The sequence below is a fragment of the Chlorocebus sabaeus genome, chromosome 7 (genome assembly GCF_047675955.1).
Source record: "Chlorocebus sabaeus isolate Y175 chromosome 7, mChlSab1.0.hap1, whole genome shotgun sequence".
NCBI lineage: Eukaryota > Metazoa > Chordata > Mammalia > Primates > Cercopithecidae > Chlorocebus > Chlorocebus sabaeus.
Window position 1 is genome coordinate 113831460 of NC_132910.1, and position 72089 is coordinate 113903548.

Consider the following 72089-nt stretch of genomic DNA (forward strand, 5'->3'; position numbering starts at 1 on the left):
AAATGGTATCATAATGTGTGACTTTTAGCAATGTGTTCTAATTTCTATTATTCAAAGGATTCTTTTCAGCATTTTTTACCTCAACTTTTTGTGATGTTTAACACTGCTCACAATACCCTCCTTGAGATAGTACCATTCCTTTATTTTAATTACATTGCATTTTCTTTCCTTTTCCTTTTTTTTTTTAGACAGAGTCTCGCTCTGTTGCCCAGGCTGGAGTGCAAGGGCACGATCTCGGCTCACCACAACCTCTGCCTCCCAGGTTCAAGCGATTCTCCTGCCTCAGCCTCCCGAGTAGCTGGGACTACAGGCACCCAAACCACACCCAGCTAATTTTTGTATTTTAAGTAGAGATGGGGTTTCGCCATATTGGCCAGGCTGGTCTCGAACTCCTGACCTCATGATCTGCCCGCCTCAGCCTCCCAAAGTGCTGGGACTACAGGCGTGAGCCACCACTCCCATCCATACATTGCATTTTCATGATTCTTTTCTTAAACAATGACTATTCATTCTCATTCTCCACTCTGAACCATTTTTCCAGCTCACACTTCAATTGTTGCTGCTCTTAGGGTTCCTTGCATCCTTGGAATTCTTCTCTTCTCTGGTTTACCTTAGTGATCTTATTCACATTAGCAACTTTTAACTACTGCAACACCAAAATCTGTATCTTCAGCTTCTTCTTCTCCAGAATAGTATTCCCAGCTCCCTGTTAGATGCTTCAACTATCTTATTCCAAATAGGTCAATTTTTTTTTCTGTAATAACACTGTATAACTCACATAACTTATAAGGACAAATATTTATTTCTTGTTCGTGCGATCTGAGCGTCAACTGTGGCAGTTCTTCTCCAGATTATTTTTAATAACTGTGGGGATGGTGGAAGAAGTAATTCCTGGGTTATGATGATGTCCTTATGTTAGGGAGTAAGAGCACTCGCAGGGAGTGGTTTCTATTAATACCTCTGCTTGAAACTGGAACACCAAAGTTCCTGCCCTCATTTCACTGGTCCAAGAAAAATCACATGATCCAGCCCCAAATCAATGGAGCAAAGAAGTATACTCTACCCACATTAACACAGGGCAAAAAATGGGAAAGAATAAAAAAGTATAAGCAAATTAAGCAATCTTCCAAACAGTTACACCTAACAGCAGTAGGTTCATATTGATACTTGTCTTCCCAAAATACCTTATATCACCCAGTGATTCCTGTTACTACTTTATCATATTCCCACTTGCCCAAGATGAAAAGTTAGAAGGAATCCTCTGTTCTTCTGTTTACTGCACGTTAAATCAGTCAACATTCCCTCCATACTTCTAACTCCTAAACATCTAATGTAAACGACCATTTCTTTCTGTCCTCACAACCACTGTAGTATTTCAGGATCTTGTCATCCCTCACAAAACTCTAATAATAATATGTTGTGTTTAAAGGAATCTGCTATATGAGATTGATCTCAAAATCTCAGTGGCTTGACACAGCAGAAATTTAATTTTTACTCACAAAATGTCCAAATAGGTTTTCTAATGTCACAGGTGGTTCTCCTTCAAATAATGACTGAGCAACCCAGGCAACATCCATCTAGTGGTTCTATCATATTACATATTGCTTCCTACAAGTAAAGAATGAGCAGAATTACATGCCGACGGGTTTTGTGCTGCAGGCCTGGACATAACACATTTCACTTCTATCTACTTCCCTTTGGTTGGAATTCATTTATATGGCTTTGTCCACCTTATATAATCTAGTGTGTGTTTGAGAGAAAGAGAAAATGGGTTTGGTGAACATCTAACAGTCTCTGTTTCAATCTTTTAACTGATCTTTTTGCTAGCAGGAAAGGTCACCGTTATCAGAATAATCTATCTAAGGTGCAAATTCAATCTATTGCCTTGCATAAAAACTTTTCATTACTTTGCAATGATTGAAAATAAAACCAAAGTTGTTCACAAGGTGGACAAACTATTTCATGTGAGGACAGCCTATTCTTCAGTCACACTGGGTTACTTTCACTTCCATGAAAATAACACAATCTCTCACCTGTTCTGTTGCCATAGCCAGCCCTGCACTATTGTTCCTTCATCGACTACTTACTCATCTTTAAAGCTTACTTCAAGCAGCAGCTTCTCTATGAATTTCTTCATTTCTGTTTTAGTAGTCATTTAGAAGTGCCCGGTCTTCCTTTTATTCCATTTATTCTGCACATTCATTTGCCATGTCAACTACAATACTCAACGTACTTACAACCTCTCCTTTCCTATTACTATTTGATTAACTAGAAATAAGTACAGGGTTGGCATTAATACCTAAGGTTATTATTTATCAATCCAGCAACAAGGAATACAACCAAACAGATACTACAATATTGTAGTGACAAAATTCAGCTAATCTTCTAGATGGAACCAAGTGACAGAAACCTTCAAAAGACACATGTAATCCACAATTTTACCAGGCTATTCAGAAATGTATAGGCTACTTGACTTTTAGATTCTTATTCCTTATTCAGAAAAGTTTGGAAGGGGTGATACAATAATTCTAGTCATTTCACATAAATTGAAGTCTTTTCATTTCATCAGTGAAAATCATTGACATGTGTTGATCCTAATCCCCAGTGTGACAGTATCAATTCTAAGATCTTTTGGCAGTGTAAGTTTGAGATCAGTGTTAAGAGTTAAAGAAAGAGAAAAGAAACACAAAACACAGGTTAACAGTCAAACGTTTTTAGAGACAAAACCCAAGAGGGGCTTCCGGTTGATTTCAGTCAGGAGGGCTTTCTTTTACAGACTAAGAGTATATATTGGTTTTAGGGTGAGGGAGCTCATTCCAAGCTTGGAATGTTTCTGTGTGAGAGAGAAGTTTTATGGCAGGGTTGGAATGTCTCTGGGCAGAGGGGAGGTTATCTTGGGGCTGACATCTTTCTGGCCAGAGGTGGGTTGTCTGAGGGCTAGCATGTCTCTGGTCTGGGAAGAGTTTGGTATGTTTATGGTTGGAGCTGTTATATGTGGTTTATGGTCATGCTGACCTTAGCCATAAGGCTGATGCCCTTTGAATTTAGGCGGTGCTTGATTAAGGTGAATTTTAAAATAACAGTGCTTGTCCAAGATGGTGATACTCCTACTGTCAATCAGTGCCCTTATAAGAGCCTGAAAATACCAGAGTCCCCTGCTTCTGCCAAGTGAGAATACGGCAAGAAAACAGCCATCTATGAATCAGGAGCAGGTCCTCATCAGACATCAAATCTGTTGGTGCTTTGATCTTAGACTTCCCAACCTCTAGAACTGTGAGAAATAAATTTCAGTTGTTTGTAAGCCACCCAGTTCATGGTATTTTTTTATAGCATCCCCAAATGGACTAAGACAATTTTCTTAAGCATTTATTGTGCTAATTAACGACCACTAGGGTTAATTACAAGTAGTTACATTAAAGCCTTTGGCGTGAGAGCTTCTGATTAGTGTTCAAAGGCTATCAAACCACCCCTAGATTGTCTCTGATTAGGACACTTTAGATAATCCAAATGTTAATTAACTTCCCCTAAGGTAAGGCCGAAGAAGTGTTTTCTTCAAGAATGTGAACCAAAATTTTGGTTATAAGAAAATATATCAGTAAACATTTATACTGCTAACATAACCAAGCAGTAGCAAAGATTACCTAAAAAAAGTTCAGAGAAGGATTCCAGGTTTTGCTTTCCCCAGTTATAATGTGAACACTTTCAACCTAGTTAGCTATCTCACTGAAAGCATCAGCGAAACCTCACAAGCTGACCTAAAAAACATGAGATCATTTTAAAACTATTTTTAGTTCTTAATGATTCTATTTATGTTTTGGAAAACAGCAATCAGTTTGCAAAGTCACTTTTGCAACTGGGTTTAAATGAGGAAATACACAATTGATTGGTGCCTTAATCTTCTTTCAATGAGGATTCCATTCTGATTTATTATTTATTTCCCATAAACATAAAATGTACCAACAGTAGAGACAGAACACCACTTTTCTGATAAAACTTCTTTTTCTTATATGAAAGAATGCCTTCTGGCCAGGAGCAGTGGCTCAGATCTCTAATCCAAGCACTTTGGGAGGCTGAGGCGGGCAGATTGTTTGAACACAGGAGTTCGAAACCAGCCTGAGAAACATGGTGAAATACCATCTGTGTAAAAAATACAAAAATTAGTCAGGCAAGGTGATGCATGCCTGTAGTCCTAGCAACTCAGAAGGCTGAGGTGGGAGGATCGCTTGAATCCAGGATGTTGAGGCTGCAATAAGCCGTGTTCACACCACTGCACCTGCACTCCAGCCTGGGCAACCGAGTGAGACCCTGTCTCAAAAAAAGAGAAGAAGAGAGGGGAGCGGAGGGGAGGAGAGGGGAAGAAAAGAGAAAAGAAAAGAAGAGAAGAGAAAAGAAAAAAAGAAAAGAAAACAAATTCTTCTGCTTCCAGTTGCTAGGATGTGAAAACATAGTAATAAGAGAAACCTGGACAAAATAAGAACCATTCTTTTCTATGGAGCTAATGAAAAGTAACACACACACACACACACACACACACAAACACTTAAAGAATAATATTCTAGAAAGAAGTAAGATTTTCCAAAGATGAGTACAGAGCCACAGCAGTTCCCATGCCTCTAGGCAGCTGCCTCTGAGTACAAACAGAATAGCAGAGCTATCGTAGGCGAAGAATCCAGGGACTGAAGGAAGCAGCCTTGCCTCAGATGACAGTGTGAGCTGGAGAAACAGACCAAATCTGCAAGACTCCAAAATGCAAAATCAAATTGTTCGAACTGACAATTTCAAACTCTAACCCTCTCTTTCTATTTTGTCTCATATATATGGCAATAAAAAGGGGGCAGGTCACATAATTATGCACATTCTTATTATGATTGGATTCGACAGCCTGTCAAAGTTGAGAAAGAATTAATCACATAATACTTGACAGTGCAGTCCAACTTTCAAAATGCAGCTGAGATCAAAAGGGGAACGGTATAGAACAGTGGGGCTTGGGCTAAGCATAAAGCACTGAGAAATTCCATCTAGTCAAATGGAGGAGCACCCTTCAGGACTAATGCCCAAACTATGGATTTAGCCCTTTTCCCTTCCTATCCTGTCATGGGGCCTATTGTAAAGAGTCATGAAATGAAATAACACTGAGATATTAAAGACTTGTGATCAACTAATACATTAAGTCTCTGAGTTGCATCTACCATAATATCACACCGTGCAAAAATAAACTCTAGTTATTAAATTGAAGACACTACTGCAGGACTGAAAGGGAGATTGATGTGAATGAAGGAATGGAGATAAGTTCTTTGAATACCCCAGAAATCCCATTATATAGGCTCACACAGAAGGCTGAATAAGGAACAAAAGTTGGGGAACACAGGTAGATGGTTTTCAACTTGTTATAAGAAAGAGCTTTCTAGTAACATCAAAACCAAATTAATGATAAGAACTATCATTTAATGCATGCTACTATGTGCCAATGACATTCTGTTTATAATTTCATTAGATCTTCATAATGACCCTTTGTAAATTGCCTCACATCACCCCTGAAATCCAAAGCTAGACAGTCTGATGATGGAACCACTGTTTTGGTAACCATGTCATACTGTCTATACCGCTAATAAATGGGATTAGTCAGCAGTAGGACCAGATGCTTCATGAAACTCTAGTATTAAATTTCACTCAAATTAATAAATCATTTCTCTATACCTGTCATGTACAAAAGATATAATACATTTCAACTGATTAAATTTGTTGTCCTTAAAAACAAATGGATTTAAAAGTATCTGTTAATACTTTATTCTATAACAATCTTTATTTTGTATAGTATTAAGTTGACTTTTTAAACATTTGGTGTGATTGTTCCTATTTTAAAAAATAATTTATTAGAGAAAAGCATTCATCCTTTAAATTAGCAAATACAATATGATACTATGCAATGTATTTTTAACCATGGAAATAGATTATAAATATACTTTGAGAGAGAAAATTCAGACTGAGAATTGTGTAACCTCATACTGTATTCTTATAAAATAAAAACTGTTAAATGTTATATCTAGAAGAATACCATTAGCATGAATTTGTTGCTTTCTCAATAAATTGGAATGACCTGAATGTCAAATATATTATGTAGCATTCACTGTACTCTATCCTGTAATTAAGAATGAAAATCAGTATGCACTGTAATGGACCATCTGTAAACATGAGATCAAGGAGAACCAAAGAAAGTAAAACTAAGGTCCTCAGAAAGAGCCTCGGATTCTTGAGGCTGCTGTGAAGTGTGCAGACTCACTATTCCACTGGGGATCCTTAACCTCTGGGTTTGTGGACAGCACCAAGGAAATGCTGAAAAATCTAAAAAGGGTTGTGGATCAAATGAAAAAGGACTTGTGGAAAATGGAGAGATAAGTGACGAGGCTGCTTCTCCATCTAAAATCTTAGCATATGATTTTCCATTTTTTTAATTTTTAAAAATGTATTTGCCACTTAGATAATCTAAAATATGTTCTTTTAAGGTGGTCTAGATTTTTTGCTGAGCGATCATGAGTAACTGAGTAATTGTTAAAAGTAGACACACACTAAGTGGACAAGAAATTTTAAGTATTTTATCCATCCTCCATAACACAAATGTACAGTATAATATGCTATGTTATTTAACTAAGATAACTCTTATTGGCTTCTTTCTTCCCATAAAGTTATATAGTAAAAAAAGTCTTTTGTTTTGTTTTTTGTTTTGTTTTGTTTTTGTGGCTCATTAGAAGCACACTCCAACCAAAGAATTCAGTTCTGAGAGCCATTCTTCTGTCACGCTCTCACTGACAGTTGGCAGTGCTAGGTCATGTCAAGATTCAGGAATAACCTCACAATGCCTATTTCTGGGGCAGCCACAGAATTTAACCTGACAGGTTACAGGCAGGATTCCCCTAATTCATAGCCTTAAAATGGAAAGATGACCAGGATTTAAAGATCATGTCTGTGGGTGTAAAAGCTAAAGAAAATATTCTTCATCAACTCTATCCCTTTTTTTTAAATATTAAAAGATATAATGTATATACCCTAAGTTCAAAAAATTATAGCATTTAATCCTGATATTTATTGATGGGTAAATAGTATATATTATATACTACTTATATATATATATAAAATACTATATAGTATTATACACATTACAAATGTTATATTAAATGTACATTTTAGAAGACTCTAATAAAAATGAATAATAAACACCCTTTAATTTTAATTGTAAATGCTATAATGCATTTCCTTTCACTAACATTCATTATGTTATTACTATGTTTAATGACAGTAATGTAATGAAATATGCTTCCTTATATTTTAAATACGTATTTAATATTTTTGTGATGCAGAGATATACAAGTCAGTTTCTAAGGTTAGCTTCCATAAACATTGGGTTGGAATGACTGTAAATGTATTTCAAAAGATTCACATCCAGAAGGAGGCGGAGCACGGCCAAATAAAACCCTCCAGTGATCCTCCCCTACAGGAACACCAAATTGAACAACTGTCTATGCAAGAAAGCACCCTTATACGAACCAAAATACAGGCGAGCAATGACAGCACCTGGTTTTAATGGCATATTAAGGAAAGAGGCACCACAGAGGGTGAGAAAGACAGTCTTACATTGCCTATACCACCCTTCTCCCATCCCCCGGCAGCACAGCACAGAGAGAACATCTGTGTACTTGGGGGACCGGGACGGTGAGTAATTGTGGGACTCTGCATGGGAACTCAGTGTCACCTTGTCACAGTGGAGAACAACAAGGCAGAATTCTGCTGATGCCCACAGAGGAAGCATTTAGACCATTTCTGAGCCAGAGAGGAATCCTCCACCCTAGCAGTACGAACCAGATTTCCAGCTAGCTCCACCACCAATTGACTAAAGTGACCTGGGGCCTTTAGAATAAATTTGAAAGGCAGTTGAGTCACAAGAAAAGCGGGGGCAAGTCCTGGTGCTGCACTGGGATCACAGCCAGTGGACCTGGGGCAAACGTGACCCAGTGAGATGTCAGCTCTAATAGCCATGGGAGTGCTTGTGTCACCCTTCCCCCAACTGTAAGCAGTCCAGCATAGAGAAAGCAACTCCTTCTGTTTGGGGGAAAGTGAGGGAAGAGAATGAGAAACTTTGCCTAGTAATCTAGGAACCTAGGGAGTTCTCTTGGATCTTACACAAGCCCACCAAAGCAGTACCTCTACCAGGCTACAGAAATTACAACGTTACTGGGCTTGGAGTGCCCCCTAGTGCGATTACGGCTACAGTGACCAATGACTTAAATCACTATACTCTATTTATTTATTTATTTATTTATTTATTTATTTAAAAAAATTTTTTTTTGGAGACGGAGTTTCGCTCTTGTTGCCCAGACTGGAGTGCAATGGCGCGATCTCGGCTCACCACAACCTCCGCCATTGGGGTTCAAGCGATTCTCCTGCCTCAGCCTCCCGAGTAGCTGGGACTACAGACATGCGCCACCACACCTGGCTAATTTCGTATTTTTAGTAGATACGGGGTGTCTCCATGTTGGTCAGGCTAGTCTCAAACTCCTGACCTCAGGTGATCTGCCCTCCTCAGCCTCTCAAAATGCTGGGATTACAGGCGTGAGCCAAGGCACAAGGCCCGCAATACTCAATTATTTGAACACCTAGAAATCCTTCTCAAGAAGGACAGGCACAAACAAGTCCAGACTGTGAATATTAGAATACCTGAGTCTGTAATATCCAGAAATTAATGAATATCTACAGGCATCAAGAACATCTAGAAAAATATGACTTCACCAAATGAACTAAATAATCAGCAACCAATCCTGGAGTGACAGAGATGTGTGACCTGTCAAGCAGAGAATTCAATATAGATGTTTTGAGAAAGTTTAGTGAACTTCAATAACACACAGAGAGGGAAATCAGAATACTACCGAAGAAATTCGACAAAGAGATTGAGATATTTTAATAAAAATCAAGCAGAAATTCTAAGGCTGAAAAATTCAGTTGACAAACTGAAAAATGCAACAGAGTCTCTCGACAGCAGAGTTGATAAAGCAGAAGAAAGAATAAATGAGTTTGAAGACAGGCTATTTGAAAATATATAGGCAGAGAAAAAAGTAAAAAGTATAAAAAAGAATAAAATAGACCTATAAAATTTAGAAAATGACTTCAAAGGGGCGAATATAAGAGTTACTGGCAGAGCAGAAATAAATGGAACTGTAACAAAAAATACAAAAGATCAATGAAAGAAAAGTAGGTTTATGGCTTGGGAGGGTCAAACCCCTGGATCTGTTTATTCACAAGATTAAAATACATGGCTGTGAGCCCTTTGAAAACTGCTTATTGCTTATTTAATAAACTCTGAAGTGTTGATTTGTGTGTCACGTTTGACTTTGAAGGCTGAAATTAAATAGATACTCCTAAGAGTGTAATGGGGAAATAGTTTCAATTATTGGAATCATTAATTCCATTTCTGTAGAGAGAATAAGTTTCACATGTGGAGCTTGTGAAACACAAACATACACACCTGAACCCTGTTCTCAAGAGATTTTGATTTAGTGAGTCTAGGAAGGAGGGTAGCAATACACATTTTCTCCACTTTAATACTCCAATAAAAAGCAATGCCCAACCCAGAAGTGCCCACTCTTCAATGGAACTTTATTTACTCTCAGGATAATTCCAGAGGCCAAAGGCAGCAAATGAAAAAAAAATCTCCTCTAGGATATTTTTTGTGGAAATGTCTCTAGACTTGTCTTCTGTCTTTGCAAGAACTCTCTTCATTGGTTCCTAAGCTCCAAACCTTCACATTTGCCTTTTTTTGTTTGTTTGTTTGTGTTTTGTTTTGTTTCTTTGTTTATATTGCCTCATGTGGATTTGGAATGCTTTTTGGAATGTTGATTTTGGTTTTGACCTAGTAATTTATAAAATGCTCTTTCTAAAATACCTCCAAGCACACGTACTACAAAAGAGTCCCCATAAAACTAGACTTTCTTCCCCTATTCTAACTCCATTCCAAGAAGGGAATTCAGACAAATACCTCTCTCAAAGGCATCTGAACGTAATATGTAGACACAAGGGAAGATTTTTTAAACTGATGTATCCTTTGGATGTTCTGCCAGAAAGTTCTTCGGTGGCTACATACCTCCCAGGCAATAACTAGTTTTCCAATACCCTGTCACTCTGAGTTAAACTCTCATAGACTTTTTAGTGAGCAAAAAATTCAGGTTTCTTTGGAGCCCACTGAAGATTGAGAAAAACAAAACTGTCAATGAGGTGGTGTATTTTTAAATTTTCTTCAGTCATTCACTTATTAAGTTTCAGTTCACAAATACGTATTTAGTACTAAGTGCCAAGCATAAATAATTAACATGATGTAGAGGGGAAAAGTGAGATAAATAATAATTATGCAACATGCCAAGAACTGTAGTAGAGAAATAGGCAAACTGTGATGTGAGGTGACTTTTTTCTTAAATTACATATGCTTCTTTCAGGTATTATTGAGATAAAGAGAGATGGTGGTGATTATTTGTACTATTTACCTCTGTTTCTGAAGGATTTTGTGGCTGCATAATTTGCTACTGGTCAACTTTATTTGTATTCTATTATTTTAGTAACATAGTAATATGCTTAATTGATATCTACTTTCTGTTCGGCCATACCTGATACAAAGTAGCATAAAGCTTTTTAGTTTTTATCCTCAGAGCTGTTATTTTAGGGTTTTTTGATTCCATAAATAATTCATTGTATTATTCTTCTCTTCAGTTTTGCCCTTAGAACTGCCATAGAGTATGATCTATGTATTTCCTTTTTAATTCCTCTGCAGAGCACAGAGTCATTTATGTTGCTAAGAAAAGACATTTCATCTGGAATACAGTCCCAGATCCACTTACTTGAAATTTTAACCATAAATAGCAGCATATCGTTGACTTTCTGGACCTGAGAACTGGCACAAATAATTTGAATTTTTCTTCAAATTAAAAAAAAAAAAGAGGGCGAGAACAATTTCCTTTTCCAATTTTACCTTTTGGTATATACAAATAGAATCCTAGGAGCTTGTATTGAACAGGCCTTAAAAGGACGTTTATTTCATTTAACTGTGAGAGTATCAGGAAAGTAGATTCTACAAATCACAAGACCAAAGTGATTGATTGGTTGCTAAAAGTGTTGCCAGTTTCACTAGAAAATGTTTAAGTTCCTATTTCCCATAATCTAGTTATAAGAATGTGCCTCAATAGAATTGACATTGAAGGATATACCAATAAAAAGAAAAACTTCTGACAATTTGATTTATATGTGAGCTTGCACTTAGTGAACTAGGAAAGAGAAATAAGTAACTTGTGTTGTTTTCTGAAAATCAGTCACTAGATTTCACTCTTGTCTAAAAGGAAAGAAAAGAGTAAACTAACCAACACAAATTCTGTTTTCAGTGTAAAGCAGATGATAGAAACAGTTTCTTCTAAATGTTGGTGGGAAACAGTTGATTATAGAGAGAAAGAATGAAATTGATATGGGTACAAATGAATATTGCATTACACAGAGCCATATTGATGTAACTCTATCCATTCCTAAAATCACTCCTTTTCACTTGTAGATTGCCATGTCAATGCAAAGAATAAGTGCTTAGTGAAAAATCTATTAAAGTACAAAATCAAGACAAAATTATAGTATTACAAGTATAGATTTTTGATTGCTCAGAATTATAAATATCACCAAAAGCTGTGGTTAAATTAAATCAGGCATTACCAAGCATTTAGGTCAATCACTTCATTTTGTAGGGAAAAGATAAGTGAAAGCTTTGAGTTATTGACTGCAGGGAAGATGTATTATAATAACAAATATTTTCACATATTCTGTAAACTGTTGGTTGGTTGCTTGCTGTGATGGTTAATATTGAGTGTCAACTTGATTGGATTAAAGGATGCAAAGTATTGTTCCTGGGTGTGTCTGTGAGGGTGTTGCCAAAGGAGATTAACATTTGAGTTAGTGTGTTGGGAAAGGCAGACCCACCCTCAATGTGTGTGAATACCATCCAATCAGCTGCCAGAGCAGCTAGGATAAAAGCAGGCAGAGGAATGTGGAAGGATTAGACTGGCTGAATCTTCTGGCTTCCATCTTTCTCCCATGCTGGATGCTTCCTGCCCTCGAACATCAGAGTCCAAGTTCTTCAGCTTTTGCACTGTTGGACCTACACCAGTGGTTTGCCAGGGCCTCTCAGGCATTCAGCCACAGACTGAAGGCTGCACCATCGGTTTCTCTACTTTTGAGGTTTTGGGACTCGGACTGGCGTCCTTGCTCCTCAGTTTGCAGGCGGCCTATTGTGAGACTTCACCTTGGGATCATGTGAGTCAATAATCCTTAGTAAGCTTCCTTTCATACATACATCTATCCTACTAGTACTGTCGCTTTAGAGAACCCTGACTAATACAGTTACATTCTTTTAAAATATTATAAAAATTCTAATAATATGATTTTAAAATTCTTAAGATATTTTATGATGCAAATAATTAAATTCTCTTGAATAAGAAAAATTTTAAACGTGTAAAATGTAAATATTAAAAAATGTAAAAGCATTTTTAAATGTCACTGCTCAAAAATGTTATTTATATTGTAGTGAGATATTTATTGCTTTCAAATCACTGTCTACCAGTGTTCTAAAAACTGCTAAGAGTAAGATCATTAAAAATAATATAGACTCAAAGTTTCATCTTACTGCCAAGTTTCCAAAAACTTTAATTTTGGTATATGACTCCTCTGCTTAAAAATTTTTGTTATTCCCTATTTCCAACAGAGCAAAATCCATGTTCTTCATCTAACAAAACAAACTGTTCATAATCTTAAGTCACATTACCAGCAGTTTTCAATGTTTATTTAAATGGTTGCAAACTCCACTTTATTTCTACTTCTCACCAAATCCACTTCACCATGTTGGTTTTGCAGAAATACAGCATAACAAATCCTGTTTCCCTACCATTCCTATAGTTTCACTGCTCAACTCATCAGGACCCTGATCTTCTGCAGCCAAGTGCATGCTGGGTCTTTCTGTAAATGCTCTGCTTCCTGGAAGACCCTCCTGACCACATTACTGGATTATTGTAACAACGTTATCAATAATATTGTTATTTTAGACATCCTATATTCCTATCTTGCTAGATATTACACCCAGTTGGGGCAAGATCTATATTTATTCTACTCAGTGTCTCAGAGGAATAAATTAATCTTTCCAATTGTTGTTTGTGCAATTCAAATCAGCGTTTATTTTCTGAGTTGTAAATTGTAAGTCTTCATCTCCCCATAGCAAGGACTATAAAACAAAATATGTTAAATCAGGGAGAAGACCAAGAACAAGAGATGTTCTGATACTCATATAAGCTAGACTCGAATCTAAAACTAAGATGTTGGGGAGAAAAATCCCTTGTTTCTAATACTTAATCCAGGGGAAATAGTCAAATTGTAAAATAACAGATTGGAGGCACAAGAAACAGAGTAAGAAGACACAAACATAGAGCTCATCTATGGATTTTTCAGATCTCTAACGAATTGTGCTTACCTGGAGAAGTAACTAAACACCTTATGATCTACAGACACTGAACCATCTTAAGAGTTTACATAGAAAACTTGAATTCAGTTTTTAAAATCAACACAATGTAAGCAAATCTTTTGAAACATTGAATAGTACAAAGGAGGAGCCACCTTTTCTGCACCCCTCACTTCCATCCCATGCCCATGTACAATCACTTCTCACCATTTCTGTTTATTTTTTTTTATTGTTATCCTCCAAATTCTAAGCTTCTTTCGTATTTCTTCATGCATAAACTTTCAACTGCATATAGTAGCATCCTAATAAAACAAATTTTTTTTTCATTTATAAGATGCCTCACCTTCCCTCCACCTTTTCCAAATAGGATAATAGCTGGAAAATTGTAAAATCTATTTAATTTGTATTTCTTGTTCTATTAGCCATAGACATTTTGTCTTGACTACTTATCTGCTTTATAAGCTGAGATTATTAGCTTTAGCTTATTTCTGTGTGTGCTTAAAACAAGACATTAAAACTGGCACATGGAAACATGCCTTAAGATGAAGTAAAAATTGAAAACAAAGTCAAAGGCGTCTTGTGTTCTTTCATAATAGTAGGTTATTTATTTCTGATTTTGCAAATTGGCTGTTAAAGGAATGCAATCAAGAAAATGTATTTACCTAATATGATAATGTCCGCAAAAAATTGTATTTTTTATGTCTATGAGAGTATGAGATAGAAATAGTAAAACAACTCATTCCTTCCTAATTTTTAGTAGTACTTTCAATGTGAAAAATTGTGTTATCTTTATCTTTGCATAGTTCATCAGTAACAGTGATTTCATATACAAAATACACTAAATATTTATATTACTCTGTCTTCTTTCAAATATAGCTACTCTGGAATTCAGGAGAAGAAATACATATAAAAACACAAAGAAAAACATGTTAAGCCTATGCAGTTGAGGGGATAGATTTGTTTTGTGGAGGAAAATATGATGCTGGATCAATAATTGAGGAGAAATTACATTACAAATATTACAAAAGAAAGAAAACAGAAAATTATCTACATTTTCATCTCATCAGTTACTGCCTACAACTTGTGGCTAAATTTGAGTGAAAAGTTACTATCTAATCAATTCCAAGGCTTCTAAAAGTAGAAGACCTACTGTTATGTAAATTGTCACCTGATTTCACAGTTAAATGTGTAAAAGTGAACAGTCTTTCACCAATTTTCTAGGCGACTGTGCTAAAACTATCTTTAGAGAAATGAAATGTGACAGCAGTATAATTTCATTAGCTATGTGGCCTATTTTAAAACCTGAATGGGGGTAGGGGAGGGAAATAAAAGGGCTATTGTAAAATTTTATGTAGATTATAATAAAGGCAAACAGAGTAGTAGAGAAGTAGTATGTAACTGTCATAGCTGGCTTCCCAGGAGGTGAACTCTGAGGTACAGAGTAGTGCTCAAGAAGTGTATTACAACTTCTGACATATTCTCAGCATCAACTTTTGGGATGAGAAGGGAAGGAGAGGAAGCTGTATTTGCAGAGGAAAAAGTTTTACTGAGGTGCATTTCTAACAAGGAACACTCTACAGCTGGAATCACCCTTCAGAGACTTCCTGAATTGAGACAAAGAATCAAACTTTTTTCTCCTCAGGCTTCTCAGGGATGACTGAGACAGCAAACTTGTATAACCCTCTCCCCAGCCCCCACTTCCACATCAACCATGGGTTGGATTCAGGCTCCCCTGGGGAAGGGAGATTTTGAGGTTAAGTTAACAGGAGGCCAATCATTGATCTCTATCAGCAGGCATCGTTCCCAGCAGCTGGGAGAGTAAGTCCTTCAGTTCTCAAAGGGGAGCTGGACAGTGCATCACAGCATCTAATGCCATCTACTCTTTGGCCACTCGGATCCACTTCATATAAGTTCAGGAAACAGCTCCTCCAGGATTCTGATAGTCCTCTTTTCTTGGGAAGAAACATAGAATGGGGAAGTTTGTGGGATGAACTCTAGCGAGCAGAGTCTCACGACTATTATTCATCACGTCCTTTCCCTGCTATCCATTCTAGATCCTGCTTGCCTTCAGCTGGTGCCACTGCTGGACTAGGTGGCTCACCTGATGGGCATGAGCCAAATCCTCATCCTTGCAGTCTCTCAGTCTCTGGCTGCCAGTTCTTTCTCAGGCAATGACTATTATACCTATTTACCCTGAAAACTGGGCAAGAGAGTACCAAGAGAAAACCAAGTGGATAGCTAGGTGCCAAAGAGATGCCTCCATTCCCCCACTGTGTAATGACACCACAACTTCCTCCTAATAATCTGGATGTATTATTCCTGCCAGGATGATGAATGCTCTTTAAAGTTGGCAACTTTTCGTGTAACTCTTTTCAAAGCTTTTCCCTCTCTGGGAACCAGGATCTTTAAATCGGCAGAAGCCATGATGATGGTGCTAGAAAGTACAGATGATAGTTAGCAGGAGAATGCTTACTTCTACCCCTTAGATCCCAGACCCATGTATTCTAACAATTGAAGACACAGCACCACACACTAGTCCCTGATTTAACTTGCATACTACATCCTGGAGGATGGCAGCTCATCTTGCAGAGCATCATATCTGGCTTGTGCTTCAGTTGAGCTGCCCATGAGCTATGTCATTGCTCTACGATCCCTGCAGGTCCTGGGTGGTACAGCATGTGACAGAACCTGTAGACCTTTTGGTTCATATGTTCATTGCTAAACCTCCTTTGCTGTTAAGTGGACTCTCTGACGTGATGTTGCATGGGATGCCATATCAATGGATCAGGCACATGTCAGCGCTTGAATATGGGTTCTGGCTAAAGCCCCAAGAGTAGAAAAGGCAAACCTGGAGCTGAAAAATGTAACATATTTCCATCAAAATTAATTGTTTCTCCTCAGGGTAGAAAAAGAGCAATGATGCCCACTTGCCACCAGGTGGCTGCTTCATCTTCTGAAGACCAAGTGCCTCCCCATCAATTACCATTGTAGGTAGTTGGGACTTTTGGCAGCAGCAATGGCTAGATCAGATGTGCAGCAGTTGTCCCTTAAGTGCAAGTTTGCTTTCCAGGGTCTTAATGGCCAATGGTACAAAGAGAGGGAGACCACATTCACATAACTTTTCTTACAGTATATTGTTATAATTGTTCTATTTTCTTAGTGCTGTTTTTAATATCTTACTGTCCCTAATGTATAGGCAAATCTTTATCACAGGTGTGTGTGTATATGAAAAAATAGAGTAGGTACAGCGTTCAGTACTATTCACAGTTTTAGGTATCCACTGGGGGCCTTGGAATGTAGCCCTCTCACAGCTAAAGTGGGACTGCTATAGTTAGTGGGGACCTGTGTTGTTGGACTTTATATATATGGTCTCCATCTCTGCCAACAAGGTCACTGTTTCTGTGCCCACTGGGCCAGTGCTGGTGTAGCCAATCACCCAGGCTGGTAGGGTCAACTGGCTGAGTCATTCATTCTCTTGGTTGTTCAGTGCTTATTCCATCATGGGTGCTCTCAGGTTGGTGATAACATGAGATACGAAGATCTTGCCATGGCTGTATCATTTCACTGTCCTCACTATGTACTACTACCAGATCCATTTTCCTCAAACACTGCTATATTTCAGTCATCCTCCTCGTTTAAAAGCATCAAAAGTGTTCCCCTTTTTCCTAAAGAAAAAATGAAACCCAAATTTTAAAACCTTCTCCAACCTGGTTCGAATGAACATCTCTACTCCACACACAAAATATCTATGCAAATCAGAATGGTCTATATATCATCCCCTACAAACACACAATTGGAATTGCTTCTTTTATGCTTTGCCCATACCATCCTACCCTTTTGAAAAGCTCTTCCTTCTCCTATTCATCTTTCAAAATGATCTAGATAAAAATCTACACAGTAATCTAAGACCTGGCAGTGACCTCTCTCCCCTCTAGATTTTATCTTGAGAATACTACGGTGAATAGAGAACCCTATTAAAAGTTCTTTGCATATAATCTCTCCGCCATTCTCATATCATTGTTTTGCTTTGTAATTTACCTTCCCACACAATTAAGTCATTTTCTAGTCTGTCTAAAGTGTAAATAATTTGAGGGAAGGTAGTATGTTGGTGCTGTATGCACTATAGTGCCCAGTAAATCTGGAATCAATGAGTGTGAAAAAGTACCTGCTGCAAGGTGAACACTTGTGCCACTTTCTGATTGAGAAAGAAGCCCTCCTAGATGCAGGATTTGTACCATCCCAGAAATGGCAGCACTTAACATAATGCCAAATTATGTTCCATTCTAGGCCTATTTGTACCAACAGGGGATCTCAGTACACTTACTGTGTAAAAAGGGAAGCTAATTCTTACAGCATGGGATTCATGCAGGTCTTCTGTGTGAAAAAGAAAGTAAAAGCTAATATAATACACATATAATAGCAATGAAAGCCTGGGTAGCACATTACCAGCTAGAATCTCCAGGTAAAACACCCCAAGTGGTAAGTAATTATTCAGTGACCACCAAGCATTGAAGGCAGCATGCTAATGAAATTTTATAGTCACAGCCATATTCAAGTTAAGCACCAAATGCCTGAAGATCAAGTACTTCATATGAAAGCATCTTCCCATTCTTGGTTGCCAAAATAATTGTGAATTTTACTTTTTTTTAAAATCATCTTTTCTTTCTAATTTTTTTAAGAGTTGAAGCTATTGAGTTTGTTACAGTTCACCACTCAATCACATCCTTTTAATGCTGCCAGGATTTCAGCTCACATGATCCCACAAAATAACATTATAGGACCAGAATCTAGAGCAGTGACTCAACTAGGAGCGATTTTGCTGCACACACCACCACTCCACTGCTGCCAGAAGACATTTGGGAATGTCCGAAGACATTTTAGTTGTCACATCCGGATGGGGGAGATCTTTCTAGCGTCTAGTGGGTAGAGACTGATATGCTGCTAAGTATTTTACATTGTACAGGACAGCCTCCCACAACAAAATATTGTCCTGCCTAAATATCAATATTGCTGAGGTATAGAAAACCTAATCTAAAATGAGGTGGATTTGTGTGTGTGTGTGTGTGTGTGTGTGTGTGTGTGTGTGTGTGTGAGATGGAGTTTCACTCTTGCTGCCCAGGCTGGAGTGCAGTGTTGCAATCTCAGCTCACTGCAACCTCCGCCTCGTGGGTTCAAGCGATTCTCCTGCCTCAGCCTCCCAAGTAGCTGGGATTGCAAGCACCCACTACCACACCCAGCTAATTTTTGTATATTTAGTAGAGATGGGGTTTCACCATATTGGCCAGTCTGGTCACGAGATGTGCTTTTTTTTTTAGGTTGTTTTAGTCAAATAACCTAACAAAAGGAAGCACATCTTTCTGCTAGCAGTAAGAGATTAAACTGTGGCTTCAGTTTAAAATTAATATATTGTATATACAGACAAGAATAGATTTAAGAGGCAGTGATAACAAAGTATCACCTAAAATTTTGTCTAGAAATTTTGTATTGTAGCCAAAGTAGATCATACCATAAAGCAATATGGAATTAAAACCACAGTGAATTCTACTTCAGTTTCTTTTACTTCATGGACTTTAAGAGTTGCAAAATGACTTTTATTACCACAGTTGAAATGACATGGCATATTTTGAAGTTGTGTGCTTCCCCAGGGCTGGATATTGTGCAAGACATTGTTACCATTGCCATGTGGATCCTTTAAATGTATTCCAACCAAATGGTTTCCAGAACTGGCTGTACTGTAACTCTTTCTGTATTTACAGCCTTTTCAACTCTGCTTGCGTCTTTCATTCATCAAGTGCTCTTAGCCTGACTTTATGCTTTCAGAGTGTTTGAAGTACACAGATGTAGACCCAGCATCTGGCTGCTCTATTCTGTAATAGAAAGTGTTCTTTGCTCAAGTGACAGCCCACAGAGTAACTACCATGAGTTAGCTTCCCAACAGCAATTCACTGGGGTCTTTCAATAAAAATAGTTACATATTGTTCTCAAAATAAGAAGTGATATTTCTTCTGATCACTGAACACAAAGGGACAGGTGGAGTCGATAGTTTCCATTAGTAGAAAATTTTGTTTCATTAGTAACAAATTTTTTCAAGGTTCGTAACACTAAGATATTTAAAGAGAAAACAGAAGGAGAAACACACCAAAGAAATTGTGTAGTGTGGCGCATCATACACACAATGCCCATTAGTAGTAGTAGTAGTAGCAGCAATGAGACAGGAGCTCGCTCTGTCTCCCATTACTATTAATAATAATTAATAACATTTCATGATATGGGGAAATCATACTGCTTTGTATATGAGAAATTTTTATCAGATTTAAAAATAAATGAGTAGTTGTGTTTCTCCAGTGAAAACAATAATAAAGTAATATTCAAACTAAAAACACATTCATTTTTATCCAAGTTTGTCATGCATTCTTTTTTCTTTTTTCTTTATTTATTTTTTTATTCGGAGTCTCACTCTGTCACCTAGGCCGAGTGCAGTGATGCCATCTTGGCTCACTGCAACCTCCGCCTCCTGGGTTCAAGCGATTCTCCTACCTCATCCTCCCGAGTAGCTGGGATTACAGGTGTGCACCACCACACCCAGATAATTTTTGTATTTTTAGTAGAGATGGGGTTTCATTATGTGGGCCAGGCTGATCTGGAACTCCTGACCTCAGATAATCCACCCACCTTGGTCTCCCAAAGTGCTGGGATTACAGGCGTGAGCCATCGCCTCCAGGCTGTCATGCATTCTTATGCTAAATAAGAAGAAATGGTAGAATGTGCTGTATTTATTCATCTAGCATTTGTGGATGTACAGTACATGAAACTGATAGGGAAGGCATCACCATGAAGTATGAAGCAATTTTATTTTAACATAACAAATGGCAAAATAACCAGATAAAGAGCAGAAAGAGATAATTTTTCAAAAATCGAGATAATACCAGCTTTTAGTCATGCAGTTTGATGAATCCCTAGATGCTGATGGTAACTAAAATGTAAAATGGAATATCTTAGCAGACCAGCACCTGAATTCTGTCAAAGGCATACTCGTGAATATTTGTAAGACGTTTTTATTAGTGCTTGCCTCAGTTTTAATGGTTGAAATTGCTAAAGGAACTTCAGCAAAATCAGAGATCATGAAATTCCTTATGGAAAGGACTCCTAGCATCCTAACTGTACTGTAGGTTTCAGGTATTCACACAAAATATCTTAGAATTTCACCTATAATGGAAAGGGATTATTTTTAAGTCAGTAGACAAATTTATTTTGTCTCAATCCATTACTAACTAAATAAGTTGCCTTGAGGAACTCAGGTAATGTATCTTGTTTCTGATTTATTCACATGTAAAATTCAACTATATTTAACAAATATTTATTGAACTTGTCCCAGGAAGTGGATGTCAGCAGCATGAGAAGAAAGAAGACACAGTCTTTCTTGCTCTTCAATTATGACAAACCCTATTTGTCTTTTGAGTATTGTGAATTGAGATTGTTGATTTAAAAAATTATCCTAAAAGTATCAACATGAAGAGGTAAGAGTTGAAACAAAGAGAGGTGCTGTCCTGTTATCAGAGTGAGAGCCACCCGTGTCATTTATTATCAACTCAAACTTAGACATTCCTATTGGCCTATCATTGGCCAGGTTCCAGGTATCATGAATGTTCTGTACTGTTGTTTTTAATGCAAGCCTCACTCACGTATATAATAGAGCAACTAGGAAAAGAAAACTAAATGGACATTGTCCCACTGACTGCAGTATGAACTAACCTTCACATTGGGACCAAGGATAAGAGTAAATAAGGAATGCTGGGGAACAAGTGGTTGCTGACTCCTATTCCTCATACTGATCTACTTATCCTTTATATAAAGTTGGTAAATCCCTGTTTGACTATTTACCCAGGTAATTATATCCAGAATTGATTGCTATCTAGAAAGTTTAAGCAGTCTCTTAGACTCTTAATTATACATTCCTCAATATTCTGTAAATTTATCTAGACACATCACCAGAAATTAAACATTAAATGATATTACCTTTGCTTTCCAAAACAGTTCCATCCATGAGTTAAAATATGATACATTCTACATACATACATAATACATATTAATATAAGAAAGGTTATTTAGAAGCTTTCTTCTCTATAACTTTTGCAATCATTCAACTAAACTTCTTTCTCCAACCCTTAAACCTTGGATTCTTGCTAACCTTGGATATTTAACTGGGTTTCAGAAGATGTATAAACTCTCCCAAATTTAATGCAAAAAAAAAAAAAAAAAAGAAAGTATTTTCTTTCTTAGCCAGATTGGAGATAGATCTGGTGCCTTCATCATCTTCTCAAAGGAGTCAGGAGTCTGTCATCTTTTAAAAACATTGTGAACCACTCACTCATTGCTCTGCTTGTAAGTCCTAGATTTAGAAGGATATTATATTCTAAGCACATTGTTCCCCTAAAGAATCTTCCTTATGATTCAGAGTCATACATATCACCCTACCCTTCTTTCCACACTGAAAATGATAGTAGTTTTCATGATATGTTTATACGTCTGTGGAGTGTAGGAGGAGTAAGAAAAGGTTGGGATGGACGACCAAGTTACTGTATAATTTTAAATGGTGACAGATTTCTTGGATACTTGACTTGGATATATGAGTAAAAGTTGAGAGAGACACAGCTGGAATTATGATTTTATCCCCTTTCTGTTGGAGAGAACAGAGCATAATTATATCTCAACTGACGATCATGAATCAAGCTTCAGATGACATTCAGGCAGGTTGCCATGATTATGTTTGCTGCTCTTTTAGTTTTAGAAAGACAAATTAAGGCAGCAGCTATTCTCCCTTGGATCTGCATGAACTTGCACCAGAGGTCCCTGAAATGTTTCACCTCAATATTTCATCTTACTTCCACAATCTTTAACTTGGAAACTATTTTATTTTATTTTTATTTTTTATTTTACTTCAAGTTCCAGGATACATACACAGAACATACAGGTTGTTACATGGGTATACGTGTGCCATGGTGGTTTGCTGACCTAGCAATCCATCATCTAGGTTTTAAGCCCTTTGTGCATGAGCTATTTGTCCTGATGCTCTCCCTCCCCTCACCCACCTCCCTTCCGACAGTCTCTGATGTGTGTTGTTCCCCTCCCTGTGTTTATGTGTTCTCATTATTCGACTCCCACTTATGAATGAGAACATGTGGTGTTTGATTTTCTGTTCCTGTGTTTGTTGAAGATGATGGCTTCCAGCTTCACCCATGTCCCTGAAAAAAGACATTATCTCATTCCTTTTTAGGGCAGCATAGCATTGCGTGGTGTATATATATCACATTTCCTTTATCCAGTCTATCACTGATGGGCATTTGGGTCATTTCCATTACTTTATTATTGTAAATAGTGCTGTGATAAACACATGTGCATGTGTCTTTATAGTACAAAGATTCATATTCCTTTGGGTATATACCCAATAATGGGATTGCTAGATCAAATGGTATTTCTGGTTCTAGATCCTTGAAGAATCACCACCTTGTCTTCCACAATGGTTGAATTAATTTACATTCCCACCAACAGTGTAAAAGCTTTCCTATTTCTCCACATCCTCACCAGCATCTATTGTTTCTTGATTTTTAATAATTGTCATTCTGATTGGCATGAGATGGTATCTCATTGTGGTTTTGATTTGCATTTCTCTAATGATCAGTGATGTTGAGCTTTTTTTCATATGTGTCTTGGCCACATAAATGTTTTCTTTTAGAATTGTCTGTTCATATCCTTCGCCCACTTTTTGATGGGGTTGTTTTTTCTTGTAAATGTGTTTAAGTTCCTTGTAGATTCTGAATATTAGACCTTTGTCATATAGGTATATTGCAAAAAATTTCTCCCATTCTGTAGGTTGCCTGTTCACTCCGATGATAGTTTCTTTTGCTGTGCAGAAGCTGTTTAATTTAATTAGATCTCACTTATCAATTTTAGCTTTTGTTACAATTGCTTTCAGCATTTTGGTAATGAAATCTTTGCCCATGCCTATACCCTGAATGGTATTGCTTTGGTTTTCTTCTAGGATTTTTAAGGTGTGGGGTTTTACATTTAAGTCTTTAATCCATCTTGAGTTAATTTTTGTATAAAGTGTAAAAAAAGGGGTCCAGTTTCAGTTTTCTGCATATGGCTAGCCAGTTTTCCCAGCACCATTTATTAAATAGGGAATCCTTTCCTCATTTCTTGTTTTTTGTCAGGTTTGTCAAAGATCAGATTGTTGCAGATGTGTGGTGGTATTTCTGAGGTCTGTGTTCTGTTCCATCGGACTATATGTCTGTTTTGGTACCAATACCATGCTCTTTTGGTTACTGTAGCCTTGTAGTATAGTTTAAAGTCAGGTAGCATAATGCCTTCAGCTTTGTTCTTTTTGCTTAAGATTGCCTTGGCTATATAGGCTCTTTTTTGGTTTCATATGAAATTTAAAGTAGTTTTTTCCAATTCTGTGAAGAATGTCAATGATAGTTTGATGGAAATAGCATTGAATCTATAAATTACCTTGGGCAGTATGGCCATTTTCAAGATATTGATTCTTCCTATCTATGATGATGGAACATTTTTCCATTTGTTTGTGTCCTCTCTATTTCCTTGAGCAGTGTTTTGTAGTTCTACTCAAAGAGGCCCTTCACATCCCTTGTTAGCTGTTTTCCCAGGTATTTTATTCTCTTTGTAGCAACTGTGAATGGGAGTTCATTCATTCTACTTGTCTATTGTAGGTGATAGAAATGCTTGTCATTTTTGCACATTGATTTTGTGTCCTAAGACTTTGCTGAAGTTGCTTATCAGCCTAAGGAGTTTTTAGTCTGAGACAATGGAGTTTTCTAACTACAGAATCAAGTCCTCTGCAAACAAAAACAATTTGACTTCATCTCTTCCTATTTGAGTACACTTTATTTCTTTCTCTTGTCTGATCACCCTGGCCAGAACTTCTAATACTATGTTGAATAGCAGTGGTGAGAGAGGGCATCCTTTTCTTGTGCCAGTTTTCAAAGGGAATGCTTCCAGCTTCTGTCCATTCAGTAAGATGTTGGCTGTGAGTTTATCATAAATGGCTCTTATTATTTTGAGATATGTTCCATCAATACCCAGTTTATTGAGAGTTTTTTTTTTTTGATTACTATTCCTTCATCCTTTAATCCAGTGTTAAATTTTTTTTTTAATTTATTTATTATTATTAAACTTCAAGTTGTAGGGTACATGTGCACAACGTGCAGGTTTGCTACATATGTATACTTGTGCCATGTTGGTGTGCTGCACCCATCAACTCGTCATTTACATCAGGTATAACTCCCAATGCAATCCCTCCCCCCTTCCCCCTCCCCATGATAGGCCCCGGTGTGTGATGTTCCCCTTCCCGAGTCCAAGTGATCTCATTGTTCAGTTCCCGCCTATGAGTGAGAACATGCGGTGTTTGGTTTTCCGTTCTTGTGATAGTTTGCTGAGAATGATGGTTTCCAGCTGCATCCATGTCCCTACAAAGGACACAAACTCATCCTTTTTTATGGCTGCATAGTATTCCATGGTGTATATGTGCCACATTTTCTTAATCCAATCTGTCACTGATGGACATTTGGGTTGATTCCAAGTCTTTGCTATTGTGAATAGTGCTGCAATAAACATACGTGTGCATGTGTCTTTATAGCAGCATAATTTATAATCCTTTGGGTATATACCTAGTAATGGGATGGCTGGGTCATATGGTACATCTAGTTCTAGATCCTTGAGGAATCGCCATACTGTTTTCCATAATGGTTGAACTAGTTTACAATCCCACCAACAGTGTAAAAGTGTTCCTATTTCTCCACATCCTCTCCAGCACCTGTTGTTTCCTGACTTTTTAATGCTCGCCATTCTAACTGGTGTGAGATGGTATCTCATTGTGGTTTTGATTTGCATTTCTCTGATGGCTAGTGATAATGAGCATTTTCTCATGTGTCTGTTGGCTGCATAAATGTCTTCTTTTGAGAAGTGTCTGTTCATATCCTTTGCCCACTTTTTGATGGAATTGTTTGTTTTTTTCTTTTAATTTGTTTGAGTTCTGTGTAGGTTCTGGATATTGGCCCGTTGTCAGATTAGTAGATTGTAAAAATTTTCTCCCATCCTGTAGGTTGCCTGTTGACTCTGATGGTACTTTCTTTTGCTGTGCAGAAGCTTTTTAGTTTAATTAGATCTCATTTGTCAATTTTGGCTTTTGTTGCCATTGCTTTTGGTGTTTTAGACATGAAGTCCTTGCCCATGCCTATGTCCTGAATGGTATTGCTTAGGTTTCCTTCTAGAGATTTTATGGTTTTAGGTATAACATTTAAGTCTCTAGTCCATCTTGAATTAATTTTCGTATAAGGAGTAAGGAAAGGATCCAGTTTCAGCTTTCTACTTATGGCTAGCCAGTTTTCTCAGCACCATTTATTAAATAGGGAATCCTTTCCCCATTTCTTGTTTTTGTCAGATTCGTCAAAGATCACATGGTTGTAGATATGTGGTATTAATTCTGAGGGCTCTGTTCTGTTCCATTGGTCTATATCTCTGTTTTGGTACCAGTACCGTGATGTTTTGGTTACTGTAGCCTTGTAGTATAGTTTGAAGTCAGGTAGCATGATGCCTCTAGCTTTGTTCTTTTGACTTAGGATTGTCTTGGCAATGTGGTCTTTTTTGGTTCCATATGAACTTTTAAGTAGTTTTTTCCAGTTCTGTGAAGATAGTCATTGGTAGCTTAATGGGGATGGCATTGAATCTATAAATTACCTTGGGCAGTATGGCCATTTTCATGATATTGATTCTTCCTATCCATGAGCATGGTATGTTCTTCCATTTGTTTGTGTCCTCTTTTATTTCATTGAGCAGTGGTTTGTAGTTCTCCTCAAAGAGGTCCTTTACATCCCTTGTAAGTTGGATTCCTAGGTATTTTATTCTTTTTGAAGCAATTGTGAATGGGAGTGCATTCATGATTTGGCTCTCTGTTTGTCTGTTATTGGTGTGTAAGAATGCTTGTGATTTTTGCACATTGATTTTGCATCCTGAGACTTTGCTGAAATTGCTTATCAGCTTAAGGAGATTTTGGGCTGAGATGATGGGGTTTTCTAAATAGACAATCATGTCATTTGCAAACAGGGACAATTTGACTTCTTCTTTTCCTAGTTGAATACCCTTTATTTCTTTCTCTTGCCTGATTGCCCTGGCCAGAACTTTCAACACTATGTTGAATAGGAGTGGTGAGAGAGGGCATCCCTGTCTTGTGCCAGTTTTTAAGGGGAATGCTTCCAGTTTTTGCCTATTCAGTATGATATTCGCGGTGGGTTTGTCATAAATAGCTCTTATCTCTTTAAGCCTGTGTGTGTCTTTACACGTGAGATGGGTCACCTGAATACAGTGCACCAGTAGGTCTTGATTCTTTATCTAATTTGACTCTGTCTTTTCATCGGGGCATTTAGTCCATTTACATTTAAGGTTAATATTGTTATGTGTGAATTTGATCCTGTCATCATGATGCTAGCTAGCACACACTTGTTGTTGCAGTTTCATCATAGTGTCATTGATCTTTATATTTTGGTGTGTTTTTGCAGAGGCTAGTACCAGTTTTTCCTTTCCATATTTAGTGAGGAAGCTATTTTCTAACTTCATGAGTGTTCCTAGCAATTATAGGCTAATCACCCATTAGAGTCCCAAGAACCTGGAGATTTGTTGAAGTCAGTCATAGTTTCCTAAGGAATGAGGCAGGCATAGATTTTCACCTCTTTCTTTATAGCTTTATATTTTGACATTATGTTGGATCTGAGTTGGATGAATATCCCATTTCCATTTTCTGTAGCAAACAGGAAGCTAAACATGATGTTTCATTATCATAACATATAATTGCGGTTACACTAGCTTTGCTATACCATTGAATACCACTCCAAGGGAGAACTTAAGATAAACTATTACAAGTCTCAAACTATATTTTCAGTAGCAAACCTCTAAAATTGTATTGACTTAAATCTCACAAGACAGAACATTTCATTTTCTAAATAGTCTAAGTTATACTCTTGGTTTAAATAATAACATGAATAAAATGTCCAGAAAATTTTTGGCAATCATAGAAGACATCACCAAACGATCATGGCGCCAACTGACATCTACAGGTTAGGTCCCATTTATGTTTATACCCAGTTTACAGTAAATTTGAAAATTCTTCTCACATTACTAGCATAATTTCTAAGTTTTCCAGTTTTCTTTCCAAATACATTCCAGGATTCCCCAGAGGGTTACACAGGCCCATGAAGCATTCACTGACACTTGCTAAGGTAATGGAGAAACAAAGACTCTCACTTGGAAGCCAGATCCCACAACAAATGGCTTCTGTACTGGACTTGATTGCTTTGACCACCTGTTGTTGCTGAAGAAGTACCACTGTCCCCGCCGCTGGTGTCACCAGTCCACTAAGGTAGAAAAGGGAGATGTTTGATGTAATAATTTCATGGCAAAATTTCCTGGCCTAAAATGCCACAACTCTAAATTCCAACACATGAAGCTGTATGATATATGTTAGATCCACACTTTTCTGTCCTGGGGTGGGGTTGCATTCAATAAACCCAAATGAAGCCTAACATATAGTTTAAAATAAAGAATATTCAAAGCATCCAAATAAATAATACATATCATCATTTACAAAAATACTCATTCTGCTTCCACACATTTTCCTTACTCTCTGTGGCTATATCCTTCTGCTGAACACCTTTAAATATTTCTTACCCAACTATGATTGTAAGTTGGATTCCTAGGCATTTTATTCTCTTTTTGTTTTTATTCTCAATTTGCTTTCATTACTTTCACAGGTTGTCTCTCTGTACTCTCTGATGTAGATTGACTTAATTCCTTTATCAGCAAGAAAGACTCCTTCCTTTATTAGAGGTTACTATCAATGGGAAATTTCCAGACTCACTTGAGTGGTGCAGAAGAAGGAAAAAGTTAATTTTTGTGCCATAACCATGGGCATTTTTCTCCATGTAAACCTCAGCATTACTATGGATGCAAAGAAGGTACAAAACAACTTCAAATAAGTTCATAAGGATATATTCGTCCTGTTCGTAACACCTGTCTTTGTGACAAGTACAAGTCGGGTATCTAGACAACTCTTTAATTCAACAACTTCTCATTTAAAAGCTCACATTGTCATTTTCCAAAGCACATCAATGATTAGGAAACATCTCAGTTTAAGGCATGTTTCTAAGTCTTTTAATTTTATGAAAGAAGGGAGTTCAGGATTCAAACCCCTTTTCTGCCCTTATGTAAAATTATATATTCACACTCATACATCTGGGAGAGATCCAAAATACTTCTATCTGGTGCGGCAAAGACTGAAATGAAAATGAGTATATTGATTGAAGGATGACATCTAATGCCATTGATGAACAATTTTACCTACAAGTACTTGTCCAGCCAAAGTGTTTGGCTGTATCTGTAGCAAAAATGCCTAACCTCAACTTGAGGTGTGCTAGAAATAAAGTATTATTCATTTTATTTTATTGCTCAAATTAATTTATCGTGGTATTTATTCTACTAAGCTGGTGGGAACTTTAATTTTATTTGCTTTCTCATTTCCGTCCATTTTTTAAGAGTGTGCCTAAGTTCTGAGGAGCTTAAAATATATCAGGGTCTCAGAAGGAATACATCTAAATTTCACCATCCTCTGTGCAAGCAGCCATCCACCAAAAATTGTATCTTCATGACTAATCCAAATGACTCCTTCAGGTCAGAGAATTTCTACATACTTCTGTGCTATGGCTGATGGACTAAGACCTAGAGTTCTGTTCCAGCACTCTCCTAGTGCAAGGGAAATCATGCAGATGATCTAATCACCCTCCTACAGCTACTCCCCTCTCCAGTGCCTGGCTACAGCCTTGAGATTTGGACTTCAGTTCAATCCCTTTGGCAACCAAATTCCCCTAACTTCTCAAGGATCTTGCCAGATCCTAGGACTCTAAGACCTTTCCATATCTATCTCCCCATTCTCAGGACAGCATTTTTTAAGTAGGAGATTTTTGTATTTTTTAATATTTTTTTATCATTGTTAAATATTTGTTACACAGTAATTGTATGTACCTATGGGGTCCATGTGATATTGTGATACAAGTATACAATGTGTAACAATCAAATCAGGGTTTTTAGGATATCCATTACCTCAAATATTTCTCATTGCTTTGAGATAGCACAACATTTTTAAATGGAGGAAAAAAAAATGAGAAGAAGAGTGGAAGAGTTGTGCTTTTTTTCAGGATGCTTTCAAGCTGTCTGTATATAGCTGGCACACTGAGAGCCCAATATGGGATAAGAATCTCAGAAACTAAAGCAATGAAGGGTTTTCTTGTTCAGTTTACAGCCTTCCAAATAGCAATGAGCACAGAACAGCATAACGTTTTAAGCAGGTAAAAGGGAGAATGGAGGAAATGCTGGGATGGAGGAAACATTGTTTAGTATTGTATGATATTTTCCAGCCACACAGGTAAGGGGCTTCAAATCTTTTCGAGTAAAAATGAATATAGGTAAATTAGTAAAAAAAAAATAGCTCATATTGATTAAGTTAGGTAAATTTTATCACAGAGCATATTTGGGATGGTACAAAGATGAGGGGAAAATAAATGTAACACCAGGCCAGGAGCAGTGGCTCACACCTATAATGCCAGCACTTTGGGAGACTGAGGCAGGAGGATTGCTTGAGCTCAGGCGTTTAAGACTGCTTGAGATTTGTAGCGAGACCCTATCTCTACAAAATGTAAGAAAATTAGCCAGGTGTGGTGGCACATGCCTGTAGTCCCAGCTACTCAGGAGGCTGATGTGAGAGGATTGATTGTGCCTTGGAGGTGGAGCGTGCAGTGAGCTGTGATCACAGCTCCAGCCTGAGCAACAGAGTGAGACCCTGTCAAAAACAAACAAAAACACACCAAAACCAAATGCCATTAACCAATATGATTAATCATTATAAATAGAAACAATCCATTTCTTCTGTATTAGTCAATTCCAGGCAACCTGTCTTTGCTGTCTTTTAGACAGAGAGGGAGAAAATTATTTAATATAAGAGATATTTACTTTATCTCTAAGAAGCAGGAAATATTTTCTTACCATATGAACTTACTCCAGTCAGAAAATTACCATGAATAATAGGGAACTCTATTTGGAGAGAGTTGGAGTAAAATCTAGAGGAGATCCTGGACCAGTCCCTTTGCCGTTCTCCTAATGGGACTCTTTGTGTTGCCTTTACCCTCTTCATCTGGCATGTACAGAGTACGTAAGGAATGAGCTCAAAAACTAGAGGAGCCAAGTCTGTCTAAACCTTTCTCTATGTTTTCTATAGAAGTTGTTTTAATATTATGAAGATATTTGAGACACCGTTGGAATTTTCAACAGTTTTTTTTAAGTTAATCCAGAAAATGGTGAATTATAAAAGATGTCTCATCCTCTCATCCTTTTAAAATTGCATCCCAAAACAACAGGGAGAACATAAAATAGAAAAAGAAATTTTATATTGGATGAGATAAGGATTCACTGATAGTCAAAACTCATACAATATGGGCTACTGAGAAGATGGAAACTTTGACTACAGTGAGAGAACACATGCCTACAAATGTGACACAGTCCAGAACCCCTGGCTTGGAACTTCAAGAAACAGATACGTGAACTGACTGCAGATGCTATTCTAGACAACTTCCTGTATTCCTCCTGACATCTTGATGTGGTAGGAGCAGCAGCTAAATTTGGAAATGTACAGAAAACACTATCTCTGCAAATGGGCTGTGATGCAGAGACTTTTCAATAATCAGGATCCCTGAAGCTTCTAATGTTCCTAAACAGCTGGAGGGCCTCCGAGTGAGCCAGGGGAAGTGTCTGTGAGCCCAGACAACAGCCTGGCCCTCTACCGATGATCCTCTACAAAATCGCTGGTCCAGGAAATTAAAAATATATTTTGTGTTTTCTTAATTATATAAGATTTCTAAAATATGTGTGTATGAAAAAGCCCAAAGGACCAAAAATGAGAGATGAAAAATAAACCAAAAAAAAATTGAGTAAAAACATGTCTAACAGCTTAAAAATAATAAAAATAGTGCATCTGAAAAATAAAGCTCAAAAAAGGTATAAAATGTGATAAAGAATTAAGATGACAACCAAAGAAATGCAAAATGGCAAGCAGAGTTTATGAACAAAATAGAAGAGAAAATAAAACACTCCATGACAGCAATGAAGTCAACAAAATTTTAATTCGAGAAAACTTTATTGAAATAAAAAAATGCACTTGAAATTGTAGATTAAAAGGGTACATCATAAGTCAGAAAATATTGCTACAGAATTTTCAGCTTCGATATATCTACCAGAAAAGTGATCCACTTAGCAGGAAACATATTAAACAGTAGTTTTGGCAATTAAGAAAAAAACAGCCACCATCTCCCTTTCAAAAATCAGGGTGGCCTCACACTTTTCACAGCAGTGTTTATTTCTGGGAAAAAATCAGAGCAATGCAGACAATATCCTCAAGGGAAAAATCAAAATCATTACATAGGGAAAAACTGCCAGGCGCAGTGACTCATGCCTGTAAACTTTGGGAGGTCAAGGCAGGCTGATCATTTGAGCCTAGGACTTCAAGACCAGGCTAGACAATATGGCAGAATCCCATCTCTAGAAAAAACACAAAATTAGTCAGCCATGGTGGCACATTCCTGTAGTCCCAGCTACTCAGAGGCTGAGGTGGGAGGATCACTTGAGTCAGGGAAGTCAAGGCTGAAGTGAGCTGTGAATGTGCCACTGTACTCTAGCCTCTGAGACTCTGCAAGAACCTGAAAGAAAGAGAAAAGAGAAAGAAAGAACGAACGAACGAACGAACGAAAGAAAGAAAGAAAGAAAGAAAAAAAGAAAGAAAGAAAGAAAAAAAGAAAGAAGAGAGAGAGAGAGAGGATTACCTGGCTGTCTTATACATTTAAAGAGTGCAGAAAAATATTTTTAATATATGCAAATTTGTAAAAGTGATCCACATGATCTTTCTTTGAAACATGTATTAAAGGAAGTAGTTAAAATGCAAAATAAATTAATAGAGGTACTATGGTAACAACTGCTGACAGAGAGCATTCAATTCATTTAAATATAGGATGTAATCTAAAACAGCAGTTATGGTTAGAGAAGAGAATTTTATTGCTATAAACTGTGGCACCGTAGAAATAGTAAGGAAGGTTAGGATGTCAAAATACAGAGGACATGTGAAGACCTACCCTGCTATCTTCAGCTTTTTACAACTTGAGACCAAAGAGAATTTAAAGTGATAAATAAGTTATGTAGGAATGAATGAAGTCTATAGTAGCTCTGTACAGTGCCATTTAACTACTAGAGCTAGATACTACAATTCTTTGTACAGTTTTAGGCAAATATTGGCCACAAGTAAAATTTGCATGAGCTTGGTAAGGCATCTGGAGTTCAACATAGGGCTCTGGGAAGGTCTATGTCGTTATTTGGCTCTTCCAGCTTACTTTGTTGGCAGGGGTCTGCTGCTGAGCCCGCAGCTCTTTCAGCCCCAAAGGAGTTTCTCTTTCAGATTCGCCACATCTTGGACAAGGTGTATGTGCAGCTCTAGTGCAAAATATACCAATTTCTTCTGCAGATCACCATGACATTGAGATTGGAGGTGGTGAGAGGCAGACATAATGTCCAGCTTGTCCTCATGAATTCCAGTGCATCCTTGCTCTTTCACTCTCATCCTATCCAGCTTTCCTTCCTGGTTGTTGGCCTTGCTGACTTACAGTGACTTCAGGTGCCTCAACAGTGTCAGAGGCAATGGCTTTCTTTCTAAAAATATCTTCTCCATGTCTCACAATTACATAAAGTCTACTGCCTACAACAAATCCCTTATTCCGTATCACTCACACAGGTTCTGCAGCTCTGAATGAAATTTGATGCAAAATTTATAATTTTAATGGACTGAATGTGTGCCCCCAAAATTTATATGTTGAAACCCTAATCCCAGTGTGACAGTATTTGGAAGATTAGTGCCCTAATAAAAAGAGATCCGAGAGCTAGCTAGCTCTCTTTCCACCACATGAGGACACAGCAAGAAGATGACTTTCTGTAAAACAGGAAGCCGATCTTCAACAAGGACCTGACCATGCTGGCACCTTCAGCCTCTAGAATTTTGAAAACCAAGTGTGTGTTTTTTAAACCAACCAATCTATGGTAATTTGTTATAACAGCCCGAACTGATTAACATAGTAACAAAGGTAGTTTCAGGGAAACAGAGCCTTAAATATGGGTTCTCTGAACAGGTTCTGTGTTTTCTCTAATCCAATCAAATTTAAAGGCATTAATGACATTGCCGAAGGAAACTGGTATAGTCCATGTCATTCAAGGAGTTCATTTCTTAAAACAGCACCTCCAGAAACCTCTAACAAGTCCACAGATGGCAGGGCTTAGGGTAACCAATAGTTACAATTACTGAACATTTTAGAAAAAAATAGAGTACAATGGAGGTTGTTCGTGTACTTCTAAAGGCACTAGAAAACGGGTGGGAAAAATCTTTAAAGCTTCAAGCTTTAAATTTCAAGCTCCATCTCAATCAATGCAAAAAAAGCACTCGACAAAATCCAGCATCCCTTTATGCTTAAAATTCTTAGCAAAATCGGCATAAAAGGGATATACCTCAATGTAATAAAAGCCATCTATGACAAACCCACAGCCAACATAATACTGAATGGGGGAAAGTTGAAAGCATTCCCTCTGAGAACTGGAACGTGCGCACTCTTACCACTCCTCTTCAACATGGTACTGGAAGTTCTAGCCACAGCAATCAGACAAGAGAAAGAAATAAAGGGCATCCAAATTGGTAAAGAGGAAGTCAAACTGTCGCAGTTTGATGATGATATGATTGTTTAACTAGAAAATCCTAAAGACTCTTCTAGAAGGCTCCTAGAACTAGTAAAATAATTCAGCAAAGTTTCCAGATACAGGATTAATGTACACAAATCAGTAGCTCCTCTATATACCAACAGCAACAAAGCTGAGAATCAAATCAAGAACTAAACCCCTTTTACAATAGCTGCAAAACAATAAAATAAAATACTTAGGAATATACCTAGCCAAGGAGATGAAAGAGCTCTGCAAGGAAAACTACAAAACACTACTGAAAGAAATCATAGACAACACAAACTAATGGAAACACATCCCATGCTCATGGATGTGTAGAATTAATATTGTGAAAATGACCATACTGCCAAAAGCAGTATCCAAATTCAATGCAATTCCCATCAAAATATAACTGTCATTATTCACAGAATTAGAAAAAAAAATGCTAAAATTCACATGGAACCAAAAAAGAGCCTGCTTGCCACAGCAAGACTAAGCAAAAAGAACACATCTGTAGGTGTCACCTTATCTGACTTCAAACGATACTATGAGGCCATAGTCACCAAAACAACATAGTACTGCCACAGAAATAGGCACATAGACCAATGGAACAGAATAGAGAAACCAGAAATAAACCAAATACTTATAGTCAACTGATCTTCAACAAAGCAAACAAAAACATAAAGTGGGGAAAGGACATCCTTTTCAACAATTGGTGCTGGGATAATTGGCTAGCCACATGTAGGAGAATGAAACTGGATCCTTGTCTCTCACCTTGTGCAAAAATTAACTCAAGATGGATCAAGGACTTAAATCTAGAACTGAAACTATAAAAATTCTAGAAGATAACCCTTTTCCAAGGGTTAGAAAAACCCTTCTAGACATTGGCTTAGGCAAGGATTTCATGACCAAGAACCCAAAAGCAAATGCAATAAAAACAAAGATAAATAGCTAGGACTTAATTAAATTAAAGAGCATTTGTGTGGCAAAAGGAACAGTCAGCAGAGTAAACAGACAACCCACAGAGTGGAAGAAAATCTTCACAATCTATACATCTAACAAAGGACTAATAAACAGAATCTGCAACAAACTCAAACAAATCAGAAAAAAAAAAAAAAACCTCATCCAAAAGTGGCTAAGTACACGAATAAATAATTCTCAAAAAAAGATATGCAAATGGTCAACAAACATGTGAAAAAAATGCTCAACATCACTAATGATCAGGGAAATGGAAACCAAAACCACAATGTGATACCATCTTACTTCTGCAAGAAAGGCCATAATCAAAACATCAAAAAAATAGTAGATGTTGGTGTGGATGCAGTGAACAGGGAACACTTTTACACTGCTGGTGGGAATGTAAACTAGTACAACAACTATGGAAAACAGTTGGAGATTCCTTAAAGAACTAAAAGTAGAACTACTATTTGATTCAGCAATCCCACTACTGAGTACCCAGAGGAAAGGAAGTCATTATACAAAAAATAAAAAAAAGATACATGCACACACAAGTTTATAGCAGCACAATTTGCAATTGCAGAAATGTGGAACCAACCCAAATGTCCATCAATCAATGAGTGGATAAAGAAACTGTGGTATATGTGTGTGTGTGTGTATATATATATGAATATATATATGAATATATATATGAATGTATATATGAATATATATATGAATATATATATGAATGTATATATGAATATATATATATGAATACTACTCAGCCATAAAATGGAAGGAATTAATGGCATTTACACCACCCTGGATGATATTAAAGACTCTTATTCTAACTGAAGTAACTCAGGAATGAAAAACCAAACATCATATGTTCTCATTCATAAGTGGGAGCTAAGCTATGAGGATGCAAAGCCATAAGAATGACACAATGGATTTGGGGGACTCGGAGGGAAAGAGTGGGAAGTGAGTGAGGGGTAAAAGACTACAAATAGGGTGCCGTGTATACTACTCAGGTGATGGGTGCACCAAAATCTCATAAATCACCACCAAAGAACTTACTCATGTAACCAAACACCACCTGTTCCCCAATAACCTATGGAAATAAAAAAAAATTCAAGCTCAAGTTCTGGATAAGTGAATCGTTTATGATAACCCTAAAAGAAACTGTATTTCCTGTAGCTGAAGGGCTAATATTTCTTTGAACCATATCAAAAAGTAAACTTGCAGGTGATTAACTTATGGTACAAATTGAATTTCCAAACTCACAGGGTCTCTTAGGAAGGACAGGACCCCAAATATCAGGGCAGGTTCGTTGAAGATTCTCATAAAGCTGAAACACCCGAAACCCTAAATTCTGCTGCCTTCTTTGCCAATGGTGGATAAAAAGCACTTCCATTTCTATCTGAGAAAATTGATTTTCCCTTGCCTAAACTGTTACAGCCTCACCAGTAAGGAAGTTGCCTTACAAAGGATTGTAGCCTTTCTCTTAACCTAACTCCTCCATTTTTCATTGTTTCTAGAACTACAAACAGACAAATCTTAGAAGAAGCCAGAGGGTAAATGTGATACTATGATGTAATAAGAAATATATATTTGGTTTCTGCCCCTGGGTCCTGGCACACAGCTCCTAAAACCCTTGGAATCTGCAAAGTGCTAAGTGTCTTTTTGCATGCTAACAAGAAGACTGGATGAGGGCTACTGGATAGTCTCTGGATGGAGGCTGGTTGTCAAGGGAATCAACAATGTGATTAGAGAGTGGAAATTTTCTGTCCTACTGGCAGTCCTCCAGGGAGGGATTAAGATTGTATTGAGCACCAATGGCCAATGATGTAATTAATCACGCCTATAATCTGTCATGTAATCAATCAATCTTCCATAAAAAACAAAAAGGACAGGGTCATGGCAGCTTCCAGACTGCTAAACACATGGAGTTCCTGGAGGGTGGTGCATCCTAGGAGGACAGGGAAGCTCCATCTCCACCCAATACCTTGCCCTATGCATCTCTTCCAGCTGATTGTTCATCCATATCCTTTGTAATATAATTTACAGTAAACCAGTAAACTTAAGTAAAGTGGTTTCCAGAGTTCTGTGAGCTACTCCAGCAATTAACGCAACCCAGAAAGAAGGTAGTGGGAACCTCCAATTGATAGCAGGTTGATGAGAAGCACAAGTCACAGTCTGGAACTTGAAACTGGCATCTGAAGTAAGGGACAGTCTTCTGGCAATGAGCACTTAGTATGTGGATCCAATGCTAACTACAGGTAGATAGTATCAGAATTGAAATGAACTATAGAACACCCAGGGAATTGCTTGGTGTGTGAGGAAAAACTCCTACACAACTGGTGTCAGAAGTGTTGTGATGAGTGGTATGTGAAAGAAGGATAAAACAGAATTTGGGTATTTTTTAATGAGAAGAAAGTAAAAGCATGACCAGTAAGGAGGTATAAAACACATCAGAGGAATTCAGGATTTTGACATTTTATGTCAACAGAAATCTGGATAGCACTGAGGAGAGTGGACCATAAAGATGTTGAGATGGAACAGGACCCCTTATTGGGGGTCTGTTGGTCAGCTACTCATTCAAGCATGAAAATAAAGGAAACTCTTGGGTACCTTCATGGCAAAGTTCAGACACCTAGCTAGCCTTGAAAAGTAAATGAGCAACCTGATAAGCCAGAAGTTAACAATAGCTTAAAACAATAACCAAGGATGCTAAAGTCATGAGACATTTGATTTCCCATAGAAACTAAAAATAAAGCCAAGCCAGGAGGATTACTTAGGGCCAGGGGCTTTAGACCAGTCTGGGCAACTAGTGAGATCCAATCTCTCCAAAATATAAAGTAGAAACATTAGCCAAGCATGGCGGTGTGCGCCTGTAGACCTAGCTATTCACGAAGCTGAGTCAGGAGGATGGCTTGAGCCCAGGAATTTGAAGTTACAGCAAGCTATCATCAGGCCACTGCACTCCAGGCTGGGTGAGAGCATGACCCTGTCTCTAAAGAAGAAAAAAAAAAATAGAAAGAAACTAAAAATAACATCTTAACATATAGTTCTGAGTTGTTTTCAGAAACGCAGACCCCACCAAATTAAAAATGCTATCCATTGGCACATAGACTTCAGATAAGAGGGAGCTGAGGAATGAACTCTAACCACTATTCTGTGTTCTAAATTTCCTCCTGAGGAGCTGGAAGGAAGTCACCCCCACAGGCAAGATCCCAGCGTTCCTTTTGTTGACCCCAAATTTTTAGACAAAACTCCACCTCCTTAACCAGTTGCAAATCAGAAAATCTATAACCTGTGGCTTCCACTTCGAGATGTCCCAACTTTTTAGTTCAAAGTAATGTATAGCCTCCATGCATAATTTATGACTTTTCCTATAACCTCTGCTTTCTTGCCTTTAAAAAACTCCTCCCTGTAAGCCGTGAGGGAGTTTGGGTCTTAAGCATTAGTTGCCCAATTCTCCTTGCTTAGTGCCCTGCAAGAAGTGCCTCATTTTTTTCTTTTAACCTTTTAAGTTCAGAGATACATGTGCAAGTTTGTTATATAGGTAAACTTGTGTCATGGGGGTTTGCTGTACAAATTATTTTATCACCTAGGTATTAACTCCAGCACCAATTAATTATTATTCCTGATCCTCTCCCTCCTCTCAACCTCCACCCTCCAGGAGGCTCCAGTGTCTTCTGTTCCCCTCTCGGTATCCATGTGTTCTCATCATTTAGCTCCTACTTATAAGTGAGAATGTGCTAGGATAACTGGCCAGCCATATGCAAACAATTGAAATTGAACCCCTTCCTTACACCATATACAAAAATCAAGTCAAGATGGATTAAAGACTTAAGTGTAAAACCCCAAACTATAAAAACCCTGGAAGACAACCTAGGCAATACCATTTTAGACACAGGAACAGGCAAAGATTTCATGACAAAACCACCAAAAGCAATTGCAACAGAACCAAAATTGACAAAGGGGATCTAATTAAACTAAAGAGCTTCTTCACAGCAAAAGAAACTATCAGCAGAGTAAAAAGACATGAGAGAAATGTCTTCCCTACAGAATGAGGGAAAATTTTTGCCTCACTTTTTCTCACTGCAATCCTGATGTCAGTGTTTGGCTTTGCTATGCCAGGCAGGCAACCCAAGTTCAATTTGGTAACAATGTTGGTCTAGGGGAAGAAATGTCATGTCAAGCTCAAGTTATTAATATGGGCTCACTAAGGAGAGATTCCAGAACAACTAGGTCAGTAAGTGTCTGGAAGGAGCTCTAACAGTTTACTGAGTCAGTTGACAGAAACTTGGAGCCAGTGGAAGCCTTGGCAAAAATTCTCTCCTTGACCAAACTCTAGCCAAGCTCCTCTGAGCCCTCTTCCCAACTAGGCCTCAACCCTGGCTTACAAAGACTTGAGCAAATCACTAACATATTTTCTAATCCCTCAAGGCCATCTCCCTAGAATGACTCTAGTCCCGCCCAAAGTACCCACATGAGAAAATACAAAGATGCCAAAACAATTTACTGTTTTTTCCAACCAGCTCCTGAAGATAGGGATCCTGTCTCCCAGTCTCTGTGGAAGGTAGGAGCTTAAAACTTCAATCAGGCCTGTTGTCAAACCCAGATAGGTTTCACATGGACCAACTGCCCGTTCCTACTTTTTGTAATTTTTCACTTCCCTGAATCTACTGAGCCTCTGCTCACTCTCCCCATTCACTCATTCTCTAAAACACACAGTCACCGCTGTGCAAACTGAAGCTATGTTCCATTCACACTGGATTCTTTTCTCTATTGCAGTAGTATATTACCAATTAAAATATGTTATCACGCTCACCAGTATGCAGCTGTTTATCTTCAACAGTGTAAACCAAATAAAGTTAAAATTCTAAAACTCTCTTGATATACTGTAGAGCAACAATTCTCAAAGTGTTGTCCACAGATGCCTGGTAGTCTCTGAGAACCTTGCATGAGGTTTGCAGAATCAAAAAGTAATTTCATAATAGTACTAATACATTATTTGTTTTTTCACTGTCTTGACATTTGCATTGATGATGAAAAATAAACTGTGAGTAGAACTGCTGACATCTTACCATGAATCACAGCAGTGGCACTAAACTGTATTAATCATCATTATATTCTTTATAACCACAAACTTGTAATAAAAATGCCAGTTTCATTTTGAAATGTCTTTGATAAATCAGCAAAAAACCATAAAATTTTACTATTTAGTACATGTATTTTTAACATTTTGTGTATATTTCATACACATATGCATAAAGAATTTGAACTACGGGTGGTGTACATAAATGTTAATTTTTGATATTACATACTGAAACGTGTCAATATTTAGAAAATTTGCACAACACAGAGAATCTGTGCATACTACAAAATCATGCATGAGTTAGTACTGCATTCAAAATGTAAGACAGAAAAATGTTAATATTACAGAATACAAAAGTATCTTTACATGGCTTTATTGTCACAATAAAATTAACCTTTAAGAAATCACTATTGGTCCAGGAGTGGTGGCTCACATATGTAATCCCAGCATTTTGGGAGGCCAAGGTGGGAGGATTGCTTGAGCCCAGGAGTTCAAGACCAGCCTGGGTAACATGGAGAAAACCCAACTCTACCAAAAGTACAAAAATTATCTGGGTGTGATGGTGAGCACCTGTAGTCCCAACTACTAGGGAGGCTGAGGTGGCAGGACTGCTTGAGCCTAGAAGGCAGAGTTTGCAGTGAGCCGAGATAGTGGCACTGCACTCCAGTCTGGGCAACAGAATGAGACCATATCTCAAAAAAAAAAAAAAAAGAAAAAGAAAAAGGAAAGAAAGAAATTACCATGCCTCCATCTTGTGCAGTACCAATTGTCGAGTATTCACAATTATCTGAGAAGGCTATTTCAATATCTTCTCACTTTTTCCAAGTAAATATCTATGTGGATCAATTTCTTCATAAACTCCAGCCAAAAATAACTTACCTCAAAAGATTGCACAAGATGATAGGAGAATCTAATTACCTTCTATTATGCCACATGTTAAAGAGATTTTTAAAAATATAAAACAACATGACTTTTTTCAGTATTGATTTTGAAAATTCAGTTATTTTTATTAAAAACATGTATTTATGCTGACGAGTTGATGGGTGCAGCACAGCAACATGGCACAAGTATACATATGTAACAAACCTGCACGTTATGCACATGTACCCTAGAACTTAAAGTATAATAATAATAAAAAATAATAAAAACATGTATTTATATCAATATGTAATGAGTTTAATGTTATTGAAGATTAATTAGTGATAAACATTTTTAAATTTTGACAATTTTAATATCTCTTTTGATAAATATCAATATCCCACAGTCCTTGAATTCTTCAATAATTTTTAAGACTATCAAGGGATCCTGAGACCAAAAATTCTTAGAACAAATGGGGAAGGTTTTAAAGACTCAAGAAGATTGGAATGCTGGAGTAGATTTATAGTGTGTAATTAGTTCACTCATTCTCCTGAGAAGATTAAGAAGACACAACCTTCACCAAGACTGTGAGAAATACATTTGTGAGGAAAGCACCAGCATTTTTAAATAGCTGTGCTGGCCATTCTCAGTAGGCCAGAAATGACAGTGCTAACTGCTGCCCCAAGGTAGGCTCTCTAAACTCACTGATGACAGGATCCCATAGTGACAGCAGCCAAGTGCAGACACCTAATTATCAGAGATAAAGTGGGTATTTTTACTATAATGAACAACAGAGACAAAGCAGTACTCAGAATTGATTGGTCTAGAGGAATCTTTGACATTAGCTAATAGGTTGTAGTGTCTCTAAAACAGAAATAAATGGCTGTTTATTGAAGCGTTGCTTGACTTGCATAGAAGAAAAGCTCTAGATCTGGTAAATCTGAGTCTGATTTGAATTACCACAATAGGGACTTGCAGCCCCACAAGCAAAATCCAGTACATTCATCAGTGACAGACCCAGAGCCATCCAAACAGTCTCCTTTGAGGAAAGACCCTCTTTGCCAGCAGAAAACTAATACTGTACATCTGCTTCCTAGCCTTCATTAAAAGAATCTGTCGCCGTTTTCCAGGGTGACTATGCATTGAGGAAAGTAAAATAAACAGGCTTTAAGGAGATAACTAAACACTGGCTTAAAATCGTTAACCATAAATAAAAAAATCAACAAACTAGACTATAGTAAAATTAGTATTTTCAGTTCATAAATGGCACCATTAAGCAAATAAAAATGCAAGTCACTGAGTAGGAAAGACATCTGTAACACATTGAAGCAAACCAAAATATTTCCCCAAAATATTGAGGATTGTTAATTTAAAGACATTAAAAGCACAGGGGAACACTCCATCTCAGCCTCTATTTTCCTGATGGCGAAATATAAATCCTTTCATACTAGAAACTGCACTTGTTTATCAACCCAGAGAAGGCATCAAAGGCACCAGAGTAATCTAGGGGCAGATTTTACAACTTTGTCACATATTCCTACCTTTTCAAAGACTTGAACTGCTCTCTCCTTTGTCTTTTCACTACATAGAATGTTTGGCTCTTTATTAAAATACTGTTCAAGCAAGGTCTCTAAGCCATTGCCTTAAAAGAGAAATACTTTTGAACTGAGGCCTTTCCTACCTGATGGGCACACCATGTGTTAATTAACTTCTGTTTTTCTTTAATTAATATGACATTTGTTTTCAGGAGAGTGTCTCAGCTAAGAACCTAGAAAAGAAAAGAAATTGCTTTCTTCCCCATATCTCGAAACCAATAAGGGGATCATATCCAGAATATATTAAGAACTATCAAAGTGTTTTAAAAGATTGCCAATGTACTCTTTTTTAGTTTGACAAGAGACATGGATAGCCACCGACCCAAACAGGTTCTTTAGATAGCCAATAAGTATATTTAAAAGAATGCAAACTCATAAGTAATCAAAAGAAATACAATTTCAATGAGATGCCACTATTGTTGACCAGAATAGTTAATTGTTTTAAATACACAAATGTTGGCAAGAATATAGACACAGTGGTAATTTTATATATGATCATAAAACCACCTTTACAGCCAGGCATGATGGTTCATGCCTGTAATCCCAGAATTTCGAGAGGCTGAGACAGGCAGATCACCTGAGGTCAGGAGTTCGAGACCAGCCTGGTCAACATGGTGAAACCCCACTTCTACTACAAATACAAAAATTAGCTGGGCATGGTGGTGAGTGCCTGCAGTCCCAGCTACTTGTGAGGCTGAGGCAGGAGAATCACTTGAACCCAGGAGGCAGAGGTTACAATGAGCCAAGAGTGCGCCATTGCACTCCAACCTCGGCAACAAGAGAAAAACTCTGTCTCAAAAAAACAAAAAACAAAAACAAACAAAAAAACACCCTTGAAAAAGTATGGCAGTAAGAGAAATCTGACATGGTTGACTCCATCTTGCTTCTGACCTCCAGGATATCCTTGGTCACTCCTGGGCATAGGCCAAGCTAATTTGGGGAGGAATTTAGTTTATAGTTTAACATTAAAGCTAGGACGATAATAGCCCTTCCCCAAACTAAATTGCCCAAACTAAACTAAACATTAATAAAATTAATGAAAGGCCACAAGGTTGGAATTAGGAGATGGGGCATGAATTCTGATAAGATGTAGGCATAATTTCAACTATCCCTTACTGCTCAAAGGTCATATGGTCAGAAGTCACAAGATTTGTGACTTCCGGCCAGGCATGGTGGCTTACACCTATAATCCTAGCACTTTGGGAGGCGGGGGGGGCAGATCACTTGAGGTCAGGAGTTCAAGACTGGCCTGGCCAATATGGTGAACTCTGTCTCTATAAAAATGCAAAACAATTAGCCAGGCGCAGTGGCATACACCTTTAATCCAAGCTACTTGGGAGGCTGAGGCAGGAGAATCCAGTAATGGATTGAACTGGGAGACACTTGAACCTGGGAAACAGGGGTTGGTGTGAGCTGAGATTGTACCACTGCACTCCAGCATGGGCAACAGAACAAGATTTTATCTCAAAATAAATAAATAAATAAAAAGGTCTGTGACTTCCCCATTTGCTCCTATAGATAACATCACTATTGTAGAACTTAAGATTGGTGTTTTGAGATTTTTTTTCAGACTTTTTGGCCACCAATGGACCCCACCCAGACCCATGACTCATGACTCAACCAGTCCTGTAGGCCCACCCAGAGGTAGACTCAGCACAGGAGGACTGTTTTCCACAGCTCTATGACTTCATCCCTAACCAATCAACAGCACCCATTCACTAGCCTCCTGCCCACCAGATTGTCCATAAAAACCTTAACCTCTGAGCCTTCCAGGAGACTGATTTCAATAATACTTCTAATTCTCCTGCATAGCCAGCCTCATGTCAATTAAATTCTCTCCTGCAATGCTACAGTCTCAGTGATTTTATTTTCTTTGTGTGATGGGCAGGAAGAAACCATTGGGTGATTACAGTAAAGGTTATATAAACTGGTATAAACTCTTTGGAAATTTTTACATTATCTACTATATTTCAATGTATACATACCCCATGACCAAAAGAAATGCCTTCACATGTGCAAGAAAAATTGTGGATAAGAATGTTCATGGCACTATTATTTGTAAGAGTAATGGTCATATATATAATGAAATATAGTACAGAAAGGAAAATTAAAGAAATACTTGCTATTTGCAACAAAAGGAATGATACTCAAAACATAAATCTTGAGCAAAAGAAGAGGCAGACATCAAAGATTACATACCACATGATTCCATTACAGTAGAGTTGAAAAACTAATAGTGTCAGAATTAAGGATAGTGGTTACCTTTGGGAAAGGGGATAGAGATAGAAATTAGAAGGGGCCCTGACAAGGCTAATGGTGTGCTGGAAATTCTCTACATCTACGTTTTGGTCTACGTAGTGTATATATAGGTATTTCCAACTTGGGATAATTTATTAAACTATATGTACATGAGTTACACATGTTTCTATGTGTTTCATATATTTAAGTGTTTAAAAAGTATTTTTAGAAGAAGACAAAAATTGGTGACTAGATTTTTTTTTAAAAACTCTGAAAGTGACAATAGGCCAGTGGTTATAAAAGTGTAGTGTCTAGACCACCAGCCTCAGTATCACATGGAATGTGTTAGAAATTCAAATTCTTGGGTCCCACTCCAGACCTATTCAATCAGAAGCTCTGGGAGAGGAACCCAAAACTATGTGCTTTAAAAAAACTCTCCAGGTGAACCTGTTGTACCTTTAGGTTTGAGAACTGCTGCTATAGACACATTTAAAACTTAAAGACAGAGATATTGGAAATAAAATAAAGGAAAATACAAATATCTGGCAATTCTAATTAAAAATTAAGTCAGCATAGCTATATTAATTTAAAACAAAATAGAATTTAACGCACAATGAGTTCTCAGAGCTAAAGAATAACTTCTTTATAGAGACACAGGTTAATAAGGTCACTTCTTTGAAAACTGATAACATCTAATCCAGGGGCCAAGGGAAAGCTTCTCCTCCACCTTCTAAAGGTTCACTGAAAAGGAACTGACAAAGGTCAGGTTAATAAGTGAAAAGGATACACAAAGTTTATTTAATGTGCATAAACACAGAAGCCATACACAGAGAATGAGACTCAAAGAGGGGCCAAATGGTCAAGACTTAAATACTCTCTTCACAGGAGATATATGAATCCCTGGGAGGCAGATATTATTTTGTAAATGATTCTATTTGGAAGCTAGATGAGACAAGTTATGAGAAGGGGACAGGCACAGCTGCACGGGAACAAAGATTGTCTTATTATGCAGATGAAGTCCACCAGGTAATCTCTCAGAGTGCCTTCAGAAGAACAGATGAAAAATCAGTCTGATGACTCACAATCTCTTCTCTTCTCCAGTGATCATGATCACTCCTGGTTATTTGATGAGATTGCTAAGGAGGGTACCTTAAAATAATTGTATTTCTTTTGGAAAGAAGCATTCTTAGAGAAAAAAATTCTAGGGAGAGTCCCTCTTGGTGCAGTGAGGAAGATCAGAGACAGGGAAGCAGAGGAAGATTAGAGAGATAACTACTTGGTTCTGAGGCTTATTTCTGTTTTTTCTTTTCTCTTCTTTCCTTTTTTTTTTTTTTTTTTTTTGAGACAGGGTCTCTCTCTGTTGGCTGGAGTGCAGTGACACGATCTCTGCTCACTGCAACCTTGTCTCCCAGGTTCAAGTGATTCTCCTGCCTCAGCCTCTTGGGTAGCCAGGATTACGGGCATGCACCACCATGCCAGGCTAATTTTTGTGTTTTTAGTAGAGACAGGGTTTCACCATGTTGGCCAGGCTGGTCTTGATCTCCTGACCCCAGGTGATCTGCCCGCCTTGGCCTCCCGAAATATTGGGATTACAGGCATGAGCCACGGCACCCAGCTGGTTCTGAGGCTTATTTCTGAGGTCTTTCAATTTTCAAAATTCTCAGCATGCCAACATCTTCTGCACCCCAACACCATTTAACTAAAATCAACATCTTCTATATAACTGGGAAATGTTAAAACACTTATGTTAGAACAAATTTTAGTTGTTAGAAATGTTAGAACAAATTTTAGTTGTTCTAAAAATCAGAAAGAAGACACGAATATTTGCTGTTATGGGCTGAGTTGTGTTCTCATAAAATTCATGTTGAAGTTCTAAATCCCATACCTCAGAAAGTATGTAAAGATAGGGTCTTTAAAGTGGTAATTAAGTTAAAATGAGGTGATATGGTTAGGCTTTGTGTCCCTACCCAAATCTCATATTGCATTATAATCCCCATAACCCCCACATGTCAAGGGAGAGACCCGGTGGGGGTGATTGTATCATGGGGGGCAGTTTTCCCCATGCTGTTCTCGTGACAGTGAGTGGGTTCTCATGAGAACTGATGGTTTTATAGGTGTTTGTTAGTTCCTCCTGCATTCACTCCCCTTCCTGTTGCCTTGTGAAGAAGGTGCCTTGCTTCCCCTTCACCTTTGGCCGTGATTATGAGTTTCCTGAGGCCTCCTCAGTCATGTGGAACTGTGAGTCAATTAAACCTCTTTCCTTTATAAATTACCCAGTCTTGGACAGTTCTTTACAGCTGTGTGAAAACAAACTAATGCATGAGGTTATTGGGATGAGCTCCCATCTTATATGATCAGTGTCTTTATAAGAAGAGGAGGTTAGGAGACAGACACAGTCACAGGGAGAACTGCATGAAGACAGCAGAAGGCAGCCCTCTACAAGTCAAGGGGAAAAGCCCTAGAAGATATTATTAAGGATATATGAAAAATAAAATACTTTTTCCTATTCTCTACTCTTTACTCCCACACAACTACTCAATACACTTCATCTCTGATCATCAAAATGTGTGAGTATTTCTCCCACCAGCAACCATTTCTGCAGTGTACACCAGCTGATTGTCCTATATTCTATCTACCTGGAGACTGGAGATAGCATTGAATCCCACAGGTTAAGGACTCAGATCACAAGACAGTCCCCAAGCCAGTCACGAGTTCAGGCCTCTGGAAATTTTTATCAACTTTCTATTTAGGGTCCCCACAACTCTTTCCACAGGTTTGATTCATTTGCTAAAGCAGTTCACAGTGTTTATCCAATTATTATAAAGGATATTACAAAGGATGTAGATAAATAGCCAGATAGAAGATTTGTGCAGGGCAAGTCTTCAAAGAAGGGATGTGGAGTTTCTGTGCCTTCTCTGACTGCACAACCCTTCAGGAACCCCCATGTGTTCAGCAGTCAGGAAGCTCTCAGAACCCTGTCCTTTTGAGTTTCTATGAAGGCTTCATTATATAGGCAATGATTACATCATTGACCACTGGTGATCAACTTAACCTTCAGCCTATCTCTTCTTCCCAGAGGTTGGAGGGTGAATCTAAAAGTTCCAGCTCTCTAATCCTGCCTTGTTCTTTCTGGCAACCTTCCCTATTCTCACTGTTCAGGGGTCCCCAGCCACCTGTCCTCTGATTAGCATTATCACTCTGGAGATTCCAAGAACTGTATGTTGAGAAATGGGGGATGAAGACCAAATATATATTTCACAATTTCATAGGCACCAACCCTGTACACCTTGATCTCAAACTCCTGGTTTCTAGAATTGTGAGAAAATCAATTTCTGTTGTTTAGGCCACCCAGTCTGTAGTTTTTTGTTATGGCAGCCCTAGCTTACTAACATACCTGTTATTACCACATCTGTTGGACCTGGCATTGGAGTTCCTAAACAATACAATGACAGATGATAGATAGATAGATAGACAGATAGATAGATAGATAGATAGATAGATGATAGGCTATAAGAATAGGAAAGAAAGAAATAAAATTGTAACTATAATGATTTTATTATTGTATACATAAAAATTCAAAGGAATCTACCACCGGAATATAAAAATTAATAAGATAATTAGAAAATTTGTAGAATACAAAATCAGCGTATAGCATTTTACCTTTTCTACATAGCCATGAATAATTAGAAAAAAAATTTTAATAAGCATACTATTTATATAACAAAAAATAAGATAGTATAATTTTAAATAATATACAACACCATTATGAATAAAATTATATTTAAAGAATTCAATGACATGAAAGAAAATCACATTACATTTGGAAATACTGTGAAAGGAAAATAAATCATGGGACCCTCCTTTCCCTTCCCCGCAAATCACTAAGCCAAGGGAAAAGTCGAGCTGGGAACTATGTCAGGTAAAACTGCCTCCTGTTTTATTCCTAAATAAGATAGCTACAGAGATAAAAAGCTACATACCTCCTTCACAATTTGCCCACAAAGAAATTCCTGTGGACGAAGGACAGACAGAAGTAAATTGTGTATTCAATAGAAGGTTGATCAAGGACTCAAAAGAATGCAATCTTTTGTCTCTTATCTGCTTATGACCTAGAAGCCCCCACCTCAAGTTGTTCCATCTTACCAGACCGAACTGATGTCTCATGTCTCCTTAAAATGTATAAAAGCAAGCTGTACCCTGACCACCTTGGACACATGTCATCAGGATCTCCTGAGACTATGTCACAGGCACATCCTTAACATTGGCAAAATAAACTTTCTAAATTGACTGAGATCTGTCTCAGATAACTTTTGGTGTATAATACATTATGTTCGTAACTAAGAAGACTCAATATCAAAAAGGTTTCAATTCTCCTTGGTTAATATAGAGAATCAATGCAATTGCAAAATATTTTTGTGGAACTTGCAAGTTGATTCTAAAACTTATGTGAAAGTGCAAATGGCCAAACATAGCTTAAACACTCCAGAAGAATAAAAACAAGTCCAGTGGGATGAAGTAACCTTTTCAGATATCAATATTTCTTATAAACCTCCAAAAATTCAGGTTGGGTAGTATTGATGCCATGTAAATAAATAGATGAATGAAAGAGAATGAAGATCCTGCAAACAGATTCATAAATATATAGAAATTTAGTGTATGACAGAGCAGGAATTGTAGGTCCATAAAGAAAAAGTAGACTATTAGGTAAATATTGTTAAGTCAAGTAGTTATCCCATGGTGGGAAACAAAATGGAAGAAATTTGATGACTTTCCCACCATATTCCCAAGAAGCAGAGGAAATAAAAAAAAATACAGACCTTCAGTTTAAGTTTAGTACTATAGGCCAGGAGCAGTGACTCATGTTTGTAATTCCAGCACTTTGGGAGGCCAAGGTGGGTGGATTTCTTGAGCTCAGAAGTTTGAGATCAGCCTGGGCAACATAGAGAAAACCCATCCTACTAAAAATACAAAAACTAGCTGGGGTGGTGGCATCCACCTGTAGTCCCAGATACTCAGGGGGCTGAGATGGGAGAATCACCTGAGCCAGGGAGACCCAGGCTACAGTGAACTGTGATCGCACCACTGCACGCCAGCCTGGGTGACAGACGTAGGCCCTGTCTCAAAAAGAAAACAAAACAAATAAGATTAGTACCATGTGGCCGGGTCCGGTGACTCACACCTGTAATCCCAGCACTTTGAGAGGCCAAGGGGGTCAGATCATGAGGTCAAGAGTTTGAGACCAGCCTGACCAACATGGTGAAACTTCGTCTCTACTAAAAATACAAAAATTAGCCTGGCATGGTGGCATGCGCCCGTAATCCAAGCTACTCAGGAGGCTGAGGCAGGAGAATCGCTTGAACCCGGGAGGCGGAGGTTGCAGTGAGCCAAGATACCACCGCTGCACTCCAGCCTGGGTGACAGAGCAAGACTCCAGCTAAAAAAATAAAAATAATAAAATAAAAAATTAGTACCATGTCACCAAGGCCCTCCTATTAGTTATATTTCTGGAACTTAAAAAATAAATCAATCAATCCTGACACTCAGATTTCTTCTAAGTTTATACTGGCTTTACAACACAGGAGAAGATATCGAAATCAAGCAGATGGAGGATATATTGAGATTTCTGCTTGACTCCAGAAAGTTTGTCAGCGAAGAGGAGTTAATGTAAGTATTTACTTAAAGGAAAAAAAAATGTAATTAAAACAATTGGAATTCCAAGACCAAGAATTTGGAGAAGTATCAGTAAACCGCATTTTAAACATTTATACATTGTGGTAGGCAGAATTCTAAAATGATGTCCAGTGACATTTGCCCTTGTATGATCAATTCTCCTTCAAGCGTGGGTGCAACCTATGAATAGGCATCACTCCCATGATTGCTTCATTACATGACAAAAGGAAAGTTAGTCAGGTGGGCCTCACCTGGTCAAATGAGCCCTTTAAAAGTATAGAGTGTTCTAGCATTGAGGCAGAAGAGGTAGTCAGAGAGATTCCAAGTGTGACAAGGACTTACACGCTTGCTTGTTTGAATACGGAGACAAGGACCGCATGAATACAACCTGAAAACTGCCTGGAGGAGCTGACAGCGGCCCCCAACCAGCAGCTAGCAAGACCACAGGGACCTCAGCCTTACAAATGAATTCTGCCAACAATGTGAATGAGCTTGAAAGGGGATTGTTCCTCAGAGCCTCCAGACATTAGACCAGTCCAGATGCGCTTTGATTTGGGAGCTGTGAAACTACAAGCAGAGAACCAGGAGAGCTCACGCAGAACTTGACCTGCAGAATCATGAACTAATAATTGGGTGTGGTTTTATGCCACCAAGTTTATAGTAATTTGGTATACACTGATACAAACCAATACATAATTATATATTTAAATAATGCCTTTTTGAAAAATGTAACAATGTGTAAAGCGTAGTGATATCTTTCACCACGTTAATACTTAAAGGTTTTCAAGGCTATGCTTTTCATCATTAGGTTTGGTGATATAGGTGAGGTGACAAAAAAACTAAAGTTTGTTAAAAATAACTAGTTTAAATAGCAAAAATCTGTTTCAAGGTAACTGATGAGAACTTTTTTTTTTTTTCCTCCAAGAGTTATAACTGCTTCTTCCTGTGGGTGGATGAAAGCAAGTCACCTTAGAGCACTCACTTGAAAAACTCTCCTTTTTCATATAAATGTTTAAAGGATAAGACTCCATCAGCCTATGAAAAAGACAAAACAGTACATTCTATGGTGAGGCTAAAGCAGCTTCTCACTACACCCCGTGGCATGCAGGGTTGCCATGAGAGGGCTGAGGAGTCTCCTAGAAACAGGATCAGCCATCTTGCCCTCTTGCTTTTCGGTTGCAACATTATAAGAGACTAATAGAGTAGGATTGTCTGCTGACAGGAAAGGACACAAATGTCTCTGCATGGGGACTTATCATGAGGGGAGCGGCAGAGCTGGGAGGAGGGTGCAGGCTCCATGTCAGGGTCTGATTGTTCCTAGGGAGAGACAGTTCCAGCCAGAGCTTGCATGTGGCTGAATGTGCCTCTGGATTCAACCGTAACTTAAAAGACAATTTCTCTGCATGAGGACACGAACTAGGAAAAACTGTAAAATGGGAACTCTTGGCATGGATTTTAGTCAGTAAAATCACAACAACAATAAATAAAAATCCACCAAACTATATAGTATCATTTCCCACTAGAGAGATACCATGAAACGAGAATGGAAACAAAGGCACCCTAAAAACAGATGCCCCAAACCACACAAACCATTTATCATTTCAGGATGAATGAGTGGATTGCTGATAACGAACAGGAGGGAATTGAGTGAACAATCCGAAAACTGAAGAACAAAATACGGGGCAAGAACAGATTAATACTCTGAGACACTACAACCTTTTATACCAGTTTCTTAATAACGCAGCTCACATTTGAAAAGTACACCAAGGAAGGCACTCAGTAAAATTGCTGCTCTCCTGAGTTGTTAACAGGGATGCACTCTTGAGTCTTAATCAATGTAGGTTACATTGATGTTGATTAGAGTGCTGTTAATTTGCAGCTCATGATCAAAAACTGTATGTGTGCCTGAGTTTGTGTGTGTGTGTGCCTGTGTGTGTTTCCAGAGCTTCAAAAAAGCCTAATGCGAAGATCCTATTTTTGCCTCTATCAGTTCTCACCCAGGAGCGTGGTGGGCAGGGCTGCTCGTCCCCACACTGCTCTGTTCATTGCTGAAGCATTCCTCACAGGCTTCAGTCTCTCTTTCTGCCAGAGTACAAAACAGGAAAAGGAGGCACAGCCCTTGTATATTCAGAGGACAGAATTTCCTCTGTTTTCACAAATCCAAAAAAAAAAAAAAAATCTGCTTTCCACTTTATCCTTAAAGACTCAGTAGCTCGAAAGTCTCCTTCAAACCTGAGGTTCTATTCTTTTATGTAGTAAACACTTCCATCCGCCTTTTAGCAAGAGATTAACTATATATAATCTGAAATCTTTTAAATAGCACTTACAATGATCTAAAAATGCCAACTCAGAAGGACTTTCCCAAAATCTGTTCTCAGAGATGATCACAGAATTGTGTGAGGATGAATGAATGAATGAACAAACAAATCAGCTAGCTGGGGAAAGGCTGCAGGGCATGACGGTTGTGCAGATACACATGCGCAAACACAAAATCCACCGGTGTATTACATTGTCTAGCATCAGAAATCTTCAGGTTCCTCATTTTTAAACCTGATGTCTATGATGTTATCTACAAAATTTCAAGGTCGCATGAGTCCCAGTACACTGGGTGTCCTCGGTCATTTCCTCCTTCAGCTGCTGCAGTGAACACAGACCTTCCCCATCCATACCTCCCTCTTTCAAGATTGCAGCACTCTTCCCCCAGCTTCTAGATTGTTGACAGCTGTCAGGTCACAGGATCTCCATACCAGATGACTACCCAAGGTTAAACTCCCTTCTCAGGGCAGCCATCAGCCCATGATTGGTCAAAGAGTACAGGGGAAGGAATAGAAAGACCCAGCCCACCTGATGGAATTCAGGGTCACTTTAAAAAATTATTTTATCCCTAGAACTCCCTGTAGGATTGGCTACTGCATCTACTGTGGTTTCCTAAGTCCAATCCTGCTTTCTTTCCTCAAGATCCATTCTGATCCTGAGAGCACTTCCTTCTGGAAGCACCCATCACTGCCTCACAATTAGCTTCCTAGGTAATCTCACCTGTGACTGTAGCAGCTTCTTAGTAGGAAAGGAATATATGAGTTTAGTCCCAAGGCCTACTTATCTTGGGTTTCTTGGTTTTCTAAACCAGTCCAGAAGGTGAATGATAAAAAAAATTAGCAAGTTCATTAAGGCAAAATAGCCAAAACATACAGAAATACATTTTGTTTTTATCCTAATTAATTCTAAGGCATCGTTATACTCCATGATTTTTTTCTTTAATTCAGTGTCTCCTTCTGCCGCCCAGACTGGAGTGCAGTGGCACGAGCATAGCTCACTGCAGCCTTGACCTCCTGGGCTCAACCAGTCCTCCCACCTCAGCCTCTCAAGTAGCTGGGACTACAGGTGGCTGCCACCACACCTGCCTAATTTTGAAAAAGGCTGAGGCAGGAGAATTGCTTGAACTTGGGAGGTGGAGGTTGCAGTGAGTAGGGATTGCACCACTGCACTCCAGCCTGGGTGACAGACTGAGACCACGTCTCAAAAAAATAAATAATTTTTTTTTCTTTTTTTTTTTTTTTGGTAGATGGGGTCTCACTGTGTGCCCTGGCTGATCTTGAACTCCTCACTTCCAGTGATTTTCCCATGTTGTGCTGGTTTACAGGCACAAGTCAACAAACCCAGCCCCTATTTTTTTTTAAAAACGTGAGCAGCCATAGGTTATTTTTACTATCCTTTTCACATAATGGGAGGTGTTGAGGAGAGAGCTGCTACGTAGTTAATTTTCCAATGATAAAAGCATAAGCTTCTAAGTAAAATTTCTCTCCGAAATCTTTTTCCTTTTTTTTACTGTCCGTTGCTCCTACTTTTTAAAGACTCTTTATGCCACAAGGATGACATTGCCATAGGAAAGAGAGATAAGACGGGTGATCTATGAGTTTGTTTTGATATTTGGAGCACACTTCAGGCATATTCATTTGTCTTTGATGGCTCCTGCAAATTACGAGGCAAAAATAGACTGATATTTGAATTCTGTGAAGCAGGTAAATTACAGAAAGAAAGAAGCTTGCCCAGCCCGCTGCAGTGCTAAATCCTTCAAGCAGTTTTGAGCACATAATAAATGTTTAATAGTATTTGTTCAATAAATAACCAAATGACTGATGTGTAAGTGTGTTCTTAAAACTCAGAAGACAGGACTCTATTGAGTCTCATTCAGAATATATTTTTTTATATCTAGCAAAATTTAAATTATTCTCCTTATTTTTTCTCCCCACCTTCCACATGCTTGATAATAGGTGATAATACCATATTACATTTGAGAAGCACGTAGCCTACCCTTTGTGTTAGATGCAGATCCAAGCGTAGAAATAAACTTGGAATGAGAGACCATGGCTGTTGTCATTGAAATGAAATTCAACACAGTTTTTTCAGACAATTAATTTGCTTGGCACTCATTCTGTCACAATTCTACCCTTTATTCTTTCACTGTAACGATTGAAAAAATGTAACACACATGAAGAAATAAAAAAGATGCTCTTTGTATTCTTCCATTCTTCTTAAAAGACGTTTACCACACTTCTTTTGTGAGTCAGGCACTACAGTGAAGACACAAAAATGAGTAAAGCAAAGCTCAAAGAGCTCACAGTCTGGGGAGGAAAAGCATGGGGCTCCCATGAATAGAAACAGGATAGCGAAGGAGGTGCAGAGCAGCAGAGCAGAGCACAGCAGGAGAAGCTGAGCGCTGCACGTGGGGAAAGGCCTCCCAGAGGAGAAGAGCACACCACACAGTCTTAACAGCATGAGTCCATATTCACCCAGTGTGGAGCCAAAGAAGCGATTCTTGACAAGAGTAGAGGGTTATGGAAACAATGGTAGTGGGAATTGGAGCAGTAGTCAGGAGAGATATTTAGGTGACAGATTCGTGATGACTTGGTGACAGAGTGCAAATGCAGGGGGTGTGAAATGAGAAATGTCAGTGGGAGAAGACGGTTATTGTGAGAGAGAAAAGGGAACCATGAATATGGCAAAAGTCTAGGTCAGGGTGGACAAACTGCTACAGGCCAAAAGAGTTTAAAACATACATCCACACAAAAAGGTGCACAAAAATATCCAGACAAAAATCTTTATAGGAACTTTAATTATCATTGCCAAAACTTGGAAGCAACCAAGATGTCCTTCAGAGGTGAATAGATAAGTGAACTGTGGTTCCTGCAGATGATAGAATACTATTCAGTGCTAAAAATAAATGAGGTGTCAAGCCATTAAATGGCAAGGCAGAACCTTAAATTCATATTACTAAGTGAAAGAAGTCAAGCTGAAAAGGCTACATACTGTACCATTCCAACTATAGTCATGCACTTCATACTGAAGTTTCAGTAAACAACAGACAGCATATACAACGGTGGTCCCATAAGATTATAATGGAGCTGAAAAATTCCTATCACCCAAGTGCCATTGTAAGTTTTGCAACACCACAGAGCAACACATTACTCAAGTGTTTGTGGTGATGCTGGTGTAAACAAACCTATGACTGTGTTGCCAGTCATAAAAGTATAGCTCATGCAATTGTATCGAGCACATCATACTTGGTGATGATAATATTAATAACTATGTCACTGGTTTATGTTTTTACTATACTAAATATTTTATTGTTATTTTATAGTATACTAATTCTACTTATATATTTTTAAAAAGTTAACTATAAAACAGCTTCAAGCAAGTCCTTCAGAAAATATTACATAGGAAGACATTTTTATCATAGGAAATAACAGTTCCATCTGTGTTATTATTTCTGAAGACCCTCCAGGGTGATAAGATGTGGAGGTGGAAGACAGATATATTGATGGTTCTGACCCTGTGTAGTCCTAGGCCTATGTGTGTGCTCATGTCTTAGTTTTTAACAAAACATTTAAAATAGAAAAAATTAACAGAAAAATGCTTATAGAATAAAGATAGAGATAAAATATATTTGAATGGCTGCACAATGTGTTTGGGTTTTAAGCTAAGTGTTATTACAAAAGAGTAAAAAAGTTGAAAAAAAAAATACTTTATAAAGTAAAAAATTACAATAAACTGAGATCCAGTCCAGCAAGCTCCATCCTTGGGAAGTGCCCTCTACAGAAGTACCATTTTTAAATCTTTTATGTCATATTCTTACTGTACTTTTTGTAGACTTAGACGTGTTTAGATACACAAATACCACTGTGTTACAATTGTCTATGATATTCAGTGCAGTAGCATGCGATACAAGTTTGTGGCCTAGGAGCAATAGGCTATGCCATGTAGCCTAAGGGTGTAACAGGTTGTAACAACTTGATTTGTGCTTCTACACTCTCCACGTTTGCACAACAACAAAATTGCCTGAAGATGCATTTCTCAGACTGTATCCCCATTGTTAAATGACACATAACTTCTGTGACATTCTGGAAAAGGAAAATCTCTGGTGACAGTAAAAAAAAAAAAAAAAAATCCACACCTCTCAGGAGCTGGTGGGGAGGAAGGGATGAATAGGTGAAGCATGGAGGATTTTTAGGGCAATGAAAATACCCTGTATGATACTATAAAGGTAGACACATGTTATACATTTGTTCAAATGCATTTCTTAGTCTGTTTGGGCTGCTGTAACACCACTATCATAAACAGGATGAATTATGAAAAACAGATATTTGTTTCTCACAGTTCTAGAGGCTGGGAAGTCCAAGATGAAGGCACGGGCAGCTTCAGTGTCTAGTGAGGGCTCTGTGGGCTTCATAGATGGCACTTTCTTTCTGCATCCTCACATGGTGGAAAGGATACACATGCCTACAGGCCTCTTTTGTAAGGGCACTAATTCCATTTATGAGAGCTCCACCCCCATGACCTAACTGTCTCCCAGATGTCCTGCTTCCCAATACCACTACAGAGGGAATTGAGTTTCAACGTATGAATTTTGAAGGGACACAGACATTCATACCACAGCACCAATAGAACGTCCAATACCAAAAGAGAACCCTAATGCAAATTACACACTTTGAGTAACACAAACATAGATCAATGGAGTTCATCAGTTGCAATAAATGTATCACTCCAGTGAGAGATATGGACAGTGGGGAAGTTGTCTGTGGGGTAGGTGTTGCATGAGAACTCTGGGTACTTTTCTTTCCCCTTAGGAAAAAGAGAAAGAGAAGGATGTCATAATTTTTTTTTTTGAAGCCTCTACTAGTGATCCTAATTTGCAGCCAAGGTTGCAAAGTACTGTTTTAAAAGAATAATATGTTAAAAAGGGAATGACATTCTGAAAGACATCAACAAAATCAGCAAGAAAAGAGCACAATGGGAGCACTGATACCAATTAGGATTTTAATACAGTAGGAGAAGTGACAAATGATTGCGGTGGGAGTGCAGAAAAAAATAAGTTGATAGATTTTAGAGTTATTTTGGGTAATCATGAGATCTGGTAATTTGCTGAATACATTGGGTAAAGACAAAGGATTCAAGAATGATACCATTTTGGGGCCTGGGTGACTAAGTCTGTGCTTGTAAGCAATAAATTAGCAGCCCTGATACTGTTGGCTGGTAGCTGCTCATGCCATTCTCCTGCTAAACACAAACAGTTGCATGGAATATCACCATTAGACAAGTTCCTTCTGTTATCATGCTGGTGTAAGACAAAAACAAGGCCCTCTGTAATTATGACAAAGCATAAACAAAATAAGAACACCATGCAAACTTCAAAAATGACCAAACATTTTCTTCTTCAAGCCATTAGGAGTGATGCCACTTCTCTACCGACCACAGCACTAGCCCTGCTCCATCCCTTCCACTTCCTAGATAGCAAGCATTAAGATAACTAATTACAGAATTGCCCCTAAATGAATACACCCAATCTGGAGCCAATCCTCACTTCCATGAATGCTCTCCAAGCTCATCTAGCAATCCCTCCCTAGCATCCTGTTATTGAAATGTCCCACATGCTCTGTGTGTACAGTCTCCCTCGCTGCAGCAAATAATAACCCAACTTTGTTTGACTACAGGTGTCTCCTGGTGGTCCTGGTGGTCTTCGACTGGTGACATTTACTGAGAAGAGAAATATTGAAAAAGCATAGGATCATTTGAGAATAAGAGGATAGAGTTTTGGTTTTTGCATGTCAAGTGGGAGGTACAATTTTTGAAGGTAATTAGATTTATTGATCCAAAACACAGAAAAGGATTTTGTACTGAGAAATAGATCTGAGAGTCTAGTAAAATGCTGGTAAGTGAAACCAGAGAGAGTGGGACACAAAAGGGGCATGGGAAAATCTGCACAGTGAGAGGATAATAATAGCTCCAGTAGAAATCTTTAGAAATGGATGAAAAAATAGGAAAACCAGGAAGGAAACTACAATGACCATAAACTTAAGAGAAGAAAGAAAAAAAAAAAAAAAAAAGGAAGAGGGATGTTACAGAAGACAAGTAAAGAAAATGCTTCAAAGAAAAGTAGTTAACTAGATCTGCACAATTTATTTGTTATAAATGAATATATCAAATGAATGATCCTCATTGCAGCCCTGTTTACAAAATTCGAAGCAACCTAGATGACCATCATAAAGATGGTCATAAAGATGGTTATCTGGGTTGATTCCAATTTTGTAAACAGGGCTGCAATCAGGATGATTGTACATAAATATTTAAGTACTTATGCAGGGCATTTGAAGAATAAATTCCTCAGATTGGAATTTCTGGGTTAATGGATTTGTGTATCTGATTTTTAGTAGTTCATTATGCACTTCAAAGATTGCATGAAGTAACATACCCAAAATAGTACATGAGTTCTTATTTCCTAAATCCTCAGCAAATACATATTTTCCCTGGCCTCAAAATGAATGTTTTCCAAGCACGGGCCAGTATCTGTTGATTCAGCACTGTCCTGATTTATCAATGAGCATTTTTAATTTCCAAATACTAGTTCCCGTGCATTAGTTCACACTCCAGCCTGCTAAGGCTATGCCAAATGTTACAAATTGAGAGCAAACTTTTGATGGTATTTTGTGCTTTTATATCTAAAAATATTAAAATGCCTAAAGCCTGTCAATCATTCCTCCCTCTCCCTAATTTCCACAAATTTCCCATCACAGTTCTGGCACAGGCTTTGTGGCTTTGGCTAAAAATACCCTTATCACCCCAGGCCCCACCCAAAGCTGTATCTTGGGAGGATCTGATACAGATCTATTAGTTAAAAAAAAAAAAAAAAAAAAAAAAAAAAAAAAAAAAAAAAAGGAGGAGGCAGCAAATTGAGTTTGTTTGTAAATTCTCTAGAATCCAGCCACAAAAAATATAAAAAAGACAGAGGAGAATATTTCAAGGTTAACATGACATTTTTATCATAAAGCAGTGTCACTCCTGGTGAAAGAAGTAAAGTAAACGTCGGTGTCTTGGAGACTGACAGATACACCAGGCGGCAGCTCCTCTTTCTTAACTGATTGCTAGGAGATGAGTGGGAAGGACAGAGCAGAAATGTCTTCCTCCTACACCACCTAACCATGACCTAAGAGAACAGTCACACTAGCTTAGACTGGAATATAGGTCCCGGAAATGGTCTCTTTTCTTTTTTCTCTCTCTCTCTCACTATTTTTTATTTATTTATTTATTTATTCTTTTTTTTTGAGACAGAGTCTCTCTTAGTCACCCAGGCTGTAATACAGTGATGCCATCACAGCTTACTGCAGCCTTGACCTTCTGGACTCAAGTCGTCCTCCCACCTCAGCCTCCTGAAGAGCTGGGGCTACGGGCACATACTACGCCTTGCTAAATTTTTATTTTTGTAGAGACGAGGTCTCCCTATGTTGTCTAGGCTAGTCTCAAACTCTTGGATGCAAGTAATCCTCCCACCTCAACCTCCCAAAGTGCTGGAATTACAGGTGTGAACCACTGCACCCAATCTCTTTCTTGACAGATCAAAGTGAGTGTCATTGCAAAGGCATAACTACAGAAACCTCTCTTCTCATTGATGCACTACTTTCATTTTTATTTAGTACAGTTTATCTTTGCTTTTACAGGGTGAAAAGAAAACAAATGGTAAAATATTTGGATGAAACTGAAGTTCATTGTGAATTTAAGGATGAACTTCACCCTTAAAGTATAAGGCCCATGTATAAAAATGTATAAATATGCTACCAGTTTCCATTTTTAAAGATTAATTGAAAAAGATTTACCAAAGATATAATGATTGCTAGTTTTCCTAGAATCAAGCTGAATATAACCAAAACAATGGTGTGATTTCATAGTCATGCTTTTACACTACTCTCTGTTTTAGTACATAATGTGGCCTGAGTGCTATTTTTTTCTTTTTGTCAGCCTGGAAGATCCTACTTATTCTTTAAGCTACAGCATAAGTGTCACCTCCTCTGTGTTGCACTTTCCCTGTTCTCTCCTTTAGTATCTACTGTGCCCCATAATTATTTATACTAAAGAACCTATATCATTGAATGGAAATCATTCATTCTTTTCTCTGTCATCCCTGATAAACTATGAGATCCTTAAGAGTATAATTCTGAGTTTAGTCATTTGTATGTCTCCAAAACTTAAAACAATGTCCTGATCATGGGTGCTCAATAAATACTTACATAGTAAATAAAGAAAAATATAAGTCTTTTTCTTGTGCTTCTGATTCATCAACTGGAACCAGAAATGATAAGGCAGTTAAAGGGAGCTTATCTTAAGGGATATCATCTCTGTAAAGGGCCAGGTTGGGGGGAAATTCCAATAACCAGAACGTCTCATAGATAGAGAGTTCACAAAATTTGAAAATCGATGCCAGTATCAAAATGTCAGGAATACTAATGGCTTCTGTACAGTTAGTGAGAACTCAGGAGAAGAAAATAATTTACCTTTTATGAATTCATCCACGCTGATCACCAGATCCAGGACCTTCTAGTGAGCTTCAACAGTTTGATAACAAAATGCAAAAACGTGCTAACAATACTTGCCTCCTTTTCTTTTCGATCATTCTAAGACTTACTGGCAATCAAAGATATATATACACACACACACACACACACACACACATATATATGTGTTTTTAAACAGCTGTTTAAGAGTTTCCCATAGTTCATTCAAATTACTCTTATTGGTTTAACTATTTCCTTGCATCAATGTATGCTGATCGATCCTCTCACTTACCTAATATAGGAAGTTAAGGACCTAAATGAAAAATATTTATCTTACTGTTACAGTAAAAGGGAATGACTTTCATTCCAAGTTCTACTTTGCTTTCTATACATACAACGTGTTGTTACATCTTGTGAGTCCTTTTTTTTATTCATACATGAAAAGTGAATCACATAAATATGTTTTTTTTTTCATGTGGGAAAGCTAAATTTATTATTCACAGATAAGATTATCCAGCAAGACAGCCACACTGACAGACTTGAGAGAAAATTTTAAAAATTAATGATTTTTTCCCAATAGCATATCAACAACCAATTTTGAAGTACTTAGTTCATAGAAATTTTTGTAGCGTAGAGAAAGAATCATTAAAGTTTAGCTAGAGTCAGAAGGAAGAGGAGAGCAAGTCAGAAGATACAATGTAGAGAAAATCCTCCTACTGGGTGTTTTGGGGAAGAGGGAGAGAGAGTAAGAAAGAGAGAAAGGTGGTACATGGTCGAATGTGTGCAAATTAATTTTGGGTTCTCTAGGCTCTGCGTGGGTTTTGGGAGATGAGGGGTGTGGAGCGAGAGAAAGATACTTATGAGATATCTACCAAGGGTGGGTGGGCTGGGGGTTCCAGAAGGAAGCAGCTCCCCATCTGCCCCCTATCCACCTACCGAGGCACAGCCCCTGCAGAATAAATCTGGCAGCCTGAAGTTGAGCTTTCTTGAGTCATTCTGTACCATCTTTCAAGAGGTTCTGCCAAGAAAAATTTGGAACTTGGAAAATTTTTGGTACAACCAACGTGTGCCACCCATCAGCTGACAGAGGTACGTTGGTCCCAGCCCCAGGAGTAGGACAATACCTATTTATTCTACTGTAATGGTTTGTTTGAGTGAAAGCTAACCAGGCTTTCTTCATTTTTCAAAACAAACCTTTACTAAGGGCAACTTAAACATTCAACAGTTAAGTTTACTTTCTTATAGAAGAAGTCTTTAAGTTAAACAAAAACCTAAATCAAAATCAATGCACTTATCACTTAACTTTTGTTTATGGTTCTTCTTATTCATCACTTATCTTTCTAGCTTCAGAGAAACACTCTTAATTTCTTTCAGATGCTTCAGTTCTGAGACACCGGGATTTGAACAGTACTGATCTCAGATTTCTTTTGGAGTAAAAAACTAAGGACTTTCTTTTTGCTGCAGGCTGTGACTTCAAATTCAGTTTCTTCTTCTTTCATCTATCATAGGGTGAACTACCAAAAGAAAAAATAAAACAGCCCCTGTTTTTTTTCTGATTGTTTCTCCCTGTTTTTATCTTCAATATATAAAACAGAAATAGGGCTGAAGGTAAAGGGGAAAAAAAAAGGCTTCATGTCTGTTTCAACACTGAAAAGTCAAAAAAAGTCCAAGCCTAATCTCCTATAATATAAAATGACACAAACTCACAGGGAGTTTACATTTTTCTTTTATTCTATACTCCTACTCACTTGAGTCTTTGTTGACTATTAAAACAATGACAACCAAACAGATTCATTTTTATTGAACACACAAATTGTGATTAGTAGAGTTTTTGTGTATGGACTTGAAATTTTTCTTTGTTCTTAGCTGTTTGTTTACAACTAAATTGTAAGCTTGTTGCATATAGGGAATATATCTTCTACTTGCTTGTTCAAACTGTGTCCGGAATTGGTGGGTTCTTGGTCTCACTGACTTCAAGAATGAAACCTCGGACCCTCGCGGTGAGTGTTACAGCTTTTAAAGATGGTGTGTCTGGAGTTTGTTCCTTCTGATGTTTGGACGTGTGCAGAGTTTCTTCCTTCCAGTGGATTCGTGTCTCGCTGGCTTCAGGAGAGAAGCTACAGACCTTCGCGGTGAGTGCTACAGCTCTTAAGGTGGCACGTCTGGAGTTGTTGGTCCTTCATGGTTGGTTCGCCGTCTGGCTGGCTTCAGGAGTGAAACTGCAGACCTGCGTGGTGAGCGTTACAGCTCAAAAAGGCAGTGTAAACTCAGTGAGCAGCAGCAACATTTATTGGATTTATTGTGAAGAGCAAAAGAACAAAGCTTCCACAGTATAGAAGGGAACCCCGGTGGGTTGCCGCTGCTGGCTCAGGTGGCCTGCTTTTATTCCCTTATCTGGTCCCACCCACATCCTGCTGATTGGTCCATTTTACAGAGTGCTGATTGGTGCGTTTACAACCCTTTAGCTTGACACAGAGTGCTGACTGGTGTGTTTACAATCCTTTAGCCACACAGAAAAGTTATCCAAGTCCCCACCTGACCTTTAGCTGGACACAAAAGTGCTCCAAGTCCCCACCAGATTAACTAGATACAGAGTGCTGATTGGTGCATTTACAAATATTTATCTAGACACAAAGTGATGATTGGTGCATTTACAATCCTTTAGTTAGACAGAAAAGTTCTCCGAGTCCCCACCTGACCCAGAAGCCCAGCCAGCTTCACCTCTCATTGGCACTCGCCACAGGACTTTGTGGCACCTAGCCTGGGCACTCTGGCAGCCCAGAGGGAGCTCAGTCCCCCAATCAAGTCCAGCAGGTGCCAGCTGGCCATGCCGAGTGCAGGGCCTGCCGAGCCTGCACCCACCTGGAACCTGCGCAGGCCCACAAGTGCCATGTACAACCCTGGCTCCCACCTGCACCTCTCCCTCCACACCTCCTCAGGAGCAGAGGGAGCCAGCTTCGGCCTCTGCCAGCCCCAGAGAGGGACTCCCACAGCACAGCGGCAGGCTGAAGGGCTCCTCCAGTGCAGCCAGAGCAGACGCTGAGACTGAGGAGGTGCTGAGAGCAGCAAGGGCTGCTAGCACGTTGTCACCTCTCAATCCCCTCTCTAAATAGGACACCCCAACTGCTGTTGGGAATTTGGCTGATGACCACTCTAGCTACTTCCTGCTGGATAGGGGCAAAGAAGGGGCCCTGCAGTTGTAGTGTCCTCCAGAGGGGAACTCTTTAGGCTAGTGGAAGGGCCAGTGGGTCGGTCCAGGGATCCTCGGTAGAAGTTGTTAGTTGAGCTCATTTGGGGTTCCATTTGTAAGACCATCTGTAGCTTGATGCCCTCCATTCTAGAGGAAACAAATTTGACAAGAAGGTTAAAAACACAGGGTCCAAAGGCGAGTAACAGCAAGATGGCTGTCACTGGACCTAGAAAGGGGAGAAACCATGTTGCCCAACTCCAGAGGTTGGTCTAAGAGTTTGAAAGGTGTTGCCTGATTTCAGAAGCCTTTTCCTGTAAATGCCAGGTGGCATCTCCTACCATCCCTGACTAGTTAGTGTAAAAGCAACAGTCTTCCCCTAAGAAGGTGCAGAGTCCTCCTTTCTCAGCAGTGAGGAGGTCTAGGCCTCAGCAGTTTTGGAGAGTCACTGCTGCCAAAGAGTCTATTTGGGATTGTAGAGTAAGGAGAGATTTTGTTATTTCTTGCAAACTGTCTAAGAAATCCCTTGAGAGTGTGTGGTAGTAGGATAATGAAGTACATAAACTGGCTATTCCGGTTCCTGTAGCAGTAGCCATTCCTAACCCTATAAGTAGGGGTATTAGTTGTATGACTCTGCACTGACAGACTTGAGCTTTGAGGGGTACTGATAGGGTCTGATTTCCTGGGGCAATGTTAATGTTGGGACTTAGAAAGACTAATGTGCAGGTGCCTGTCCAGTTAGTGGGGAGGCGGATATAGGCTGATGTTCCACATAAGAAGAATATGCCTTGGTTGGGTACACAGAAATTTACCCTGGCATTTAAAGGAATAGAGTACACTGTTTTTTCTTTACTACTTCCATTTCTCTTTCTTTCTCTTTGACTTCTCTCTTTCTGACTCCCTCTTTGTCTCTTCCTCTCTCTGACTTTCTGTCTCTTTGTCTCTCTTTCTGACTCCCTCTTTGTCTCTCTGTCTCTCTCTCTGACTTTCTGTCTCTTTCTCTCTTTCCTTTCTGCTGCTCTTTCCCTGCCTCTGCCAGATGCTTATGCTGCTGTTCTCCCCTCTCCTTCCCCTTTTGATGGCTTTGGCAGTGTAAGACTGGCACCTTTTTGGGTTTTTGTGTGCAATAACTCCATGGTTTCCTTGTGATATTTAATGGGGGTTCCCCCAGAGGTTAGGAACTCCCTTTCTTTCCATATTGCAGCATGGGCATATAGGATTAGATAAGCATACTTGCTAATTATATACGCGTTTATTCTTCTTCCCTTTCCCAGTTCTAAGGCTTGGGTAAGTGCCACTAGTTCTGCTAACTAGGCGCTGGTCCCTGGGGGAAGAGGCTAACTTTCAAGTATGGTTATATCACTAACTATGGCATAACCTGCCCTTTGTAGCCCATTCTCCACAAATGAATTTTCATCGGTATATAGGTTAAGGTCAGGATTAGCTAAGGAAACTTCTAAGAGATTATCTCTGGTGGCATATGTCTGGACTATAATTTGTTGGTACTCATGCGTGATTGGTTTCCCATCCTCTGGGAGAAAAGTGGCAGGGTTGAGGGCCACGCATGTACATATTTGAAGCACCAGTCCCTCAAGGAGTAGCTCCTGGTATCTAAGTAGGCGGTTGTCTGATAGTCATAAACTTCCTTTGGCACCTAGTATGCCATTTACATCATTAGTAATCCAGACAGTGAGATCCTTTCGTTGTATTATTTTGATAGTCTCTCACACTAAGACGGCCACGGCCGCAACTACTCATAAACATTGAGGCTAGCCTTTTGCTACTGCATCAATTTCCTTACTTAGGTAAGCCACTGGTTGTGAGGTTGTCTCACAAGTCTGAGTAAGGATCCCAAGAGCTATCTCTGCGCTTTCTGTGATGTATAAAGAGAAGTTTTGTCCTGTGAGAAGGCTTAAAACTGAAGCTTGTACTAGGGCCTGCTTTAAGGTTTTGAAGGCTGTTTCTACCCCCTGGTTCCCATTCTATTAGATGAGTATTTGCCCTCTAGGTATCCTTGATTATAGTATAGAGGGGCCTGGCTATCTCGCTGTATCCAGGGATCCACAGTTGGCAAAAGCCGGTGATTTCAAGGAACCCTTGTAACTGTTTTAATGTCTTAGGGTGAGGATAAGACAGTACAGGCTGTGTTCATTCCTTGCTGAGGGCCCTGGTTCCTCTGGCTAAGATTAGGCCTAGATATTTGACCTGCTGTAGGCAAAGCCGGGCCTTCAACCTGGACGCCTTGTACTCTTGATTAGCTAGAAAGTTCAAGAGATCTAGAGTAGCCTGCTGGCATGAGGCTTCTGAACTGGTAGCCAAAAGTAAATCATACACATACTGAAGGACCAGAGTGCCTGGACTTGAGAAGTGGCCTAGATCTTGGGCCAGTGCCTGACCAAACAGGTGAGGACTATCCCTAAACCACTGGGGCAAGACCGTCCACGTAAGTTGGGACGTGTGATCTGTGGGATCCTCAAAGGCAAAGAGATACTGGGAGTCAGAGTGCGGGGGAATACAAAAGAAGGCATCCTTGAGGTTCAGAACCATGAACCTTTCTGCTTCCTCTGGTATTTGAGAGAGCAAGGTATAGGGGTTGGGTACAACTGGATATAGAGGAATTACTGCCTCATTGGGATGTTGCAGGGATTGCTGCATTTCCTTACTAAGTCTTGAGCTTTTAAACATTTAACAATATCCTGTAATCCTTTATGAGCTTCAGGCCTTAAGGGATATTGCCTTCGGTCGTGGTTCTTTGCTTATTTCCTTCTGGGTGGGGAAGATTAGAGGAAGATTATCATTAATAGGAAGGGGAGCTATAGGGAAGCTAGGATATGGGGGTAAGCTGAGAGGTCCTCCTGTGGGATGTAAATTGCAAGCTTTGCATAGTTGTGTATTCTCCTTCAGTGAAAAGAAAGCTTGGACATAAGGTATTTCACTCCATTTGCCTTCCCTCTTACAGAAAAGGTCAAGCTGCAGAATAGTATTGTAATTTATACTTCCTTCAGGTGGCCATTTTTCCCCATCAGAGAGAGAATATTGGGACCAGGCCGTAGTGCAGAAAAAAATGAGCTGTCTCTTTTTTAGGGTTTGTGGGTCAAATTGGTCCCAATGGCTTAGGATGCATTTCAAGGGTGAGCCTGTTGATGCCTGAGTGTTTCCCATCTGAAAGACAAAACCGCCCACGGTTTTGGTTTGTTTTGTTTCTCCCCCTGCCCAAGAACCCACAACAGTCCCTGGACCCTGCTGCTTGGAATAGTTGGGTTCACTGATGCAGCAGCAGAAACACTAGTTTTCCTCTCAGACCACAAGGAGGACCGAGGAAGGTCAGATTTACTGGCCCTTACTGGTGCATTCTCAAAAACCTGTTAAGAGTCCTAAGCATTCTCCTGTTAGTATGGGACCTTACCCCTGTCCTACATAGATGTTATGCCCCTAAAATGAAGTGGAGGCTATACCCTGAGGGAGGGGAGGGATCTCTAGAGTTGGTAGAGTGATGCCTTTTGTCCTCACTTATGTGAATAGGAAGGATAGAATTTCTGAGTCTCCCCATATCCTAGCTTCAGGAATAGCTTTTGTTAGGCCTGCTAGTCTGAAGAGGGATCCTAAAATTCCAGATAGTACCCCCTACAATGGGGCTTTGGGCAAAAATTATGTCTTTCTGAATGGTGAGCCTGGGTGCCTAAAGAAGGTAACAGAGTCCTGAAGTTTAGAAATCATTCTTATAGGAAAAACTAGAAAAGCACCAGAGACAGGGAGTGATTTTTAGAAGCAGGACTAGTCTCGGAGAAGAGAGGCGAGAGAAAGTTTGTCTAGCAGGCATTAGGAACCAGGAGGCAAGGGTCCGGGTAGATAGAATAGATGGGCGAGTCTCACTTGGGCCATGTACCTTTGAGAGTTCCACTTATGGCCGCAGGGTCAACTAACTTGTTGTCAGGACCCTGGAGCTGAATGGCTTTCCTCTCTGTCGAACCTCAGCTCAGCCCGGAAGTACAGGAAAAGCGGAAGCTGATTCCAGGCAAACCAATGCTCCCAACTCCAAAGAGTCAGGGGTTGTTAGAGAGCCCTTTCCCAAAAAGCTTGACACCCGTGTCTTTAGTCCAGTGGCCATGCTAGTCGCTTTTAACTGGCCAACAGTTGTTCTCCTATGGGCAGGGGTGGGGGTCACAAGGTGCTCAGTGGGAGAGCTTCTCAGCCAGGAGAAGGAATTTCACAAGGTCAACAGCTTAGTTAAGGTGGGGCAGAAACAAATCACAATGCTGGAATGTCATCAGTTAAGGCAGGAACCAGCCATTTTCACTTCTTTTCTGATTCTTCACTTGCTTCAGGCCCTCTAGGTGTATACGTGCAGGTCACAGGGGATATGATGGCTTAGCTTGGGCTCAGAGGCCTGACAATAAGCATGTAGTTAAGGCTGTAGTTCTATTAATGCCATATTTGGTGTACTTAGCAATTCATAAAAATGGGTTTTCAATAAATTTGAACATACACACTCAGTGAAAAAAGATATTATTGTAAAAATGGCTATAAAAATATGGTTAATATTGGGTTAATATTGGATTCTGATATATTTCTTACACATTTTGTTTCCAGTTTTACTGAATATAACCAACCTTGGACATACAAAGATGTTGTTTTTATTTCTGAAATTACTCAGCTATAGTAAAGTATCAAGAATAGATATTTATATTTAAGAAGACTCACCCATCCCAGACTCTGAATTCGCTAATTAGCCAGTCAGAAAGAAAGATCACTAAGGAACAATTTACAATGCAATAAAAGTGATACGCTTTATTTTCTGAATAACAGCAAAGCAAGAGGTTCCATAAGAATCCTGGCAGAGCAATCTTTCCACTTTCAGTGTTGATCACTTAGATCTTGTGAAATTTGTGGTGATTTTTAGTATAAATGATTAGAAAAGCTATTATTTGTGCATAAAGGAAATTAACTTAATTATATCCATAACTCAACAATTTGCTCAGTGCTTTTTTGTGCATTGGGAAATTATGTTTCAGAAAACCAAACCAAAACAAAACCAGTTGTTGACATTTTCTTTATTAGATTCAGCAAAAATCTTTCTTCATCTTTTATTAAAAGTGTTATTCTTGCAGTGTATACCAAGGCATCAGCAGCTCCCTACTCTTTAATCATTAGTTTGAAGTCTCTATTATTGTTCCTGGTGTGTATTGTTATATGCTGGAAAGTTCTTAAGAGGCAGTTGGTATAGAGGTTAAGATGTGAGCCATGGGCTCTGGACTGAGGCAGAGCCTGATGCAAATCTCAGCTCTGCAATTTGCTGGCTGTGTGAGCCCTGGTATGTTAATCATTGTGAACTGCAGTTTACTTCATGATGTAATTCAGCTAATAACAGCTGTGATATAATAGCATTATTATAAACATTAAGTAAGATAACATCTATCGAATTACCACTTAACACAGTGCCTGGTGCATAGTTTAAAATGCTTAATAAATGCTACCTGTAAATAGTTCCTAAAGTAAAAATTGGAGGCAACAAAGAGAATAATCACAAGCTGAAACTTGTCACTTTTGAAGTTATTATCTGTGACCCTTAACTAAAAATGTGTCATCTATTCAATATTTAACCAATTAATATGAATATCCTCTCTCATGTTGTCTCTAGATTTTAAGATAGTCTAATATTATTATTGCTGTAAAAATCTGTTGGAAATAATTTTAAGATCATAAACAGAGTGCATTACATTTTCATTATGTTATAAGCAAAATTTCATTCCTACAAAATAAAATACCTATTTAACTCAAATAAGATATACTTCCTTTTGGCTAAACAAGTATATTGCATTTTATAAGTAAAATATTTGGACTTGTCTGGCTTGTGTCTGTCTTAAATCTTTTAGTAGATGTGGAAAACATGTTTATTTTTGCAGTGTTCAATAATTGTCATAGGTTTTGTCACAGAATGCAAGCTCTAATTCAACTTCTGTTGAGAATTAGGCTTAAGTTATGATTGAGAATAAGGAAAATTATGAGCAAGTTGCCAATTATATCTTGAAATGTTTACTTCTAAACATTTTGTTCTAAGTTACATATTTCATTTAAACATATCAATACTAATATTCTTTAATATTAGTCTACTCATTTAAGGGACTTTAGTTTTTTGTGTAAGAAACACGCAATTGATCAATGCATTTTCATAACCACACCTGTGGGAGGCCTCCTTATTTAGATTTGAACCAGGAGACCACTATTGACAGTTATGACAAACAAAGACATAATATTAACCTAGGAGCCCAAATATGTGTAGTGAGTAAAACTCACAATGGTTTGCCAGTTCTCTTATTACATTATTGCAAACTACGGAATTTGATTTTGTAAATTAAAGTATGCCAAACATCCTCAGAATCTAAGTGTTGCACTGACCAATATGGTAAGGCACTAGCCCCAAGTGACTATATGCTAAATTTAATTAAAATTAAATGAAATTTAAATTTAATACTTCAATCCTTCAGTCCCACTGCTGCACTTCAAGAACTTAATTCCAAATAGGTAGCACTTTCATATTAGAAAGTGCCTATATAGTTCCTGTCCATCACAGCAGGGTATTTCATTGGACAACACTAGTCTAGTGTTTCTGTTTTCTGTAGTAATGAAAAAGAACTACTGAAATAATATGAATAGTAAATAGTCATTCATTTTTTCTTTTCATTCCTGTATTTTTCTCTGCTCACTTGTTTCTTATACTAATACAGAATTATCCAATAAGATTTCAGCCTAAAAATGGAAAAAAAATTCTTTTAATTAATAAATAATTGCGAAAAACAATCAAGAGTTAATCTTATGTTTTCTGAGGTATTTACAGAACAATATAGAAAAAAAAACCACCTGAGTGTTAGATGAATATTAACTTATACATAGAAATCTAAAATAAAGGTCTATTTATCGGTGGCGAATTAGGCAAAACTAGTTCACAAAATTCATTTCAATTTGTAGTACCGCACATTTGAGAGAATCCTCCATTCTTTTCTCATATTTTCAAAGAAAGATACAATTCAGGGTTATTTCTCCGCACCTACCTTTCTTAGAAAAAGTAGTTAATTTGAGGTTTTCCTTTTTTTTTTTTCTTTTTTTTTTTTTTCCTTTTTTTTTTTTTTTCTTTTGAGATGGAGTTTAGCTCTGTCCGCCAGGCTGGAGTGCAGTGGTGCAATCTCGGCTCACTGCAACCTCCGCCTCCTGGGTTCAAGCGATTCTCCTGCCTTAGTCTGCCCAGTAGCTGGGATTACAGGCACCCGCCACCACACTCGGCTAATTTTTGTAGTTTTAG